Raw genomic sequence first — 69,606 nt, 5'->3', positions numbered from 1 at the left:
ATTTTTGACTGTGTTGGGTCTTCGTTTCTGTGCGAGGGCTTTCTCTAGTTGTGGCAAGTGGTGGCCACTCTTCATCGCGGTGCACGGGCCTCTCACTGTCGCGGCCTCTCTTGTTGCGGAGCACAGGCTCCAGACGCGCAGGCTCAGTAGTTGTGGTTCACGGGCCCAGTTGCTCCGCGGCATGTGGGATCTTCCCGGACCAGGGCTCGAACCCGTGTCCCCTGCATTAGCAGGCAGATTCTCAACCACTGCGCCACCAGGGAAGCCCTCACCTCTTTCTTGATTGCTCCAACAGAAGGGCAGGCATGGCTCTGATTGGGCTGGCTTGGGACCTCTGCTCATCCCAGTATTAACCACTGAGGCCAGACAAGTAGAAATACTCTAGCTGGCCTGAGTCATATACCCACCATTGACGTGCCACATGAACGACAGCCCTTCTGGGTTGGGGGAAAGGCAGTTTCTGAAAGGAAAAAAGTGCTGGGGAGACAAAAATAAGTGTTGAGGGGCTAGGCCTCTGAGCAGGCTCTTGATTTGCATTTTCCTGTTAGTCAAGAGCATGCAGCCTGCCTTCACCCTCAGGGGATTTGACCCTCTTTCTGCATTCTTAGCCATCACCGAGAGACGTTTTATCCTCTTTTAATTTTTTTAAAAAATTGTGAAATATGTCATACATACATATAAACCATATGTTCAGCTTAAGAATAGCAAAACAAACACCTGCATCCCCACCACCCAAGTTAAGAAATAGAACAGTGTCAGTTTCTTAGAAATATCTGAATGCTCCCCCCAGGCACGTATCCTTCTATCAGATGGAAACTGTACAGAATTCTGTGTTCATCATCCCATGATTTTCTTTATAGTTTTACTACACACACACACACACACACACACACACACACATGCACGCACGCACACCTGCACACACACGCACACAAATACACTTAAATCTCTAAGCAGTATATTGTTTGGTTTGTCAGGGTACAGATGCCTATTTTTAATGCTGTATTTAAGAATACAATATATATTCTTCTGTGACTTCTTTTTTTTTTTTTTCAGTACGCAGGCCTCTCACTGTTGTGGCCTCTCCCGTTGCGGAGCACAGGCTCCGGACGCGCAGGCCCAGCGGCCATGGCTCACAGGCCCACCCACTCCGCGGCATGTGGGATCTTCCCGGACCGGGGCACGAACCCGTGTCCCCTGCATCGGCAGGCGGACTCCCAACCACTGCGCCACTAGGGAAGCCCTCTGTGACTTCTTTTATTCAACATTATGTTTTTGAGATTCCTTTGTGTTGATGCAAGTAGCTGCAGTTCCCCTTTCACTGCTGTGTAATCATCCAGTATGTGATTATCCCGCATTGCGTGCATCTGTTCTGCTCTTTAGAGTACACACCTAGGAGAGGAATTGCTAGGTTCAAGTGTGCTCACATCTTCAACTCTCCTGGATATTGCTAATTATCTTCCCAAGGTGATTATAACAATCTACACTTCCGCTAGCAATCGATGATAGTATTTTGGTTGATCTCATTCCTGTCGGCTTTAATTTTTGTCATTCCAATAGGTATGGTCTGTGTCTCATTACGGTTATAATTTGCATTTATTTGATAACTATTGAAGTGAAGAATCTTCTCATGTTTACAAACCGTCTGTTTTTTACCTCTGCTGTGAAATGTCCGTTTAAGTCTTTTCCTCTGTTTTCTAACGAGCTGTTGGTATTTGACGGCTGATCCATAAGAACTCTTTCTATGGTCTGGATTATAATCCTATGTTAGCTTTTATATGTTCAGATATCTCTCAGATATCTCCTTGCAGTTTGGGATTTTGCCTTTGCATTTTATTTATGGTGACTTTTGAACAGAAGCTCTTAATTTTCATGTCAAATTTACCTTGTCAAAGAAAACTTGCCCAACTTGAGGTCACAAAAATAATTCTTTTTTATTCTCTTCTAAAAACCTTTTATTTTGTCCTTTATATTTAGTACTTAATCTTTCATATTTAAGCCTTTATTCTACCTGGATTCGATTTTTGTAACTGTTATAGGATAATAGACTTCCATTTTTACTTTTCCCCTCACTTGTCTGCAATGTCCTCTGTCACAAATCAAGTTCCATATACGAGTGTGTTTTTTTTTCCTCTGAACTCTCAAATTTTCTGTGTTGAGCTCCAGTTTTTCCCTTAATCCATGGCAGATCAATATTTTTGTAGATATAACGAAAATTAATTACTAAAAACATTTAAAACATGCATAAAATAAAGGCCTCAATTATTTGTTATTAGATTCAGTGGGCATGAACTTGCTCTGTAAAGTTGCTATGGAAGTTTCTAAATGCTTACTGTTCACTTCTGCACTGATCGTGGGCCCGTGGCAAGGAATTCAAAGATGGTAACCAGTGTACAGGTCACGTCTGAGTCATGCTAATCTGTACTGCTCTACTGATATGTTTGTTTATTCCTGCTGTACTATCACTCAATCTTTTTTTATTGTGGTAAAATATAAATAATATAAAATTTACCATCTTAACCATGTTTGGGAATACACTTCAGTGGCATTACAGGCATTCACGTTATTATATAACCATCACCACATCTCCAGAACTTTTTCAGCATCCCAAATGGAAACTCTGTCCCTATTAAATGATAACACCTCATTCCGCCCTCCGTCTAGCCCCTGGTAACCACCATTCTACTTTTGGCTTTATGAACTTGAGTATTCCAGGTACTTCATATAAGTGGAATCACAAAGTATTTGTCCTTTTGTGTCTGGTTTATTGCACTTAGCATAATGTCTTCAAGGTTCATTCATATTGCAGCGTATATCAGAATTTCATTCCTTTTTAAAGCTAAATAATATTCCATTATATGAGTATACCGCATATTTTTTAATCCATTCATCCATTGATAGACATTTGGATTGCTTCCACCTTTTGGCTGTTGTAAATAATGCTGCTGTAAACGTAGGTACACGAATATCTGTTGGAATACCACTTTTCATTCTTTTTGGGTATGTATTCAGAAGTGGAACTGTAGTTCAATGTTTAATTTTTTGAGAAACTTTTATACCGTTTTCACAGAGGTTACACCATTTTATATTCCCACCAGCAATGAACACGATGTTCCAGTTTCTCCACATCCTTGTCAACATTTGTTATTTTCTGGCGGGTGTTTTTTTTTCCTCTTTTTTTAAAAATAATAGCCATCCTTATGGGTACGAAGTGTTGTCTCATTGTGGCTTTATTTGCATTTCTGTAATGATCGGTGATGTTGAGTATCTTTTTATGTACTTGTTTGGCCATTTGTATGTCTTCTTTGAAGAAGCGTCTATTCAAGTCATTTGCCCATTTGTTAATTGGATTTTTTGGTGTTGTTGTTGCTGGGTTGTAGGAGTTCTTTCAATCTTAATTACCATGGCGGTATAATACATTTTGATATCTGGTAGAGGAAATGCCCCCAACACACACACTCTTGTTGGTTGTTCTTTAAATATGACTTGGCATTTCTTGGCTCTTTGCTCTTCCAAATAATCAGCTGTTGAGTTCCTTTTAAAAATCTTATTAGGATTTTGATTGGAATTGCCTAGAATATATACATCAATTTGGAGAGAAATGATATATTCACAATATCGTCTTCCTGTCATGAACATTTGTTTATGTCTTTTTTTTTAAACTTGCAGTAAAGTTTTTCTCTAGAAAGGGCTTTCACATGTTTTGTTAGATTTACTTCTGGATATCTGAGATTTATTCATGCTATTATAGGTGGTATCTTTAAAATTGTATTTTTTAGCAGTTACCAGTGAATAGAAATACAATTTACTTTTCACATTGATTTTGTATCTAGAAACCTTCCTGAAGTCTCTTACTAATTTTAACAATTTATTTGTAAATAATGTTGGGTTTTCCATGCTGACAATCACAAGTTTTTTCCCTTCCTTTCCAATCCTTACACATTTCCATTTGCTTTGTTTTCCTTGTTTTACTACACAGGCTGGTATAATGTGGTGTTAATGGGACTTCTTAGGCCTTGTTTTAGCTCTTAAAGGGAATGTTTTCAACATTTCACATTAAGTATGATGTAAGCTTTTTGTCCTTTTTTTTTCTTGCTAGATATTCTTTATCAAGTTCTAGGTCGAACTGAGCTTTAAAATTTTTAATAGGATGTTAAATGCTATTAATTTTTTTCTGATTTTATTGTGGTGGTAAATTTTTTGCCTTTAATCTGATAATATGAATTCTATTAACCACTTTTCTAATATTAAACCAACCTTTCATTCCTGGCATAATCCCAACTTGGTTATGATGTACTAACTTTTTTGATACATTGCTGGATTTAGTTTGCTAATATTCTGTTTGGGATTTTTACATCTATATTCATGAGTTAGATCAGCCTGTCACTTTCTTATCCTGTTTTGTTCTTGTCTTCTTTTGGTCCTGAGGGTTTCTTTGATTCAGATAAGCTTCGTTTGCTGCCTAAATAAGGATAGTAGATCGGTGGTTTTTGCTGACTTGGTAACACACCAACAGCACGTGAGAATTTGTGTTTTGATGGAGCATGATGTTGAATTATATTCAGACCATGTGCTGAACAGTCAGCTCCTGAGTTGGCTTGATGAGGGCTCAACAAACTTTTATGCAAAGGACAATAGTAAATATTTTAGGCTTTGTGCAATACTTACATCTCTGTATTAGTCATGGTTCTCCAGAGAGACAGAACCAATAAGATATGCATAGATGTATAGAGATATGGAATTGACTCATGGGACTATGGAGGCTGAGAAGTACCACAATCTGCTCTCTGTAAGCTGGAGACCCAGGAAAGCCAGTGGTGTGGTTCCAGCCCAAGTCCAAAGGCCTAAGAACTAGGAACACGGATGGTGTAAGTCCTTGCCAGAGGACAGGAGAAGACCAATGTCCCAGCTCAAATAGTTAGGGAGAGCAAAGTCTCCCTTCCTCTGCTTTTTTGCTCTATTCAGGCCCTCAATGGACTGGGTGACACCCATTCACTTTGGGGAGGGCAATCTGCTTTACTCAGTCTGCTGATACTAATCTCATCTGAAAACGCCCTCACAGACACACCCAGAAATAATGTGTAACCCAATATCTGGGTACCCTGTGACCCAGTCAAGCCGACGCATGAAGTTAACTACCACTCTGTTATTATTTCTCCTCCTGCTTTTTAACGACCTTAAGAAATATGAAAACCATTCTTAGCTCACAGGCTATGCCAAAACATTTGCCAACCCTTGGTTTAGATTGTCTCCCAATACCTTACATCACAATTAAGTTTTGTTGTTTTCTACAATTTAGTGATGCTTGTATGGTTTCCTAAAGTAAATAATCTATGAAAATAAGGAGTCAGATAGACAGCCACCACCACAGTACTAATGTACACCCACCCAGCGCATGGTCCACGCTGCCAGACCTGCATCCACCAAACTTAGTATCTTTTGAAATTAGTACCAACCTGGACACACCAAGTAAATGCCCCTAACTTGGAAGCATTGTGATTCTAACAGCTACAGAGTTAGTCTCTGGCTCTCTCTTGCTGCCCTCTCCTGGCTGGCCCATTGCTGAGACTCAGAGGAGAGTCCTGGTGGAGTTCCTATGGCTCATAATACCTTCAGGTCTGGGTGCTGGTCCGTAGACTTGTCAAAACCTGCTCCAGTAGAAAATACAATCAGGGATCTTAACACTGGCTGTGATGGCCAATTTTATTATTTCTCGTAGGGTCCTAAGACTCTTTGAAGAATTATCACATAGTGAACGTTTCGTATATGCCAAGCATTGCTAAATATGTGTTATTTCATTTCATCCTTATAACAACCACATGAGCTCCATATCCCTTGACTGTTGAGCGTTCCCTTTGTACAGGTGATGAAATTGAGACCTAGAGAGGCTAAATACCCTGTACAGGTCATATGTAGTGGAGTTGGAGCTCGGAGTTAGTCCATATATATCTGACTCTAAAACCCATGTTCTTAACTGCTACTTAAGGTTCTCAGTCTTTCATACTGAGTCTAATTCAGTGGGAATCTATGCAGCCAGACATTTGCATGCACTCCAGGGTTCTGCTGCGGGTGTCCCGGAGATCTACACTTTGAGAACACTGCCTCCCATAAATAGAAACTGAACTGCTTCCAGCAGAAGGATCTAACTATTCAACACCAGAAGCTTCATTCTTGGGTGAAACAAAATGCTGGGCCTACCCACATTCTTTGGGTAAAAGAGATTAGAAGAAGTGATAAAATGTAAAGGAATCTTATCTCTTCCTGTCCCTCAACTAAACCCCAGAGAAGTGCTGCTCTATCAGGTTTACCTAAAGAGGTGTAACAGTCACCTTTGCTAACAAGCAGCCCTGAGCAAGTAATCAACTGGTTATGTGATAACACTCAGCAGCTAAGGGAAGCCTGGCTCTTCTGAGGAACGATTGCACATCTTCATTGAAAATGTGTACTGAGCTGCCCAGCAAATCCCCTTTCCTTTCTTTAATAAGTCAGACCTGGTACTCAGCCTGTCAGATCTGGAACTGTTCATGGCTCACTAGGCAGAGACGAAAGGAAAAAGGCTTAGTTATAATCTAAACACAATGAATTTGCAATGGAACAAAGCAGCCTGGGCTACAACCATTCCTGGGCATGCCCTGGTTTTCTAGCAGCAAATCTATGTTTGGCAAGGAATGGGATGGAAACTTCTCCCCACCTCGTGGCCAATGTTTTCTTGAACTTCTATATCTCTTTGGATCCTGGGTGGGGTTGGACACCATCCACAGAGCAGAGGTTGGGGGTACACATGGCTATGAGGGCCAGCCACTAGTTAGTGCCCAGTGAAGAAGAAATATAGTGGGGGAAAGAGAAAAACTATGCAAGGAATTTTGCTGGGTGTTTGACTGATATGATTTAATCTGCCAACAGCCCAGCAAGGTGTTGGGATTATATCAGTATCTTCATTTGACAAATGAGAAAACAGAAGCACAAAACTCAAAGTAACTTGCCCAACGCCACTCAGATAGCAAGAAGTAGAACCAGGAATCAAACCCATAGTCCTGTCCTTTTTACCTAGCCACGTGCCACTGTAAGGCACCACTGCCCTCTGTGTTTATCCCTCAAAATAGATCCTCTACTTCCAATCTAAACAGGTTCCACTCACAGGCCTTGGTGAAAGGCCACTCGCCCTTGGGTCCAAGAATAACATTAATACAATGAACCTTTTTTTTTAAATTGAGATTCCGTATGTAAAGCACTTAGCCCAGTGCCTGATACTTTTTAAAGTACTCGGCAGACCTCCGGGCATTGTCAGGCCTGAGTCAGGTGTGTTCCAGGCTGCAGGAGGTTCCCTTGACCATTTGGTAACGAACACTTCTCAAGTAACTACAATGGATGGTCAAAATAGGAAGAAAAAATAGCCTTGGACTTAAGACCTTTGTAATCTAACTGGGGTATTGAAAGAATTGAATATTTAGAAAAAAAACTCAGAACTTATTCATAGTTTACATATCATACAGGGTTCTCATTTCTAGTTGGGATCTTACTCACTCCTGGATGTGTAGCCTTGGAGAAAATGATTTCACATCCTTTTGGACCTCAGTGTCCTCTCTGGAAAAATGGAGACACTACCAATCTCAAAGGATTTTACTGTTAGGGGTACATATACGGTCAATACTTAATAAACAGTACACAGGGTCTGGAGATAAAGGAGGAAATAGAATTAGGTGGACTTCCTTCAAGATCTGACTTTGGAATTGAGCTCTGAATGAGGTGAAGGCCCTGAAACTAGAGAGAGGAAGTAATGTTCCAGGTGCTTTTTATCCTCATGTTATAGAAAATCCAACTGAAATTGGTTTAAACACAAGTGGAATTGATTGACTCATAGAACTAAGAAATTCAGAGATAGGGCAAGTTTGAGATGCTCTAGGTGTTGATAATATCATCACGGTTGCAGCTATAGTTCTTGGCAGTGCTTTTGTTGGTACTCTTCATGTGCAGTTTTACCTAGAGTCTGACTTTACTTATGATAGTCAAGTGACTGGAGAAACAGTCCAAGCCTCGCATCTACAGCCCCTGAGGACCTTCTGTCCTCCATTCTCAAGAAGAGTCCCAAGAGCCATTCTGATTGGACCAATCTAGACCACATGAACCAATCCCTGCACACAGGAGGTTGGGATTATGTGATTGGCTCAGCTTAGGTCACATGTTCCATCCCCAGAGCCTTGCAGTAGGGACCAGTTCCTTGGAAGTACATGGCTCCTCAAATGGAAATTGGGCACTGTTGAGAGGTGGGATTTGGCAGGGAGAGACACAATGCCCTCCACAGGGAAATTGCTTTTATAAAGTAAAAAGGATCGAGGGAGCTGTGGATAGAGTGAACCCACAGACTTGTTGCGGGGAGCAGTGCATTCTCCAGAGGGAGTTGTGAGAAATGGAGCATTTGAGAGGGAAGTGGGGGCCCTGCAGGAGGCCATGCCAGCCTCTGGGGCCTGGGGCCTTGTGTGAGCCTGGGAGTTTTACTGTAGCGTATACCGGCACCACCAGCAAATTCAGGAAACGAGCCTGTTTCCTTCTATTATAAAGGCTGATCCTTTACTCATGAAACAGAGTATTCACTCCACCTGAAAACGTTCAGTGTTGGGATTAGAAGAGAGGGAGCCCACTACATGCTCACTCTGGGTAGAGGAGTTTCTTGTGTTTTCTCCTTTAATAATGCTCCCAACCTCCCTCTGGGACAGGAGGCTTTACAGCATTCGCAGATGGGAAAGGGAAGGGAAGTGACCTGTCCTGAGTCACTCAGCTAAGAGATGGCAGTGGGGAACCTGGAGTCCCCAAGGCTGCTTGACTCCCAAGCCCACAGCAGGGCACCAGGCTGGGATTTTCTCCAGTTCCTGAGAATTCCTCTGTCCTGTATCACAGCAGCGCCTGGGCTGATGACCCTTTTGCATGGTGACACCTGCCTCAGAGCACAAGCTTGTCCTCGGCTACACTGGTTGTGCCCGAGGACCCTACTGAATGTGGGAGTCTGGAGGCGGGGGGCTACTCATGAACAGGGACTCTGTACCTTCCCCACCGGACCGAGGACGGGAAGTCAGGCCCAGGAGAACCGGGGGCAGAGGGGCTGCTGAGCTTCCTTTCCGGAAGTCATAACTGTCTCCGGAAGTCATAACTGTCCTCCTCTCACCCTCCCCTCCGGCAGCTGTGAGTGCTCTGCTCGCTGCTCTATGTACAGTGTCTGCTCGAACATCACAAATTTTCCTAGATGAGCAAACCAAGGAACGGCCATGACAGCTGAGGTCACAGCAAGCGGCTTGTGCCTGTGGGTGTGTCTTCTCATCCCCATTTTACAGATGAGTACGTTAACCTCTGGGAGGTTGCCCACCGATCTCACGTGGCTGGCAGGTGACTGAGTTGGAATTTGAACTCAAGTTCTGTCTGACTCCAGAGACTGGATTAAGTGCTCTGCTGTGAAGGGTGACCTTGAACTTAGGGAAAACCTTCAGTGAAGCTGTTTGGCCTTGTGGATCCCTCCCCAAAGAGAACGTCACGTGCTCCCTGGAGAGCGTCTGATCCACTTTGTTGGAATAAGCACAGATCCTTTCTTGGGGCACCTGTGTTCACTGATGTCACCATCCCTCTCCCCTACTCTCCACTTCTTCCCCCCTCCCCCAATACCTGAACAAGCCCCAGAGGAGTCACTTCCCGTGCGGGCTCCCTCCGCCCCAGGAATTTTCTATCTGCAGCAAGTAGAGTGCAGACTTCCCGGAGCCTCGGGACACATCACCCCCAAGATGATGCTGGTGCTGATAGTAAGCCTTTTATTTTTTAAGGCCAACTACAACAAAAACATGGAAACTGGGAATGAGCAAGGTCCACGTGAGCAATCAGAAGGTATAACAGCAGCTGCGGGAGAAGGTGACTGCAGGGAAGTGGATTGCCCCCCTTTTCCTTGTGTTGTTTTTAGCCTGTGTTTTTCAGAGCAAGTAGGTGCCATGGTGACAGGTACCATAGAAATAGATGGAGCACCGCCCAGCGCGGGGCTGCCGAGCCAGCCGTTCCCATGGAAATGCACCGAGCCCTGGGAAGAGCCCAGGGTTCTGCTGTGCTCTGGCTGCAGCGCACAGCAGGCTCCCCGAAGGGCCCGGCTCCAGTCAACCACGTGACACTGCTTTAGGATGGCCCCTCGAGGCTTCCAACTTTCTCACCAAGTTTGTCCAAGGTCCCTGATAGCACACCCTCCCTCCGAGGGCACCCATGGGAGCTGCTCTCTGAGTCATACCAGACAGTGTCTTAGGGAGCTTTGGCTTTGCCCATGCGGGCCAAAAGTGGCCTCTAACACTGCCAGCGTTCCTGTCCCCACTGCTGGGAACACCCTGTCCCCATCCTGACTAGATGTGGAACTGTCACTGCTTTTATGCAATGGTAATAAAGAGCTTTTACCACTGGGATTGAGTCCCAGACATTTGGTAACCAGGAACACTCATAAAATGAAATCTCAGAGGATCTCGACCTGAAAGCAGAGCAGGAAGGGGCATCATCAGTCACGTCTGAGGTCGTGCTTTCAGTCTGTGAACCTCGGACAGTGCAGACTCAGGCCCAGCCTCACAGCTGCTTCCGGATGCAGCATTAATGCACTGAAAGACCCTTTGAAACAACTGCTCGAGCTGTCCCATAGCATTTATATAACCATCTCAGCATCGCTGTCTGTAGATGTATGTAAATGATCCTGGTGGAGCTTAGCTTGTTTTTATTTGGATTTAGACCAATTACACGTCTTCTGAAATAGAACCCATGTGTACACACGCCCTTTAAACCTAACTGTCTTATATTAGGCCTGGCATAAGAGGGTTACGTTGAAAGGACATATGTTATAATATCTGTTCCATCATATTTCCTTCTGCAATGGGGCTCTATTACATATACTTGTTTCCATACATTTATACCATCAGATGGCATACGTCCTTCAGGGCAGCGGAAGTATAATTCTGGACTAAAGTATGGTCCTCAGACCAGTAATTCTAAGCATTGACCAATTGAAGTTAATTTTACTCTCAATTAAAGAAACACATACACACATACCCTTAACAAAGGAGTTTTTTTTAAAACAATTAATAATCCATACCACCATCAACTCATGAATTATTGCCCAGGTAGTTACAGATTGTGAAAATCATAGCATTGGAAGGCGCTAAAAGTAAGTCTATCCTGGCATATCTGGCATTTGACATGAAGACACTGAGCCCCAAAGAGTCGAGGTGCTTTGCTGTTTAGCTCAGCATATCTTCTGTGTATGCAGGTGGTGTGTCAGGTCATTACCACACGGCCAGCCCTGTCCCAGCAGTGGAAATGCATGGAGTCTCCCGCCCCTCCAACTAGCGAGTGGTGCTCACAGTGACCTTGAAGTAGGCCTGTAGGTCATGCCATTGGTGGAGCTGCGCAGTAGAAGCGTAGCCAGACATTAAAGCAACTTCCTGGTTTGTCCCTAGGACTCATCCATGAAACCATGTCACTCCACATTTACTGTTCGTAGCATCATACACGTAACCTGCATCTGGGTTCTGTATATCGTGTTTTGTGGTTACAGGAATTTGGTGTGACCAAGCATTGCAGAGCCTCTGAATTAAATAAGCAAACACGTGTGCTCTAGTTTTACAGGCGAAGCAAACTATGAAACAGAGGGCTTGCCTTTCTTGCCCATAGCACTGTCATACCTTGGAGTTTTGCCACTTGGTTGGATTGCTTTATTTGGCCTAGTAACTAAAAGCAGATTTGCTTTGAAGAACAAATCTTCTATAACTCTCTAAGAATGGACATTCACAGTTATGTTTGGCAGACAGAGTTTTCCCAGATTTTCATAGAGTCATAAAGTTAATGTTTGGCCATGTGAAGCATAAACAAAGAAACCTTCCTTTCGTAGATAAGCTCCTTTCCATGGAGTTGGAACAGGAAGCCTGAGTTAGAGAATAGTTGATATTTAATTCAAGAGACACACAAACTCTTGTGTCACTTTTCCCAACAGTTTGTAACTAAACATTTAATGTGAATGCACCTTAACAATCACAGTTTCCTTTTTTAATTTTAATTTAAAATTTTTATCATGGGAAAATATGTACAACACAAAATTTACCACGCTAACCAGTTTTAAGTGTACGGTCCAGTGGCATTGAATACACACACATTGTTGTGCAGCCGTCACCACCATCCGCCTCCAGATCTTCTTCTTCATCCTTACCTTAAAATCTGTCCCCATTAAGCACTAGCTCCCTACTCCCCCACCCCCAGCCCTTGGCAAGCATTGTGCTATTAATATTTTCTGTCTCTATGAGTTTGGCTCTTCTAGTATCTCATATAAATATAATCATATGGTATTTGTCCTTTTGTGGCTGACTTATTTCACTTAGCATAATGTCCTCAAAGTTCATCCATGCTGTCACATGTGACAGAATTTCCTTCCTTTTAAAGGCTAAATAATATTCCATTGTTTGTATATACCACATTTTATCGAACATTTAACTTTTCTATAGTTTATTTCTTATCATTTTTTTTGTTTTTGTTTTTTGTGATATGCAGGCCTCTCACTGTTGTGGCCTCTCCCATTGCGGAGCACAGGCTCCGGACGTGCAGGCTCAGCGGCCATGGCTCACGGGCCCAGCCGCTCTGTGGCATGTGGGATCTTCCCGGACCGGGGCACGAACCCGTGCCCCCTGCATCGGCAGGTGGACTCTCAACCACTGCGCCACCAGGGAAGCCCTATTTCTTATCATTTTAAAATTTTGAAACAATCACAAAGTGACAGAAAAATTGCAAGGGCAGTACTAAAAAACAAAAAAAACACCTCTTTTTTTCTTGAACTGTTTGAGAATAAGATGCCCTGATCCTCATCATTTTCCCATACTTTCCTGTGTTTTTCTATAAACAAAGACACTTTCTTACCTCACCACAATCCAACCACCAACACCAGAAATCTGACACAGATTCATAACCACCATGGAATGCTCAGACTCTGTCCAAGGTTTGCCAAGCATCGCAATAGTGTCTTTTATCACAACAGGGTCCAGCTCAGAACCACTCTGGCATGTACGGATGTCTTTTATGACCTTGACACTTTTGAAGATCACAGACTTTGTAGAATGTCTGTCTAAGGTTTCCTCATGGTCAGATTCAGGTGATGCAGTTCTGGCAGAAAAATCACAGCAGTGACACTGTGCTCTTCTTGCCCCCTGCCAAGGGGTTCACCATTGTGATTTGTTTCTATACTAATGATGTGCACTTTGATCCCATGATTAAGGTGGTGTCTACCAGGTTTCACCACTATAAAGTTAGTCTTTTCCTCCTTTCTGATTAATAGGTATTTTATGGGGAGGTACTTTATTTATTTATTTAGGCTGCACTGGGTCTTAGTTGTGGCACACGGGATCTTCATTGCAGCATGCAGGATCTTTTAGTTGCGTCATGTAGACTCTTAGTTGCGGCATGCATGTGGGATCTAGTTCCCCAGCCAGGGATTGAACCTGGGCCTCCTGCATTGGGAGCAAGGAGTCTTACCCACTGGACCACCAGGGAAGTCCCTGGGGAGGTACTTTGAAACTAGGTAAATATCACATGCCTCATCAACTTTAATTATTTTTTATATCCGTATAGACTTATGGATTCCTGTATTAGTGAGTTATACTCCATTCCCATCATTATTTAAAGTGCACCTTGGCCCCAGCTTGACCAGTGAGAGCCCCTTCGATCTGTGTCCTTTCTGTATGGGCCCATCATTCTTTGAGCACATCCATGTGCTTTCTGGCATGACAAGATGTTCAAGGCTTATCTTCTGTTCTTGCCTCAGTTCTGGAAATCAGCCTCTTCTCCAAGGAGTCTTAAGTCATTTTAATGGAAAATGGTATTTAGAATCCAAGATCTGGGCAGTAGATGTGCTCATTCCTATTGAGATGTTGCTGCTCCCAGGCAGGGCTAAGGAATATATGTTTCTCTGCAAACACACACATACACAGATACACTCCTTACCCTCTGATACCATTTGCCAGGCTGCCATTCCCCAGCACTCTGAAGAATCCCCCCTTACCCTGATCGGGCTGTGACACCACAGGCCAGGCCACCCTCCGTGGGGATGTCCTCCTCATTACTTGGCCCTGACCCCCACCTTGGGCCTTCATGGCTTCCTGCCCTCCATCCCCGCCATGGACTCCTACCTCTCCACTCCACCTAATGACTTTAGGACCAAATTGTTTAGGAAGAGGAAGTGGAAGGGACCACCACTGACTTTGGTTGAAAGTAATTGTATTGCTAACAATCCTTTGCATATTGGGAACACTTGTGTCTGACCTATTACATAGACAATTCTAATCATGACTGCCAGCATTTCCCCAATCTTTTGTCTCTGTTATTGTAATGAAAAAATTTTATGAAATATTTATACAGCCAGGATGCCGTCTTCCTTACAGCCACATCTACTTTGCAAATTCGCAGTTGTGTTTAGGCTGCCACCAGCAACCTTCTTGGCAAACATTGAGCAACTCCCACCACAAAAATTAATGAGTGAAGACAAGGTCTGTACACCTACTTAATTCCATGCTTCCGTTATCAAATTATAGGACTCTGGGGAGGTGATCCAGGGACAGCTACAGAAACCAGAAATGGAGTTTTGTAACACTGTGAACTGCCTTGTAGTGAATAATGAGATCTTCCTGGCTGGACTGTGAATATCAAGGAAATGGGCTGTGTCTTCTACTATTTTTTGCACCCCTCAAGGTCAGGTCCTAAGTATGATCTGTGTACGTACATATGTGATGCCTCCCGGGCTTGCTGGCCGACAGAGCTGTGACGGCTTCCTCATGGTAGTGAGGGAGAGAGAGCGTGAGTTACAAGATCTGACGGACGCCTGTTGGGCTTTATCCTCCTTGACCTCCGTGATCACAAATTGTTCTTTAAGACACTTGCTTCTTTGGCTGCTGAGTCACATCTCCTGCCTCCCTGGCTGCCTCGTCTTGGTTGCCTTTGTACTGATACATCCTATTTGCTCTGCCCATCCCCCGCCTCTCCGACAGAGGACACTTACTGGGTGCCTTCCATGTGCCAGGCATTGTTACAGGTGCTGGAGATACTGCAAGGAGTAAAACAGACCAAAAGGCCTGTCCTGGCAGAACTGAAGGGAAACAGAAAACCTGCTCCCTTGTGTGTGTGTGATCCCGTGGTCCCACTTCACAGGAGCAACTTCCGCTGAGCACTGGCTGGTCCAGCAGGGCACATGAAGGGTTAAGGCAGCCTCTCTCCTGCCAGGTTCTTTTTTGGGAGGGAGGCTTTCTAGATGCTCATCTCTCTGGCCTGGCCTCCTATCTCATCTGCCAGCTTCCTGCTTTGCCTGCCCTGCAGTCCGTCTGCTACCCGTAGCCAGAGCCATCTTCATAAAGGGCACATCTTACCAAGTCACTCTATTGCTGAAAACCTTCGTGATTTCCCATTGCTCTGGGGACAAATCCAAATTCCTTCGGGAGCTGGCCTCTGCTTACCCTCCCAGCCCCTGCTCCGTTCACCTCCTCCCGTGCAGTGTATACTCCAACGGCACCGGAAGCTGGTTCCCTGCACGTACCTCCTTGCCCTCGCTCGTGCTGTGCCCTGGCCTAGAGCACCCTCTCTCCCCACACTTCTGCTAGTCTGACCCCTACTTTTCGTTCTAGACTCAGCCCCTTTTTCTCCTCCACCTGCAGTCCATGTGGCCCAGGAGCGCTCAGCACATGCAGTTATAGTTACCTATTTATTTTTCTGTCTCTCCCTGGGAGACGACACAATGGTAATTACGTGTTTAATGTCTGTCTCTGGGGGATGGTAAGCCCTCTGTGTGCGTGGGCTGTGTCTGTCTCATTCCCACTGTATCTGCAGCACGCTCAGCTGGGCGAGGAGGAATAAACATACACAGTGCTTGCACCTTGCTACCTGTGGGCCCGGCCAGGAATTGTTCTAAGAACCTCACAAGCGTCGCTAAAATCCTCACCACAGCTCAATGAGGAGCAAACGGTTATTAGCCCCTGTTTACAGGTGAGAAAATAGGCACAGAGCAGTTAATGATTCCCTCTTAAGTGTAGAGGCACGCTTAGAATTCAGACAGTTTGCCCCAAAACTGTGCTCTGGACCACAGTGCCTGTTGCATGGATGGGTGGTGGATGGTGCCTGGACCCTGGGCATCGAGCAAGCACTTGGTGAATGACAGCTGTTGTTATTATCACTGTGGTGTTCACACTCCCAGGCATCCACGCCTCTCGAACGGGAATAGGATCTGTTTTACTCACCTCCGTATACTCAGCATACCCCACACGGTTGGGACTAAATAAATATTTCCTGAAAGAGTGAAAACCAAGTGACCCAGATCCTCAGAAGTATAAGGAGTAGCTTATTTTATCATAATGACCTGATTCTACCTTCCTAATGTGTGTTTAAATTAAATTCCATTTTTTTATTAGGTAATACTTACATGTTGTGCTATTCAAAGTTGCAGAGAGTCCCTCTTCCACCAGGGTCACCCTGTGGCACAACTCCAGAGGGTACCATTCACATAAAATCGTGTAGCAGCCACTGCTCCTGATCAAGCCCCCATCTGCTCAGTTTCCCTCTCTACAGCCATCACTGGTGCCAAGCTCTTCTCCATCCTTCCAGAGCAGGTCTCTGTGCATTTGAACTGATCGGTTGTGTGTGTGTTATTCAATACAGAAGTCTTCACCTTGCCTTGTTCACTTTACATCTTTGGGAGTTTTTGCATTTGAGGCGTATAGAGTAGGCTTATTCTTTTAATGGTTACATATCATCTATGTATGGTTTAGATGGACGGTAGGGATGTACCATAGTTTAGCTTCTCCTCTACTTAACCAGTCCTCCATGTATTTAAGCAGCCTCTATTAGGTTGTTTCTAAATTGTTTCTATTATAAACAGTGCTGCCTCTGTGCTGGCATTATCTCATCCACTTTTGAACACATCTGGAGGTTATATTCCCAGAATTGGATTGCTTGGGTAAAGCAGAGGAATGACTTTCTAATGGTAGAATTTCAGTCATCTGTGACAGGCACAGATAAGATATGTTTACACTGAGGCTTTGGGTGTTTCAGATCCTGCTAAGGAATTGATTGGCCATGGGTCCTCCTCTCTGGCATATTCGATACTGGGGAATGATATTTGTGGGTTTGATAGTTTGTTATTCTCTAAGGAGAAAAGAGAGACCTCACAGCAGAAAGGTGGCTTTTTGGAGTCTGACCAAGTCTTACTGACTGGATCCCATCTGACCTTACTTCTAGAGTAAGACCTAGCAGGACAACGCAACACCTGGGCCACTCAGCAGTGAGTTCACGGAGGTCCTGAGAAGCCTGAGTCCAGGGATCAGTCCACAAAGAAACATGTTTGAACCCTGGCCCCAGAATCACCTTGTGGGGAAAGGGACAAGGCCTCTGATGTTCCTGAGGATGTGATTCCTATTAGCACCACAGGATAGATGATGGATGGGTGGGTGGGTGGATGTAAGGTTGGATGGATACATAGATACATAGAAAATATCCATAGATAAATAGGTATTGATCAAGCAAGCATGAACTTAGACTTGCTTTTGAATTTGGGCTCTGCTACTTCCTATTTATGGAACCTCTTTGACTTCCCTGAGCCCCAGTTTCCTTGCCTATAGTGGGAATGTCTTCTTTGTGGGGCAGTGGTGGGGAGCCAGTGGTTGTAAACCAATGAGGGTGAAGGGCCCAGCACAGTGCCTGGCCCACAGTGCTCTCCCTATCATTTATTTTATGACTGACTTGCTCTGGTTGGTTACTGAGGGCATTTCTTTGGCAGGAGCCAATGAACATGTACTTCACGCTCTGTTTGGCCCCTGCCTTCAAGGGAACGACCCTGTTGAGTGGGGGTCCTCGACCTTCTTTCCCTCCCAGCGTGCACAGCCAGTGACATTAAGTGCCTGGCACGCTCCCCGCATGCATTGCACAGGGCAGGATTTCTACCTACACTCAACTATCTCCAGGCTAGGGAAGTAACATTATTATAGGAATTACCTAGATCCACTTACATTTATATTAAAACAATAAATAAAGGAAAGAAAAGGCAATTACCCTCAGATTTGGGTCTTCTGGCTACAATTTATTTGCAAAACAGCACCCAGCTTGCATCTGCTGCCTTATAGAGCAATAATGGGGAGCGAGGGCCCACAGATACCTGTGGGGTGTCGCATTTCGTCGGGTTCGGGGTAAACTCCACTCTCTCCTCCGGATGTGAAGTGAGGTCAGTTATCAGAGGGCTCTGGCCACTGACCCACATGGTTATGGAGTGGTTCTCTCTTCAAACTTTGCTGAATGCCTGGCTGAGGTGCTAAGCCCTCCACAAACCTCAAGGGAGCCACAGACATCCAGGACGTTAGCTGGTACCTTGGATGCTGGGCTAAAAGGACAGGCTTGCCAGGCCCAGCGGGGGCTTGCTCAGTCTGGCAGGCAAGCACAGGCTTGACCTGCCAAAGCAGCTGCTTTAAGCCTCAGTATCTTCAGCTGGGGTATGGAATCCAATCTCACCTGACCCTCCCGGCACCCCTACCCCAGCCCATGGGAACCGACTGTCCTCTCCTCTGTGCCTCCACGGCCCTTTGTTCCTGCAGCTATGAAAGCACCTGCAGTCAGTTTCAAATGTATCTCTACCCCTTCCAGGACAGTATCTTTATATTTTTTGTGTTAGAGATTTTATACAATCTCAAATTCTTCATGAAAATAGCCATGAGGTTTACATGATCTTCTGTCTGGGAGATGAGAGTTGAAAACACACATTGGTGAATTGGAATTCCATTGGGCTCGTCTCTGTAGATAGAAAGAACTGTGGAAAATCAGGCTTGTCCAGAACCTTCGCTATGGACACTGCCCTTGAATCCTGCTTTCAACCAGCCTGCAGTCGGTCATTCAACAGACACGTATGAACTCCCACTTTCATGTCAGGCACTATGCTAGGCACGTGGTATATTTAGATGAGGAGGACATGGGCTGTGCCTTGGAGGCCAACACAACGTGGCTATCTAGCCCTAGATTTTGCTGACATGTTGATGCCTCTCTTTCTAGAGTATAAGAAGTCAATTTATAGGATTACTTTTCGAGCATATTTTCCTAGAGCTTTGAGACTATCTCTATATTTTAAAATTTACAGTTTTTATTCACTCACCAAAAATCTGTATAAGACACTGTGCCTATAGTAGTGGTGAGAGGAGGGGATATAAAGAAGAAAACATGAAATCTCTACCTTCTAGGTCCTAAATCTAAATAACAGAAGTCATACGTAGACAGAAAATCTAGCCTATTAATTCCTTTGTGAGCTCACGTGGTATGCATTCGTTTCTTCACTTACTCGTAAGTAGGTTTGGTGTGTGCTACGTGCTTAGGCTGTGATAAGTGCTCTGGGGGCTGAGGAAGAGCCCTAAGTTATGGACGTACCCTCTAGGCACTCGGGGTCTCTCTGGGAGAGAGAAAGGGGGTTCAGGGTCAAGTAGAACATCAGGCTGACTGCAACTCCAGGCCCAAATCAGTGGCTCAAAGAATGCTTTGGGGGCAAGGCAGCTCAGCGCCAGCCAGCACGAGCCTGTTGGATACATCTTGGAGGTAGAAGATTCTGAACCAGTTCTGAGGAATGGACAGGCCTTCTGGGAGGGAGGCAGGGAGGACATTCCAGGCCAGAGAAAGAGCATCTTGAAGTGTCAGGAATTTCTCATTAGAAACTGAGACATGAAGGGGATGGGGCTGGGCGAGAACTTGCTCCAAATAACAACCACCCCAGGACAGGGCCAGGAGCAGCCCTGGGCAGGTCGGGAGGCAGTCCTGATGCTGCATCTGCTGCCTTCCAGGGAGCTGTGCTTTTTCATCTGTCCCTCCCTGTCCCATAACCCGGATCCTCTGTGGCCCATCCAGGGATGACCTTCCCGCTCCCCCTGAAGTCCCGCCTTCCCTCTGCTGTGAGGAGTTTGATTCTACAGAAGAAACCAAACCTCAGAAACATGTCCAGCATGGCTAGGGGTGAGTGGTGCTAAGATGTTAAAAAAATATTCCCTGGAAATACCAGCCACGTAGGGCCCAGGAACTCCTGAGACGCCTAGCTTCTGCACAGGAGACGGCAAGTCAGAGCAGAAGGAGATTCTCGCTGGTCACTAATTAACTTCCCAGAAGGAGCGGGCACCTTGGACCAGACTCAGGTGCGAAGGCTATCACCAACCAGCTCTGCTTGGTCCCCACAGCTCCATAGGCAGAACCGCCAACGACCTCCGGTGATGGAAAGGTTTTCCCTTCTGGGAAAAGTGCCCCCATGTTACGCCGCATTTTAATCTGCTTTTGATTCAGACCAAGTCTCCCTCCTTGGACTGGTGGCACCCATCTCCCTACTACATCCCGGGAGTGACGCCCAAGGCTCTAAAAGGTCCTGCAAGAGAAAACAGATATCCAAATTGTCACTGACCTGAATCCCAGCAAAATTTCACAACGGGAAAGACTTTTCTGGTTCTGGTGGAGTCACCAGCAACACAGATTAAAATACTAAAGCAGGACAATTTTCCTTGTTTATGGACACGTCCGGCCTCTGTCGCTATTTGTGGGCCAACAATTATCTAGTCTTGCCTAACAAACCACCCCAAACTTAGTGGTTTAAACCATAATTCTGCCCTGAGGCTGGGCTCCACGGGTGTCCACTGGGCTAGACAACCAAGATGGCTTCTTCCTCACATGTCTGGAGGGTCCACTGGGATGGCTGGAACCACTGGGACTAGCGTCTCATTTCTCTCTCTAGGAAGCCCCTCTAGCAGTGGAAGCCAAACTTCTTTACGGAGTAGCTCAGGCCTCCGTGGGAGATATTCCAAGAGGACAAGCCCTAATGCACAAGCACATATCAAGCCTCTGCTTGGATCACACCTCCTAATGTCCCGTTAGCACAGCAAGTCATGTGGCCCAGGCCAGTGTCAAGGGGGAGGGGGCTCCTAATGATGTGAATACCGGGAAGTGTGCTTTACAGAGTCAGCAAGGAACAGTGGACCACAACCCTTCGTACACATGATGGACCAGCAAACCCTAGCTCAACCAGGTCGACCCTGCTCACTAGAACCTTGGGGGGCCAAGGGCGCAGGTGGCTCCTTACTGGCTGTTGCCGTGGGCAGACTGTGTGACCTCTCTGAGCCTCATCTATTACTGAAAGTAACCACGGAATCTTCCCCACAGAGCTGATGTACATAAGATGCGGGACCCACGTTAGCTGCTGTCTGTCGTGGATTCTCCACAAGGAAAGCAGTCCATTTTGTGGAACAGCTGGCGCTCTCCAGCTTGGGACTACGTCTTCCAGGGCTTTAGATCAGATTAGGAACATTAAAAGGCTTCTGCTGCTGCTTCTTCTTTTTTGTTTCTCTTGTTATTAAGTTTTTTAAAAAAAAATGAAAACATTGATTTTTGGGTAAAAGGACTCAGAGGACACACTTCATTTCTCGCCACAAAGAAAAAGCTGTCGTGACCTTAGATGGAGCCCGAGACAGCAGACCATAAAGTAGCCCCAGCTCGTGTGTCCACCGCCCCTCCAAAAAGGCACCACGGAGCCTTCTATTCCAGGTCCTGTTACTAATGGGGACGACGCGGGGACTTGCTATGACCAGCAGTAGAGATGAGCAAAACCGAAACACAGCGCCTTCTGAAGTACATTTAGTTAAAAAGGAAACAGAGAAGCTTTGTGCACGTAATACCTCGTGATTTATGGTATTAATCCAGTTTGCTCTTGAAACAGGCTTCGGAGGTAAGAAAGGTGTGGGGAGGGGATGGGCGGCCTCTAGGCTGGCTGAATTCCCTTCCCTCACTCCAGATTATTTTTGGAGCACGCTGGGCTTGCTTGAGCCATGCAGCCAGCTTCCTTGAGCTTTCGGCAGCGGGGGGTGTACAGTTTGACCTCCTTTGCAAAGTCTGTAGCATTGGCAGGCTCTGTAGGGTTTGAGGTAATGAGTTCCAGGCAGTTAGAGCAGGAGCCAGTCCCAGACTTTCCCTGCAGAGGGTCACATCTGCTTCACTACCCCATGCCCAAGGAGGAAGATGCTGGAGGTGACGGTGGACCCATCCTGGGGAGGCCCGTGCCCGCAGCCCAGTGGTGACCTCAGAGGGACACAGGGGTCATCTGTCTGAGGCTTGAATCCTGGCTGTGCCACATACCAGCTGTGTAACCCTGGGAAAGTCACTCTATCTCTCTGAGCCTTACTCTCCTCTTGTATAAAATACAGATGATTGATTACACATGTAAATTACTTAGCACAGAGATCCTGGTACATAATAAGCACTCAGAAAATACTAGCTGACAGATATTATTGCAGAAAAGAAATGTCCACTTGTTGATAGAGCATACCCGGCATTTAGGAGATTTGTCACCAAGGTTATTTCTCCAAAAGAGTATATTTTTCTTTGAGATGATCTTTTTTTTTAAGGAAATAGTGCTTTTTTTTGAAACATAACTTCTCTTGTTTGTTTTTCCTCCAGTTACAGTTTTCCTCCAGATACCTATTTATTGCATAAATTCTAGAATATTGAGGAAAGCACAAAGGAGAAAATTAAAATCACCTACCATCTTGTCAGTGGAGATAACCGTGATTAACATGAAGATGTGTTTCCTTCTAGTTCTTTCTCTTATCTCCTTTAAAAAGGAGAATATGCTGAACATAATATTTTGTTACCTAGTAATGTACCTTTAATGGTACATCCCAAATATCTTCTAATATCTTTAAATATTTCTTCTGTACCATAATTTTAAATGTCTATACAAGATTCACTGAATGAATGTAACTCCAACCCCTACTTCCCGAATACCGGTGTGTTAGGTGATTTACACACAGGAAAGGACTCAAGGAGTTCTCTTTGAGGTAGGTATGATTACTGCCATCTTATCCATGGGAAAACCAAGCCCAGGGTCACAGCAGTGGCCAGAGGCAGAATCAGGATTCAAACTCGGGTTTGTTTGCCTCCAAAGCCAAAGGACTTCCCATTCCAGAGGTGGGCTGGTTGCCCCCGGGGGAGACTGTGGCGTGCACGTGGGGGTCTTCCTCTAAAACTCCAGTAAAACTATCTCTTTGGAGGAGAGTCGAGGATTCTGAGCCTGCCCAGTTAAGAACCTGCCCAGACAAAAGAAGTGAACGGTCTCTTGCCCAAAAAGGATACCCAAATTGCCAATAAAGCAAACAAAAAGGCACTCATCTGCATTACTCATCGGGGGATGCAAATCAAAACCACAGTTCGATGCCACTGGAAAGGCTGGGATGAAAAAGGCAGAGGCAACACCAAGCGTTGAAGCGGGTAGGAAGCAACCAGGAACTCACGCGCCCCCTGGTGGGAGTATAAATCGGTACAACTGGGATCGGCTGGGACCTGGGACCGTTTGCTGCAGTGCTGCAACGCTTGCACCTGGACGAACGTCTCCTCGAGCTACAAAATGCAAAGACTAAAAATAACTGTGTGCATGCGCAGTTGGGGCAAATTCTGGACAAAAGATAACAAAAAGACCGAAAAACCCAACTGCCACTTCTCAAGAGCTGGGAGCAAAAACAGGGAGTCAGGAGCAAAAGCAGGGTACTGTGCATGACCCCTGCACTCAACGCCACCAAAAGGGTGGGCAAAACACCTAAGCCACAGCTCCGGCCCAGACCCTAGACACACCCCTACCCTCACCCCATGTAAGGAACCAGCTTACCCTGCGTCGGGAAGCGAGCAAGGGAAATTGTCGTTCCCTCCTGCGGCCGCAGGGGCCCCAATAAAGGGGCCAATCACCAAACCCAGAATTTCTTGATTGACCTCTTATCAATTTCTATTGATTGGGGAAGGCCAAGAGCCCTGGTCAATATCACAACCACTTTGGAACCTGCTCGGCCGCATCTACTAAAGCTGAGCAATTATATTTCCTACAACCGTAGGTATGTGCCAAACAGAACCGTGCACACGTGTGCCCAAAATGCATGTACTAAAGGGTTCACGGAGGCACCATTTGTAATAACCTGACACCGGAAGCGATTCAAATATCCATCAGCAATAGTTTTAGGTAAATGCACTGTAGTAATGAATACACCACAGAGCAATGAGAATGAACCCACTATTGGTGAGTGAAGGAAGGTAGACTCAAAAGACACATACCGTATGATTCCGTTCTAGGAAGAACATGTACGAAGGACAGGCAAAAGGAATCTGTGGCGTTAGAAGTCAGGGCAGTGGCTATCCCTGTGGGGGGCGTGTGGAGGATGATGACCAGGAGGGGCATAGGGGGTCCTGGGATGCTGGTAACACTCTGTGTCTTGACCAGGATGCCGGTTCCATGGATGCGTTCATTTTGTGAAAGTTATCAAGCTGTACACGTACGTGCGTTTTTCTGTGTGTATGTTACGCTTCAACAAAAAGTTAAGTTAAAAAGCCTCTACAAGAAGGAACTGACTGCATTCTTCCCTTCTCTCACCAAACCCAGGGCTCCAGCCAGCCAGTGTGGTGGCCCTGCCCAGGTCCCTTGCTCCGGCCTTTGAAAAGTTCTGCCAAGTCAACAGTGGCCCTCTGCCGCTGCTGGGCCAAAGTGAGCCAGGCAAGTGGACGTTGCCTGCCCTGGGTGCTGTCCCAGGTACCAGGTAAAAAACCTGAGTTTTCGGGGTTAAAGCTTGGGAGTGGCCAGATGCTGCAGCCAGGTGTGTCTGTCACCAGGAACCTCTCTGTCCAGCCTGGGGGACCCCATGGTGCCTGGCATGGAGCCTCACTCATGACTGTTGCTTTGGAAGGGGCTGCCGTCTTCGCATGTCCACTCCTACCCCTGTCCCCTGCCCCTGCCTCTGCCCTGGGAAAAATCTTTGGGACTACCAAGAAAGTCCAGCCCTGGACAGGTGGCACTGCCATCCGTCCACTTCATTGCCCAAGCTAGAAACCTGACTCCACAGGATTAAGAAGGATATAAAACCACCTGCAATTAAATCCAGAGACAGACATTGTTAATACTGTCATGAATGTTCTCCCAGACTTTTTTTTTTTTTTTTTTTTTTTTGCGGTACGCGGGCCTCTCACTGCTGTGGCCTCTCCCATTGCGGAGCACAGGCTCCGGACGCGCAGGCTTAGCGGCCACGGCTCACAGGCCCAGCCGCTCCGCGGCATGTGGGATCTTCCCGGACCGGGTCACGAACCCGTGTCCCCTGCATCGGCAGGCAGACTCTCAACCACTGCGCCACCAGGGAAGCCCTCCCAGACTTTTAAAATACAACATATGGAATAAATGGCCCTACTGATTCTGCTTCCATAGTAGCACTTGGGGAGCCCACATTTCTCCTGCCCTAGCTCAGGCTCACATCTCTCTCCGAAAATCCTGTGACGTCTTAACTGTTCTCCTTGTCCCACTCTTTCCCTCTCCTATTCTCCCAACCCATCCCCATCTTCTCTCCCCCTGGAGTGTCTTTTTCTACATCTGAACACGTGACTCCCTCATTTAAAGTTCTTTGGTGTAGGGACTTCACTGGTGGCGCAGTGGTTAAGATTTCGTGCACCCAATGCAGGGGGCCCGGGTTCAATCCCTCATCAGGGAACTAGATCCCACATGCATGCCGCAACTAAGGAGCCCACATGCCACAACTAAGGAGCTCCTAAGACCCAGCACAACCAAATACATACGTATGTACATAAATAAAATATTTTTTTTTAAATACAGTTCTTTGGTGCCTTCCTGTGGCTTGTACCTTACTTGATATCAGGCCTGTAGTGACCAGGCCCTGGCTCAGTACCTAACCCCCTCCGACAGTCCAGTCATCCCCAACCATCTCCTCAGAGAAAAAGTTCCCAGGAACATTCTTCTCTTATCATTTGTGGACTCCAGGGGTGGGAGGGGCCTTCAGAGCCCCACCTGGGTCCGAGGTCAGCTCCTTTGCGAGCCCCTCCCATGCTGCCCTCTCAGCGGCTCTGAAGGCCTTGATGCCTCCATGCTGTTCACATGCCGCTCCCTCTGCCTAGGATGTGCTTTCTCCCTTGTCCAGCTGGTGAACTCCTATTCAACCTTTAGGACCCAGCTCCAGCCTCTCTCCATTTGTGGGAGAGAATGGATTTCTCCCTTCTCTGAGTCACTCCTCTATCTAGGCAGTTAGCACTCACTGCTCTGTATTGCTAGCATCTGATTTCAATGGAGCCTCGCCTGCCAGTGTGGGATTTCAAGCTTCTTAAAGGCTGGCCGTTATCCTCTCCATCACTATAGCCCATCACCTGGCCTGTGCCTGGCACGGAGGAGCGACTCAGCAAAATGGTTTTGGAGTGAATGAAGAATAGGCTTATGACTGAAGACTTTCAACCCTGTGGAGGAGTTTCTCTAAGAGAGCAGAGAAAGACCTTTCCACTGCTAGCACTGAGAGCTTCCTTGTCCCTTTGGTCTGCGGGCCTCGCCTCGATGGCAGAGAGGACACCATTGTCCTTTTCTTGCTGGTTTGGCTGGTTTCCGGTTGAGGTTACAGGAAATATAATAGGGTAGAGGCAGGGGCTACAGTATATTCATGCTGATTTGATAGTTTCCAGTCTGGAAAGGATGAAGGATGTTGAAGGATGCCAGCAAGGCCCCCTGCCCAAAACTGTGCTCACCACCTTGGTGCTGGTGTCTGAAATTTCAGCCCCAGGTGTCCTCTTCTCCCTCCCCAGTCCTTTTTAAAAATGCATTGTCAGAGTCCATACCGAGTCTGGGGGCCTATGAGCTTTCCCTTGTGTCTCCAGGACGGGCTGTCCCAGTTCTGGAAGTATGAGTTCGGCACCTGCACGGGCAGCCTGACCTCGCTGGAGGAGTCCTCGGGGCAGCTGAAGGACATGATGGCCTTCCTCCTGGGCAGCAGCTTCTCCCTGGAAGGGGCCTGGGAGAAGGGGGGACTCCCCAGAAGGGACTCAGCAGGCCACGGCCACAAGGGTGCATACAAGGTAGGGACGCAATCCACAGGGGCAGAATGACTTGAGAACGTGGGTCATCTTGTATTTTCCTGCAGTGGGGAGAACAATGGTGCAGGAGGCAAGAGACCTAAGCTCTGGCCACTTTCTAGCTGGGCAATCCAGGACAAGCGGTTAACCTCTCTGGGCTTTTTTTCCTCATCTGGAAAATGGGACCACCAGCCTCTCCCCTGCCTACCTCTGTGAGCGCCCAGCATGCCCTTGGGAGTGCGAGTGAAGCCCTTCCGGGCAGATCACTGTGCTGTGTAAACCAAACCTGTTTGCATTTGTCTGGCTCCTTTAACTTCGGGCACCTCAGTGAGATTTTTGAAAAAGCTCCCTGGCAGAGGGGAGAGCGCGCCTGGCTGGGTAAATGCCCAGGGATTTGTGGCAGAGCCTTGGCCAGGCTGTTAGCTGCTAGGTCATGTCTCTGTCAGGAAAGCTGGGTCATGTTCTTGGCCAGAGGCGGCCGCTGGTGGTCACTAATGCAGAGTGGCTGCCTCTCGGATGACGTGCCCGCCACGGGGCCGCCTTCTGCAGTGTTTCTGAGGTTTTATTCCAGCCACTGCTTGTCACGGGGTAGGGAGATGGGGGGAGTGGAGAACCAGATCGCTCGTTCCCCTGACCCCTTCTGGACACTTGTGTGAAGTCTGAGAACATACTCTGCTGGATGGATGGGCAGCCAGTGTCCACAGCCAGCCCCAGGTTTCTTTACGGAGGACGCGGATTGGAGATTTCATCTTGGGTCTGAGACGTTTATTAAAACTTGCCTGGTTTGGGCTCCTGCCAGAGGGGCCCAGGCTGCCTCTGATGAGAAACAAGGCTGCCCACAGTGCGTGCTGCTTTTCATGTGTGAAGTATGTGTCTGAGCGGTTTTCTTGACGGTTGGGAAGGGGGGTTGCAGAACCGCAGCTGCTGGCTGCGCCCCTGCAGGGCTGGCCCTGGAACACACCGCTGTCTGTGGCAGGTAGGAGCCGGGAGGGCCTCGCGGCTCATCCTGGCCAGCCTTTCATTTTAGATGCAGAAGCTCAGGCTCGAGAGAGAAAGGGACTTGCCTAAATCCCAAAGCCAGGCTGGAACCCAGGACTCCTGGTTCCCATCTGTAAAATGCCCATAGTGGAGGTGTGCCAATTATAAGATGCTTTGCACAGAGGTGCCCATTGCTGCCCAGAGGACGTGCTCTGCAGAGCCACGGTCTAGCCACACCTCACCATCCCAGTGGATACCAGATAGCTTTCTGTTTAACATCGATGCCTCTGCCCGTTGGCTGCTGGGAGAAATGGCCAGCCTGCCATCATGGATTCAGTTGGCGGCCTTGAGGGGATGCAGGGAGTCCCCCAGAAGGAGGCTCCTTGGCCTTGAGGAGTGCTGCCGGTCTCTTGTGAGTGTCCCTGGCATGTGCTCCCTCCTGAGTGCTGTTCTGCAGACATCAACCTGGCAGGCACACCAAGGTTTCATCCTGCTACTGCCAGGGTGCTAACAGCACGTCCTTCAAGCAGCTACCAAGACTGTCCCAGTGGTGTATCCTCCTGGCCGTGGCCTGAAGCTTTCATAAGCCCCACTACAGGGACCAGAAAACATTCGGGGGGAAAAAAACCAACATAAGCAGGGCAAGTCACACAGGTCATCCTGGGCAGCTTCCACTGAGGCAGGAGGAGTGAGCAGGGCTCAGTGGGGTCTGTGGACTCATGGGGCAGAGGAGACCCTGGGGCCTCCTTCGAGGCTCCCGCTTCCTGGGGACCCTCTGCCTCTGATTCTCCTAGAGGTCTGCATTTGTGTTCACGGGCCCCTTGAGGTCTGAGGAGAAAATTCAGAGGGTCTATGAAATTGGGTGGGAAAAAATTTGCATTTTTTTCATAGCCTCAAACTGAAATGGAGTGTTTCCTTCCGTTATGATTGTAATGAAAGAAAAAAACGACACCACGTCAGCAGCCCCTGTGATTTGGTGGCTGCCCAAAGAAGTCACAGACGTGCCCATGTCACACTACAGTCCTTCCTGACACCTCAGAAATATCCCGTATGTTGATCGCTACTTCACACTTCCAAGGGTAGGTCTCCCATCTTGTTCCTTGCTTGAGTTGCTAATGAAGAAGCAAACCTATCGCTGTATCATAGTTTTTTCATAATTTGCTAACTGCATTTGCAGCATAATGGGTTTCCTTTGTAATCCTATGCATTTCCTTTTTCACAGTTAAAAATACTACTTCGACGCAGGTCCGTAGCTGCACCAGACTTCCAAAGGGGTCCAGGGTGAGTACAAAATTAAGATTCTCTGTTTTAGACCAATAATTACCAGCAATCTTCCTCATCTCTATGTCACATAAAAGTAGAAGCTAGGGGGCTTCCCTGGTGGCGCAGTGGTTGAGAGTCCGCCTGCCGATGCAGGGAACACGGGATCGTGCCCCGGTCCGGGAAGATCCCACGTGCTGTGGAGCGGCTGGGCCTGCGAGCCATGGCCGCTGAGCCTGCGCATCCGGAGCCTGTGCTCCGCAACGGGAGAGGCCACAACAGTGAGAGGCCCGCGTACCACAAAAAAAAAAAAAAAAGTAGAAGCTATATTTTTATGATGGCTACTTGGACCTCCTCCTTCACTGAGCTGCTTTGAACTCTTGGTCCTGAGGGCTTTCATCTGTGCTAATTCTATTTTTTAACATTTTTTCACTTGATTTCTTGGCAGACAGAGGTGCCTTGTGCCACCATTGCTGGCTTTTGCTGCCCTCTGGTGGTCACAGTGAGGCCCGTTCCCAAGGACAAACTGGAACAGCTGGTGCAGGCCTGTTGCTCCGTGGGAGGTGAGCATATGGACAACCGGTTCACACTGGCGACCCAGGTCAGTGTCCACTCTCTTTCATGATTCTGACAGCTGCACGTGGACTTCTGCCTGAGAAGACGGGAACTTGGCTGTGTTCCTGAGTTCCCCTGACGTGTCCTCATCTTTCCCAGCGGTCCTGGGGGTTAAGGCCCTGGACAAGACCCAGATTCCTGCAGTAGCACCAGGGCTGGGTTTGCAGGTGCCCTTCAGGTTTGAAGGTGACGCCCTTGGCAGAATAGCCAGCCTCATCCATTGGTCCCTGTGAACTTCAAGTGAACCGGGGGTTGGGGAAGCAGGTGGTGGAGGATGTCAGCAGAGCTATTTGCCTTGAAATTTGAAATCATAGTAACCGCTAATCTAGGCTATTGTTCAGTGGCATATCTGGGCAGGGAACGGCTTCCTTCCAAATGTTAACTTGAGCCGAAAGCCATTGATCCCCAGTGTATTAACTCAATCTGCTGGCAAGTGAGCAGATCCAAGCGTGGAAGCTTCCCAGGCCTCTTGGAGGCTCTCAGAGGTCCTGATGAGAGCTTGGGATTGGGTCTTGGGTGAGAGTCAGAGTTCAGAGTAATTGAACTCACTCAGCTGCTTAACAAACAAAATCAGACAAAGCCCGGCCTTCTGCAAAAATGCAACCAGCACCTGTCACCTCCCTCACAGAAAGATGGTCTCAGGACCACCCAAAGCAGCGTGTCGGCAGTTTTATTATTAGTGGGATGAATTGAACCCAATACATCCATCTTTGCTGTCTTCGTGAGCACTCTGATATCCGGCCAGGGGTAGGGATGCTGTTGGTCGTCAAGCAACAGAGTTTCTGTCTAGGTTATGTGACTCGGTCTGCACCAAGATAAACTCAAAATCGCAATCTGTATGATGACAGTGTTGGACTAAATGCCCCCCTAGTCTCCTCCAGCAATCACACCAAGCATTTAAGATTCCATGCTCTGAAACTATGCCCCTCAAAATGCACTAGAAGTCAGCAAGTATTCTGGGTTGGTAAAGTCCGGATTCCTGGTGTCCTCCCTGGACTTCTCCAATTTACAGTGGTTCTGTGACTAGAGTTGCTCTTGGAGAAAGAACCATAAACTACTCAACATGTTCAAATCAGATAGTACCAGCCAGTGCAGGACCCAGTGGAATTCACTTTCTTCTTCCATCTGCAGAACTGTTGGGTATCAAAGATCTTTCCAAACCTGACCACGGGGAGCCTGTGGTGTGTCAGCCAGGGCACGTTCCAGTGTTCTGGCCTTCTCAGCTGACCAGTCTCGAAGCTGTCAGCGCCTACAGTACGTCTGGGCTTAAGGGGGCTGTTACTCTGACCTAGGAGGGAATTGGGTGGGTTTCCAGTTCCTGAATGCATAGGATTATGGTGCAATGACTTAAGGAATAAAGTCATAAAACACAGGCCTATAGCCCACAGCAAAGATCCCTCTGACTGCTTTCATCCCAGTGCTGGGTCTCACCAGAGCAGCTTGTCTTTCAGCTCAAATATGTTTTGATTAAATATATTTCTATCAGCGGAAGGCTCACAGTCCAATCTAACAGAGGTGCCAGTTTTGCTTGATATTTTGAGACATCTTGGAGGTTAGTGGGGCTTTGAAAGCAAAGGTGAAGGCAAGCAACTCAATTAAGCAAAGCATTTCACGTGGTATTTGCCGGGTGTTTGAAAGCAATACTGTCGGTCCTTTTTTTCAAAGGCCAAGGGTGATATTACACTGAAGCGACACACGAGGGCCCCCTAACTAGCACACAGTAAGGTAAGGATGTGACAGAGACATTAAAAATAACTGTTGCAGCCCATTGTTGTAGACAGAGGAAGATTCTAGCCAGGTCAGCCCGGCTTGCACTACAAATAATAGAATTTAGTGCTACTTTCAATTTATTTTTAAAGCATTCATGGACGCTTAGCTATTAGAATGGCCTCATGATAGGGGAAGATTATCTCTAATATGGTGATAGGGGATTCTATTCGTTTATTCACACAAATGTATTGGGAGCCTACTCTGTGCCCAGATCTTAGGAATAAAATGCTATAGGAGACAAGATGCAGTTCTCAGGGAGCTTGTGGTCATTTACAAGTATGTGTGTGCTCACGTGTGTACACACATCCACACACCCACAGTAAATATCCTCCAGCCCGATGGTCTCAGCCCTCTCCTGTCCCCTGCCAGGGGGATGCCCTGCAGAAGAGCTCTCACTGCGGCTGGGATCCCAGCACACGATAGCCCTTCAGTTCCGACTTGCGATAGCATGTTTGGTTGTAAATGAGAACAAATGACATCATTGGTCAGGGATCACCTTGAATCTTTCTAATTTATACAAATCATGCTCAAACTTCAATACTTAAACTTCTGTTAGCAATAGATTAATTGTTGCACATCTCACAACAGATGGGCCAAAACCCCATGTCACACTTCGAGCTGACTGTTCTAGCGTGTGATGGCTTTAGAGTGACCAATTTTAGGTTCTGCCCCAAACACAGAAAAACTATTGCATTCATCGAAATCCTTAGTTCTTCCACTTTTTATCACAGCTGAAAGTTAAGTTAGAATGCTTGACGCATCTGTCAGTAGGTTTTCCTTCTGAAGTGTTGGCTAACTTTGGCTTTCTGTTAGATCTGAGAAATTTTATGGTTTCCTGTGAAATCCAAGACATTGTTACTTACTCAATTCATGTCTACATTTATTGAGCACTTATTGTGTGCACTTGTGAGATGGATAAGCAATGGTCCCGCTTCTCTGGGAATATACAGCTGAGTGGGGTTAAAGTACTCAAGGATCATAATGACACTGAAGAAAGCAGAAGGTCTAAATTAAGTTATAGTGAGGATTAAGCACCTAACAGGCCAGGCACAAGGACATGAGAATGGATAAGATACAGCACCTGGTTCAATAATGCAAACCATCACCTATACCGAGGGCTTACACTGGACCAGGCACTTTGCTAAACACTTTTATGTGCATTTTCCAGTTCACTTCTGACAACAACCAGATGAGGCATTATCATTATTTTACAGTTGAAGAAACAGGTTTAGAGAGGATAAAGTCACATCTCATGCTCAAGCGTGTTCACCATGCAAAGTCATGTCTTAATAACTATGCTACAGTGCATCTGTTGCCCAGAATCTAGTGGGGGAGAACAAAATTAGCATAAACCAAAGCAAAATATGCGGGACATGAGAAAAATAGAAGCTATGTTCAGAGAGAACTATTTGTTAGCAGATCTAACAACTGCTGCAAAGTAAAGCAAGATGGCTTGATGCGTTGCAAGTGTTTAGTAAGTATTTTCTGATATCCATGGGATTGCATTGATGGAAACTCCTAGAGCCCCAACTGTAGCTGTGGGTACCTCACTTCTTTGCCCACACTCAACCCATCTTCACCTTCCTAAAAATCAGGGGCCCCCGTTAATGTGGAACTTGATTTAGTCGTAAGCCAGCTTGTCCTGGCCTGGTGCCAACAAATGGGTAAGGAGCACCGCCAGCTAAGCCAAGGCATGGGCGCCATCTTTCCCATTAACGGTGGGCTAGATGGGCATGGACAGGGTTTGATGAAGTAGGCTGGGCTCAGACCCTCCTGTTGTGTGCCTTAGAGATGCCACTGGCTTTCACCAGCGCACCGGCTTGCACAGTTATGACTGACCTGAAGGGTACAGCGGCTCCGGCCAGATGTCTCACCCCTGAGGGAATGCCAGAGGTCCATCACATTTCCCAGGATCCTTTGCACTGCAGCATGGCGTCAGCTTCAGTCGCTCAGAGGGTCAGAGAACTGGAGATGATAATTGCCATCGACCCTGGTAAGAAACAAGCAGTCACACCTCAAGGACCTGGAGAAGTTCATCACTGATGAATGTTCAGGGGGAAAAGCAGCATGCCAACTGTATCTACAGTATGATTTTTTTTTTAATGCTAATACTGTGTATGAATCCGGAAGAGAAGTAAATGCACCAAAATACTAACGGTGATGATCTCCGGATAGCGTGATTGTGGATGATTTTTTTCTCTTCATTTTTTTCCCCCAAATTTTCAACACTAAACGTATGAGGGAGTTTGGGAGGTGGGCACATTCCCATCCAGAACTAAATTGGGGTTGAGTAGGGAAGAAAAAGGGAGAGGAATGGTTCCTAGGTAGTCAACTGCCACTGTTTAACCAATGTCATCCGTCATTCCGTAATAATGTCCCAAATCGTCTTCTTTTGTGCCATTGCCTGGGGTTGGGCGTAGACTAGATTTTGTGCACTGGGCAGCGGAGATAGGAGGGGGTGTTGGATTGCTCCTCCTTGGCGGATCCTTGGTGGGGCAGGACCCTGCAGAGACAACCTCACAACAGTTTGCAGCCGACATGTTTATTGTATTTGGCGTCTCAGAGGATAGCCCTTCTGTGGTTTGAGAGCCGCTGACTTTCTAGACATGAGACAGGGCTGCTGGGGTCCAGTAGGGGTCTGCTGGTTCCAGTTAGGAGGAGGTTTGCTGAAAGGTGCTTGTCTGTTCGTTCATTCACTCATTCATTCATTCATGCTGCAGAAAACAGTTTCCTTTTCATGAAAACACATAGTAAGTTTGGGATATCTGTTCATTACAGATGCACGTTTCAGGACACACACATACATAGAGTCGTGGCTGTGTATACACAGAGTTTCTGACATAGCTGGTCTCCGTGGTGAATATTTTTAAAAATTCTGCAATACTTTCTGTCTCACAAACATTCTTACTCAGGCTGACGGCTCTCCTGCTCAGTACAAGCGTCATGAGGGAAGATGTATTGTTAGCTCTGCCATTAGCTCAGATAAAAAAGTAACTGGGAAGTAAATTTGCTGCAGACACGGTGCTCCCGTTGCTTAATCAAAATGATCTGGGAGGTCGTCCACAGCAATACCCTCAGTGCTTGGATGAACTGTGTGTCAAGGCTTGAAGCATGAAGCTCAGGGGATAGGCAGATTTATGACTGTCCAGAGGTGCCAATACTGTTTATCAAGGAACGTCTTTAACCCTCAAGAACAACAGAGGCTTCTGATTCCCACTGTATTAAGTAAGCAGGTATAAGACTGATGGCCATATAGTGAACACCAGTCACAGAGCATAATAATAGAGTCACTCAGTCATTTTTGAGAGGACCTCACATGGCTGGCGTTTGAGGTGCCTGGAGAAGATGAAGAAATGCAGGTTTATAATGTTAATGTTTGTGCTAATAATAACATCATCATAGATGGATGGACGGCTTTCAAGTTGACAAAGGTCTCTCTCCCCTCTTCTCTCTATCGGGGCTCACCACATCCTATTAAATAGGTTACATTCCAATTTTTTTCTTTTAAGATGTTGTTATTCTTCTCCCCACTTATCAACAGTAATTCATGTTTATTGTACAAACATCAGAAAACATGAAAGAGGCAATAAAAATTACCAGGTTCCCATCACAATTAACCATTATTAACAGTTTTATGTTTGCCCTTAAAGTCTTTTTCTTCAGTCTTGAACCTATAAGACTGAATGTATATACATATATATATATATATATATATAGGAATCATACTGTGATACTATTTTAGGACTTGCTTCTTTCCCTTTTAAATGTATTGTGAACATCCTTCTATGTCATTAAATATCACCACAACATCCTTTATAGTGTTTGCATAGAATTCTATCTTATGAATGTTCTACCATTTTATTAATAGCTTATTATTTGACACCACAAACAATGCGGCACTGAACATCCTTATGACTACATTTGTGTACATACCCATGATCACTTTAGTAGGATAAATTCCTAGAAGTGAATTGCTGGCTCCAGTGGAGTGTACAAATCTAAGGTACAAATCACCCTCCAGACAAATGTTCCCGTTTCTACTCCCACGGGCAGTACGTGAGGGGCCCTTGCCTCACAGCCTTCCTCCACCTGGACCACCCCCAGCTCCATGTAGGAAAACTGATGTTCAGAGCAATCAAGGGACAAGGCCAAGGTCACATAGCTGTGACGTGCCAGTGCCTGGACTTGAATGTACGTTTCCAGATGCTGAATCTGGAGCTGTTCCTCCATAACCAGAATCCACACCCTGTGTCCCTCCACGTTGTCCAGGTACCTCGAATGCAAGTTGACGCCCCCCACATCCCTTAGGCCCCCCCTCTCATTTCAGCCGCAGCTGGGGTGGGAGTTCTAAGTCACATCCCCCCGTTGCACGGCACAGATACGCCCCGAGGTGGCCTGAGCATGGACGAAGGCACAATGGTATGTGATGGGAGTCCGGAGGCTGTGCAGCCTTCTGGGACTGGCTTGGCAGCCACGGTGGCATCTGTAAGATGCAGCTGGTGCCCAGCACAACCCCCCACCCCCCCACCCCCCGGGTTCACTGCAGCTGCAGTGGGCAGTTCCCAGCACATCAGCTTTCCACCTGGGCCTCGGGTCTCTCTGTTTCTCCAGGAGAGCAGGTGCAGCCCAGAAGTGCCGGGGAGTCAACGCCCGACGGGCAGCCTTCACGCAGTAGGGGGCAGAGCTGGTGCGTATGGCTCAGTCTCCCTGTCCTCTGGCAGGACAGTCCCCAGGGGCTACTGCTTGGTTTCTTAGAGGATCTCAAGCAGGATTGAGCCGCCGTTGCCTTTGGAGTTAACCTGCTCACTCACACATCCTTTCGTGGCTTTTCACCTCCTCCCTCTTCTGACTTCCTTCCTGGGCTCCCTCTCCACTGAAATACCTGCCCCAAGCCCTTGTCTTAGGTCTGCTTTGGGGGAATCCCCAGCTAAGACAGCCCTGTTTCCCTTCCTCCTTCTGTATTCCCTGTATTGGTTAGAGCTTGCTAAACTGCTCTAACAAATGACCCCCAAGAGGCTTTGCTCAAATACATACAGCAGAAATGTGTGCCTCTCTCACACAGCAGTCCAGGGCGGGTCCTCCAGGGTGAGTGTTCTAGCTCTGCAGGAAGGGGATCTGCTCCCTCGCGGTCACTCAGGGACCCAGCAGCTCCGCATCCCATCGTGAGACCCCCAGGGGGCGCTGGCTGTCAACAGCCCAGCTCCCAGGAAGGGAAGAGCTTGGAGTAGAGCCTGTGGGTGTACGACCAGGCCAGGGGGAGGCCACATCACCACTCCCACTCTCTTTCCACTGCTCTTCGATTGTCACATGGAGAGGACCTGGTCTCGAGGCCACACTTAACTGAAAGAGAGGCTGGTGGGCCCCTTACCCAGTGATCCTTCTCGACTGGCCCAGGAGGGGTCTGCCACACCTTCAAATCCACTTCTGAAACAAAAACAAGCAAATGAACAAAAAAACAAGCTACTGTCCCCATAAGATGCTACTTGGAACACAGTTATGTGATTTTGTGATTTAATTTTGTTTTTGCCTAATTTTAGGCAGCCGAGGTCTCGGACACCTGCTCCGTCCAGGCAAGCTGCTGCGGGCCTTCCTGTCTCCGTCCCACACCCGCTCCGTGCTCCGCACCACCGGCTTCCCCACGCATCTCAACCACGAGCCTCCGGAAGAGACGGACGGCCCGCTGGGAGCCGCGGCTCTGGCTGCCTTCCTGCAGGCCTGGGAGAAGGGGGTCTCCATGGTCGTCGACCAGAGAGCCTTGAATTTGTACAAGAAGCTTGTTGATGAGGCTGTACAACGAGGTGAGCAGTGAGAGGAGGGGAGTCCCTTTAGCCAGATGAGGCTTCGTGGGCGGAGGGTGGAGGGAGTCAGCGTTTGTGGGACTTCCTCCGGGTGCCCAGGCACAGTGCTATGCACCTGACACGGGACGTTTTCCTTAACACTCAGAACAACTCTTTGATAGCAACAGCCTTATCCCCATTTTATAGATGAAGAGACTGAGGCTCTGAGAGGGCCAGGTGATCTAACCAGGTGGGGATGATGAGCTGGAATTTGAAGCCGGGTCCACCAGGCCCCATGATCCCACCTGTGCACATGTTTCCCCCCATGAGAGGCAGGGGTGACCTGCAGAGGACACTGAGACACCCGGGACAGGCCTGGACCCCCGAGTTGAGGGTAGAATGGTCGAGAATAGGGTGGTGGAGAGACTGAGACAGCCGTGTCCCACAAAGCCCAAATGGGCAGGATGTCCCACGCTTCCCAGGTTCCCAGAACACCTAGATGGGCATCAGGGCCGAGAGTGCTGACCGTGCGAGCCTGTGACGCTGCTGTCAGTGTGTCAGAACCGGCCTAGGGTGCAGGGTGAACAGCTGCTACTCATCTCTCGTCGTTCTGTGGGTGTCACTCAGGCATCAGCCGGGAGCCTACCGCGCTTCCGACTGCCTGTCTCTCTGTGTCCCTCAAAATGCATTCTTCAGAGAAGTACTTTTGTCTTCTTAGCCTCTCAAAAGGGCTTCCACCTCAGGAAGGCATATCCTAAAGCGCCTGCTACGTTAGAAGTTGTGAAAAGGCTGTGTCTGGACATACAGAATCCATTTCACACGATGAGTGTGTATTGAGTACCTAATATGTGCCAGGCGCTATTTAAGGCTTTTGGGATCCATCGGTGAACCAGACTGACAGCCATCCTGCCCTCATGGAGTAATGGAGACGGTAAACAGCATAGGAAAATTATACAGTGCATGTGTAGTGTGTTAGAAGGAGATAACGCTATGGAATAGAGTGGCCCGGGACCCAGGGAACGGGGACTGACGGGCCAGGCGTGAGGGGGGCGCGCAGGGGTGGGCTGCTGTCTTAAACAAGAGGGTCAGGGAAGACCTCCTGGACAGGGTGCCATGTGAGCAAGGCTTGAAGCGGGTGCAAGAGTGAGGCCTGGACTGGCTGCGGGAAGAGTGGCTCTGGCTGTGACAATGGCAATGAGGTGGAGTGGGGGCCCGGCAGGCTTAAGACAGGGCAGCAGCCAGCTGACCGGCCTGGAGTGGGTAAGGAGAAGAGGAGCTGGATGGAGGACAGAGGTCACGGTTAGGTTTTAAAGGATACCCCGGGGGCTCCCCTGGTGGCGCAGTGGTTGAGAGTCCGCCTGCCAATGCAGGGGACACGGGTTCGTGCCCCGGTCCGGGAAGATCTCACATGCTGCGGAGCGGCTGGGCCCGTGAGCCATGGCCTCTGAGCCTGCGCGTCCGGAGCCTGTGCTCCGCAACGGGAGAGGCCACAACAGTGAGAAGCCCGCGTACCGCTAAAAAAGAAAACAAACGGATCCCCCGGGTAGCCACAGGCACAAGCGTAGGGACAGGAGATGGGCCAGGTTACGGCAGGCGGGAGATGAGGCTGCTGCCCTGTGGCGAGTCCTTCTGTCCCCCAGTGATTTCAGCCACAGCTGGGGTGGAAGCTCTGAGTCACACAGACGGCCCAGGCCAGTGCTCTGTGGGGAATTCTCCAAAAACCCCTGCAAAACCACCCAGCCTGGAAGTATGGGGACTAATGCCTCCAGGGCCCCCTCAACCCGTGGAGAGTGGGAGCTGCTGCCTTGCCTCCTGTCTTTTGGAGACACGCAGGTCCCGAAGGAACGGAGACCCCATTGCTTTGAAAATGCACAAACCCTCCTGTTGGCTTCTCCTTCCCGTCCTCATTGTCCCTGTTCCCTCCTGGGATCATCTCCCAAATAAACCACCTGCACCCAAGTCTTTGTCTCAGACTCTGGTTTCAGGGGACCCCAGAGGGATGAATGGTAGAGATGGAGGTTGTGAGAAGCAGCCAGATCTATGTTTCGAAGGTAGAGTCGTGACTGCTCTCATGTTCGGGGCAGGGGACTGAGAGGATGGAATTGGCGTGGACTGGTTCAGGGAAGACCATGGTGGAGCAGGCCTGACCTTGCACCCTGTTGGTGAGGGTGTAAAATGGGTCGGCCGCTGTGGAAAACAGTATGGCAGTTCCTTAAAAAATTAAAAATAGAAAATACCATATGATTCAGGAATTCCACTTCTGGGCGTGTACCCAAAAGAACTGAAAGCAGGGACTCAAACAGATATTTCCACACCCGTTTACACACCCAGCAGCACTGTTCACAGTAGGCAAAAGGTGGGAACAACCCAGGCGTCCATTAACGAATGACTGGATAGACACAGTGTAGTCTGTACATGCAGTGGAATGTTACTCAGCCTTGAAAAGGAAGAACATTCTGACACATGCTACAACACAGATGAACCCTGAGGACATTATGCTGAGTGAAATAAGCCAGTCACAAAAAGACAAACCTGTATGACTCCACTTATGTGAGGTGGGCAGAGTAATTAAAATCTTAGGGACAAAGGGTAGAAAGGTGGTTGCTGGGGACTGGGGTCGGGGGAAGGGGGAGTAAGTGTTTAATGGGTACAGGGTTTCAGTTTGGGAAGATGTGAAAGTTCTGGGGATGGGGCTTCCCTGGTGGCCCAGTGGATGAGAGTCCGCCTGCCGATGCAGGGGATGCGGGTTTGTGCCCCGATCCGGGAAGATCCCACATGCCGCGGAGCGGCTGGGCCCGTGAGCCATGGCCGCTGAGCCTGCGCGTCCGGAGCCTGTGCTCCGCAACGGGAGAGGCCACAACAGTGAGAGGCCCGTAGTTCTGGGGATGGATGGTGGGGATATTTGCACAATGACGTGAATGCGCTTAATGCCAGAGAACGGTACTCTTAAAGATGGATAAGATGGTAAATTTTACAGTAGGTGTGTTTTACCACAATTACAATTTGAAAAAATTTATAAGAGTGCAAGTTTGAGCCTGGGTAACTGAAAGTGTGGGTACCTATTAGACATGCAAGTGGGGAAGACAGCAGGCAATCAGATCCACGAGTCGAGTTCAGGAGAGCCATCTGGGCTGGAAAGAGGAACTGGAGAACAGTTGGCGTGTTGATGGCCTCAAAGTCAAGACACTAGATGACATCATGGAGGGAATAAGTGGAGACAGAGAGAAGGACCCAGATTGCGCCCTGGGACGCTCCACGCCCAGAGGTCAAGGGGAAGAGCAGGATCCTTCGTCCAAGAAGGATCAGCACTGAGGAAGGAGGAAAACCAAGAACCATGTTGTCACCAAGGAGAAGGGAGAGCCAACTGTGCCCACTGCTTCACAGGCCGGCAGTCTCTTCCATCTGGCCACGCCCTGCTGGGTGTTTTTTGCTGCCCACTTTCCCAGAAGTCGCTCTGCCCTCCTGTTCACCTGACCGCCGGCTCCATGCTGGACCTCAGCTCAGAACTGGGTCTTGCCCACACAGTGGCTTGGAATTTGGAATTCGCTGTATTAGATTTTGCAGAACTTTCATTACATGTGGACGAAGACAGTAGAAGCAACTTGGCCTTTTAATGACAATGATTTCAGTTCTTTTTTTATAAGTGAAGCCTGGGAAATGTTTAAAGAAGAAAGCTCAGTCATTGATTCCCTGTCTTGAAGATAAATTGATAAACTGGTTCTTTATGGCTTGGGTGCAGGGTCTCCGCTCGCCCCGACCTTCCTTGCCTGGGCTTCCTTCTCTCTGTGTGCCCCCCTTGGGGATATGCTATGTTCCCCACCCTGTGTGGCTCCCTGCTGCCCCGTCTTACTAGTATCCTGTATCCTCAATCCAATTTCAAAGAAATAAAGAGCCAGCCTTTACACAGCACCTGCTTTGTGCCAGGCCCCCAGCTTGGTGCTCGGCAAACATCACACCATTGCGTCCACAGCAATCCTGGGAGAGGGCCTGATTACCCCCATTCTGCAGAGGGGGAAGCCAAAGCTCAGAGAGGTCCCGTGGCTTGCCCAAGGTCACACAGCCAGGAATTGTCGTTTGGTTCTATTCAACCCCCTTGCGGGGCCAGCAGCCTGCCCCTCACAGCACACAGAGGGGCTGGGTCTTTCGACCTGTCGTGACTGCCCCCCATTCCCTGGGGTGTCACGTCACACGTAGACTGTGCCTCATGAGTATCCCTTGATGGACAACTGCCCTCCTCTTGTCTTTCCCCCTAGGCGAGGGGTGGAACTGGAGAAGGGAGTTGGGAGAGCCCCGGTAGGGGCGCTTCAGGAGCTCGGACAGTGATCTGGCTCCTTGCCCTCAGCTCGCCCCATCGACCCACTGGGGGGGCCGCGACAGCTCCCAAAGGGCTTGCGGTGAAAACATGGGGAGGCTGGGGTGGGGAGCAGCTGTCTCGAGGCCGTATGGTTTTAACATAGACAAGGTGCTTATTTGGGTTGGCTTTATGTGAGGGGGTGAGGGGCTGATGATGGAGCTTATGGGGGTAACCAAAGCTCCCCCAACCGCCCCTTGATACTGCTGCTGGGCCACAGAGCAGTTCAGGAGCTCCTGCAGAACCAGCGGGACCTGAGCACTGGGTCCACCATCCCCGTCCCAGGCCCTCTGTTAGCCTCTGGATAAGATTTCGTCCTGGGCCAGCGAATATGCAAAGATTCTACCTCAAACGGCTCTGAGGGGGTTTAGTTAATGGAAACCAAATCAATTTTATTTTATTATGGGATTTGTGTGTGTGTTCCACATATTCTACAATAATATGTATTATTATTATAATTAGAAAGTGTGCTTTTTTATTTTATTTTATTTTATTGTTTTGCGGTACGCGGGCCTCTCACTGCTGTGGCCTCTCCCACTGTGGAGCACAGGCTCTGGACGCGCAGGCTCAGCGTTCATGGCTCACGGGCCCAGCCGCTCCGCGGCATGTGGGATCCTCCCAGACCGGGGCACGAGCCTGTGTCCCCTGCGTCGGCAGGCGGACCCTCAACCACTGCGCCACCAGGGAAGCCCTGATACTGTTTCTTAAAATGATCTGAGAGACCAACGCCCAGCACAGGCTCTGGCACACAATGGATTTTCAACCAAGTTCTGTAGGAAAGAAGGAAACGAAGACGGAAGGGTCCTTCGCACAAACACAGGAAGGCATGAGCCAGCCAGGCACCTGGCTCTCCATAAGGACCCTGTGCCCTCACCCCGGCAGGTTTGACCATCTGGTGGCGATCGAGTGCACGGGAGGGGCTGCCGATGGCGATTACTACAACGCAAGGAAGAGGAACATCAAGCACTTGGTGGACCCCATCGATGGTCTTTTCCTTGCAGTGCAGAAGAGTTCTGGAATTTCAACAACTGGTAAGCAAGGGGCGCTGAGAATGCGACAAGAACATGTCAGCACTAAAAACCTTTTTTATTGACTGTTGAACACATGACAAAAAGGAGTTATATGGGACCATTGTTTTCCACTTCAGAGTTGGTCTTTGTTTATTCTGGTTGGTATAGACAATAACGATGCTGACATTTAGAAATCCAGTGTTCCCACGAGCAGGAAAGGGAAATGACGCTTAGCTGAGCATATTCTATTTGTCCAACTCTAAAACATCAAAACTAATAATAAAATAATGACAATAATAAGCTCAAGCCATGGTATATTATTTTGGTCATACAGGGTGAATGTACCATATGTATTCTGTATCATCTTATGAAGTTTATTCATTTTTAAATATATCTTGAATGTATGATCAGTGTGATATTTTGATTGGGATCATTCATGTTTGTATAGAAATTTATGGTATTCAAAGAGGTTTCACAATCATTGTATTGTTTAAGCCTCTCTTAAAACCTGCAGGTAAGGCAGGTATAGTTTCCAAAGGTGAGGCCTAGGGAGGTAATTAGGAGTAGAGTCCAGACTCCCAGGGCCCTACCGACTATGCTTTTCGTGGGACCGTGTTGCCTTTATGAATTTCTGAAAGGCTTGATGTGACTGGGATGCCAGCAGTCCTCCCCTGGGGTGGGAACCAGAGCGTGGAGAAATGAAGGCACGTTTGTCGTGTTCCATATTTACTTTTTCTGTCCATTCAAACACTTCAGAATGTTTCCCAGGCCCATTAGTTGCCTTTGGCTTTTGGGGTTTTGATGAGACAATGAAAGCCTTCCTGGCTGAGTAGAAAATTTCCGCAAATCGCCCTGGTCTTTCCCAGAAGAGGCCTTGGGTGTGGTGCTCCCAGTGTGGCTGGCTTCATGCTTCCTGCCTCTCTGGGCTGGGGAGGCCTCCCAGGATACAGCGGAAGGGCTTTCTGTGTCCACACGGGCCAGCAGGGTCCAAAGAACCTGTAGAGCAAACACTCTTCCCCCGCTGAATGGACCCCCGATCTGTGCTCTTCCCCCAACGATGCCCCCAAGATCCCAGAGCAAGCAGGTGGAGCTGGCTGTGCTTTCAAGCTGCCCCCTTTGTGGACCCCTGGACCCTTCTCTTGGCCTCAGGAGCCCCCTGCTCAACAGAGTTGCCCCCCAAACCCTCCTTTCCCTCCTTTGCTCCATCAACACCCCTGTTCCTCAGTTCCACAGGCAGCTGCCTTGTCAGGGAATCACACTCAATTGAGAATCAAGACACCCATGTCCCACTCACTCCCCGGGTCCTGCCCCTCTCAGAGACTCTGTAAAGTGAGGTCAAGTCCACAGACGGGACACACCTGAGGAGCGAACAAGATGAACTTCATAAAATGTTAAAGGGCAGAGGCAGAAACAGACAAGATATCAGTGCTAGGTGTTGTTATTTTCTTTCATTCAATGGACTGTCATGGATCTAGAAAACTGTTCTGAGAAAAATCCTCAGGGTGAGGACCTAGGGCGTCTGGTCATCCACAATCATCGCATTCTTTTGGCCGAGACCAGGTCTCTGATGCCCAAGGTGAGTCAGCTCCAGGCCCCTCTCCACCATCAGGCAATGAATGCTTGCCTCTGGTGGAATTCTTCCACATATTTGTAGAAATAGACACAAAAACAGTCACACAACAATTCTGTAGGCTTGAGGGGCCCAGCCTTCTGTCCTTGGGGCACTGGGATAATCCCCTTGGTGAATGGTTATCTTGAGGCAGCTGCAACCATCTTCCAGAGGCAGATTCAGCTGACCTCTAGTCTACAGAATCCTCCAGAAACACTTGGACGCAGGACCAAATGGTGTTCCTAGGGCACCACCTCAAAGGGCACAGGCTGCAGGGCTTGTGAGAGTTTTTTGCATCTTGTTCCTACAAGGGTGGAGTTACCTGGTAATTACTTCTAGCCAGTTCACCTCTCTTGAACACCGTTTATTTCACCAATGAATTAAATAATATCTGACAGGGCTTCCTTGGTGGCGCAGTGGTTAAGAATCCGCCTGCCAATGCAGGGAACACGGGTTCGAGCCCTGGTCTGAGAAGATCCCACATGCCGCGGAGCAACTAACCCCGTGTGCCACAACTACTGAGCCTGTGCTCTAGAGCCTGTGAGCCACAACTACTGAGCCCACTTGCCACAACTACTGAAGTCCGCGTGCCTAGAGCCCGTGCTCCACAAGAGAAGCCACCGCGATGAGAAGGCCACACACCGCAATAGAGAGTAGCCCCCGCTCGCTGCAACTAGAGAAAGCCCACACCCAGCAACGAAGACCCAACATAGCCAAAAATAAATAAATAAAATTAAATTAAAAAAAAAAGAAAATTTCTGACATTTACTTATTCTAACATATTTATTCTAGCATTTATTATGCTACAATAATTAACAAACCTTCTGGTGCCTAGCAGATTGGCCTCTATTCTGTGGTCTCTTTCAAACGCTAACAGGCCACCCCTGGGGTGTGAATTCCTCATTATGCTGCTTCACATATTAACCAGGCGCCTATCTGGTGTAGATTAAAATTAACTAAAATGACACACATACCTTTCACATACTTGAAACAGAAGGCTTTAAATTACAGAATTGACTTTAACAAACCTATACCCGTTCCCTTCTGCCAATGGAATGCTGTCTGGCCACAGTAATGAGACTCAGGGCCTTGTGGCCCCTCCCTGAGCCGGAGCTACTGGCAAGGAGAGGAAGTCCTGGATGCCACCATCTCTCGTGGACCTGGTGCCCCATCTGTGACTGGAGAATGTGACCCAACGGTGGACACGGCCACACTCTGCTGAGTTCCAAACCTGGATTCATTTTTAACTGGAGAAGTTTCTAGAATACCTGAAGAAGTCCAGCATCTCCTGGTAGTGTGAAAATGTATCCAGAGCCAACCCCTTTCCCCACCCTGAGGCACATGTGAAGGGGCTGCTCTACCCCATAACCACGCCACATTTTGCCTGATCCTGTGCCCTGACTCAGTTCCCTTCCCTCCAGGGGTCGGTGACGGAGGGAACGCGCTTGGGATGGGCAAAGTCAAGGAGGCCGTGAAGAGGCACATACGAAATGGGGACGTCATTGCCTGTGACGTGGAGACTGACTTTGCGGTCATCATCGCTGGTGAGTGCTCAGACGGCCAGCCAATCAGGCAAGGCTGCCCGGGGGAGGGACCTGGCTTGGAGCCTGTCCAGCCAGAAAATCATCTCCTCCATGATGAGATGGAGGCTCCACTCCTCTAGTGGAGTCTAGAGGGCGCCAGGGTAAGAAGGGGACCTGGTTCTTAGCCTCTGGCCTCTCAGTCATTCAACAAACGTTTGCTGTGGGCCAGACATTGCTCTGTGTACTGAGGCTGGAGCAGCAAGGGCCCTGCTCCACGGAGTGCCTGCTCTAGTGTTGGGAGATGGACAATGAGCCCTAACAAAGAAATATACCAGATGGTGCTAAACAGTGAGAAGAGCGACAGGTAGATAGAGAGAGTGACAGGCAGGCCACTTTAGATCAGTGCTCTGAAGAGGGGTCATCTCTGCTTTTATCTGTACCTCCTGTGGGGTGGAAAGGAAGAGAACAATCTGGCAAACGTTTGGAAGATGCAGGAGGCTTCAGCTCTCCTTTCACTTACCTCTGCCCCAGGCTTCCCTGCCCGTCCCTGCAGCTGCCCTTCCCATCAGGACCAACCTTTCCTGTGTCTGGGTCCTTCCAGGCCCCACCCTTCCTCCCTTGACTTCATCACAAGTTTCAGGAATTTTGACCCATACCTGAGAAAGGCCCTCTCCCTTTTCATTGTCAAAGTCAAAAACAGCCGTGGAGATAAGCAGAAATATCTGAGGGTACCAGTGCCTGGGTAAGAAAACTTGAACTGTAATTGACAAGGTGCTGGAAGTTTCGTGTGGACAAGTCTGAGTTAGAAGCTCCAGAGGGACCTAGTCGTAGGAAGCTCCCACCTTCTGTGAGCTTTACCTTCACAGGCTCTACCAGGTCCACACTGAATATTAGAGAAAAATCCCCTCATGCTTTAGGTAGGGGAGGGGAAAGTGAGCCATTTTTGAAATACACCAGAGCACCTGTTCTTCTGAACAACGCCTGCCCTCGGAAGAAACTATTATACCAGAGCCTAGCCTGCTAGGGTTTTAACAGAGCCTAACTTACCTAGGGGAGAGAAATACCCAAAAGTAGATAACATGCAATAACAGATGGATAATGTAAGCAGAGAAATGGAAATTCTAATAAAGAATCAAAAAGAAATGCTAGAGATAAAATACACTTGTAACAGAATGAAGAATGCCTTTGATGGGCCCATTAGTAGATTAGATACAGCTGAGAAAATAATCTCTGACCTTGACGATATGACAATGGGAACTCCCTAGACTAAAAAGATAAGAGAAAAAAGACTGAAAGGAACAGAAAAGAATATCCCAAGAATTGTGGGATAACTACAGAGATGTAACCTATTTGTAATAGGAATCCAGGAGAAAGAGAAAAGAAATATTTGAAGAAACAATGACTGAGAATTTTCTCCCAAATTGATGTCAGACACCAAACAATAGATCCAGGAAACTGAGAGAATACTAAGCAGGATAAATGCCAAAAAAACTACACCTAGACATATGTTCAAATTTCAGAAAATCAACAATAAAGAAAATATCTGGAAAGAAGCTGGAGGAAAAAAACTCTTTACCAATAGAGGAGCAAAGATAAGAATTATATCCAACTTCTCCTCAGAAACCATACAAGCAAGAAGAAAGTGGAGTGAAATATTTAAAGTGTTGATAGAGAAAAATCACCAACCTAGAATTATGTATCTTGGAAACTTTTCCTTTATAAGTGAAGGAGAAATAAAAAATTTCTCAGACAAACAAAAATTGGGAGAATTTGTTGCTAGTAGACCTGTCTTGTAGGAAATGTTAAAAGAAATTCTAGGGACTTCCTTGGTGGTGCAGTGGATAAGACTCTGTGCTCCCAATGCAGGGGGCCTGGGTTCGATCCCTGGTCAGGGAACTAGATCCCACATGCATGCCGCAACTAAGAGTTTGAGTGCCACAACTAAGAGTTTGAATGCCACAACTAAGGAGCCCGCCTGCTGCAACTAAGACCTGGTGCAAACAAATAAATAAATAAATATTTAAAACAACAAAAAAAGAGAAATTCTAAGAGAGAAGGAAAATTATATTGGTCAGAAACTCGATCTACACAAGAAAGGAAGAGCATTGGAGAATGAATAAATGAAGGTAAAATTAAAATTTTTATTTCTCTTATTCTTAATTGATCTAATGGATAACAGTTTGTTCAAAATAATAATGGCAACAATGTGTTCAATAATATGTGCTTATGTGTATATATGGGCGTATATATATATTATATATATATATATATATATATACACACATGAAATGAATGACAGCAATGATACAAGGGATGACAGGGAAGAATTAGGAATATTTTGTTATTATAACATGCTTGAGCTACCTGTGAAGTGCTTATTTGAAAGTGGACCTGGATTCATTGTAAACATATATTGCAAACTCTAGGGCAACCACTAAAAAAATTTTTTTTAAAAGAAGTATCATTGATATGCTAAGAAAGGAGAGAAAATAGCATCATATAAAGTGTTCAATTAAAACCATGAAAGTCAAAAAAATGTGAAAGACAAAATAGGAAAAAGAAAAAGGGCAACAAATAGAAAATAGCAAAAGTATGGTAGATAGTAATCCAACCATATCAATGATCACCTTAAATGTCAATGGTCTAAATATTCCAATTAAAAGACAAAGATTGTCAGAGTGGATCAAAAAACAAGACCCAAATATGGTTGTCTCAAGAAACCCACTTTAAATATAAAGAAATGTATAGATCAACAGTAAAGGTTTGGAGAAAGATATACCATGTTAACACTAGTCAAAAGAAAGTAGGAATAGCTATATAAATTTCAGACAGAGCAGACTTCAGAACAGTTCAGGAAAGTTACCAGGGTTGAAAGGGGCATTACATAATGACAAAGGGGTAAATACTCCAAGAGGACATAACAATTCTTAATGTGCATACTCCTAAAATGTCAGGCAAAAACTGATAGAACTGCAAGGAAGAATAGATGAATCCACTATTATAATTGGAGACTTTAACACAGCTCTATCAGAAACGGACAAATCCAGCAGGCAGAAAATCCGTAAGGGCATAGTTGAACTCAGCAATACCATCAATCCACTGTATATAATGGACATCTTATGCCCTGCTTCCTCCAACAACAATAGCCTACGCATCCTTCTCAAGCTCACATGGAACATTCACCAAGATAGACTACATTCCGGACCATAAATACCACCTTAACAAATTTTAAAGACTAGAAATCATAACATGTCTGCTGTCAGATCACAATGGAATCAAACTAGAAATCAGTAACAGAAAGATAGCTGGAAAAATCCCCAAATACTTGGAGATTAAACAGCACTCTTCTAAATAACACATGAGTCAAAGAAGAAATCTGAAGAGAAATTTTAAAATATTTTGAACTCGATGAAAATACAATTTATCAAAATTTTTGGGATGCAGTGAAAGCAAGGAAATTTATTATATCGAATGTGTATATTAAAATCTGTAATCTAAGTGTTCACCTTAGGAAACTAAGAAATGAAGAGAAAATTAAATCCAAAGAAGGAAATAAATAATAACAATTAAAGCAGAAATCAATGAAATTGAAAACAGGAAATCAATAGAGAAAATTAACGAAACCAAAAGCTGGTTCTTTGAAAAGATCAACAAAATTGATAAGCCTCCAGCCAGACTAACTAAGAAAAAAAGAGAGAAGACACAAGTTACTAAAAATAAAGGAGGGCACATCACTACAGATGCCATGGAAATTAAAAGAATAATGAAAGAATGCCATGAACAACTCTGTGCCCATAAATTTGATTAAAAATGGCATACCGGGCTTCCCTGGTGGCGCAGTGGTTGAGAATTCACCTGCCTATGAAGGGGATACGGGTTCATGCCCTGGTCTGGGAAGATCCCACATGCCGCGGAGCAGCTGGGCCTGTGAGCCATGGCCGCTGAGCCTGAGCGTCCGGAGCCTGCGCTCCACAACGGGAGAGACCACAACAGTGAGAGGCCCGCATACCACAAAAAAAAAAAATGGGCAGAGGACCTGAACAGACATTTTGTTTTTCAAAAGAAGATATACAGATGGCTAACAGGCACATGAAAAGATGCTCAACATCACTAATCATCAGGGAAATGAAAATCAAAACCACAATGAGATATCACCTCACACCTGTCAGAGTGGCTATTATCAAAAGACAACAGACAACAAGTGTTGGTGAGGATGTGGAGAAAAGGGAACCCTGTACACTATTGGTGGGAATGTAAATTGGTGCAGCCACGATGAAAACAGTATGGAGATTCCTCAAAAACTTAAAAATAGAACTACCATACAATCCAGCAATTCCACTCCTGGGTATTTAGCCAAAGAAAATTAAAACACTAATTAGAAAAGGTATATGCACCCCCCCCCCATGTTCACTGCAGCATTATTTTCACTAATTAAGATACGGAAGCAACCTAAATGCCCATCAGTAGATGAATGGATAAAGATGATGTGGTATATATATATAAGGGAATATTACTCAGCCATAAAGAAGAATGGAATCTTTCCATTTGCACCAACACAGATGGACTTAAAGGGGATTACACTAAGTGAAATAAGTCAGACAGAGAAGGACAAGTACTGTATGATTTCACTTATTTGGGGAATCTAAAAAACAAAACAAATGAACACACATAACTGAACAGAAACAGAGTCATAGATACAGAGAACAAATAGGTGATTGCCAGGGGGTTGGGCAGGAAAGAAATAGCTGAGGGAGATTAAGAAATACAAACTCCCAGTTACAAAATAAATGAGTCATGGGTAGGAAATGTACAGTTTGAGGAATATAGTCAATAATTACCTAATATCTTTGTATGGGGACAGATATTAGCCAGACTTACAGTGGTGATCATTTTGAAATGTATAGAAATACAGAATCTCTATGTTGTATACCAGGAACTAACATAGTGTTGTAGGTCAATTACACTTCAAAAACAAACAAACAGGGGCTTCCCTGGTGGCGCAGTGGTTGAGAGTCCGCCTGCCGATGCAGGGGACGCGGGTTTGTGCCCCGGTCCGGGAAGATCCCACATGCCGCGGAGCGGCTGGGCCCGTGAGCCATGGCCGCTGAGCCTGCGCGTCCGGAGCCTGTGCTCCGCAACGGGAGAGGCCACAACGGTGAGAGGCCCGCGTACCGCAAAAAAAAAAAAAAGCAAACCAAACAAACAAACTGACAGAAAAAGAGATGAGATTTGTAGTTACCAGAGAAAAAGGGTGTGGGGGGGGGAATTGGATAAAAGTGGTCAAAAGGCACAAAGTCCCAGCTATAAGATAAATAAGTACTAGGGATGCAATGTACAACATGATAAGTATAATGAACACTGCTGTATAAGTGAAGGTTGTTAAGACCGTAAATCCTAAGAGTTCTCATCACGAGGAAAACTTGTTTTCTGTTTCTTTAATTTTGTATCAATAGGAGATGATTTGAGTTGATGGATGCTCACGAAACTTGTGGTCGTCATTCCATGATGTTTGTGAGTCAAATCTCTGTGCTTTACACCTTAAACTTATACAATGCTGTATCTCAATTATATCTCAATAAAACTGAAAGAAGGAAATGTAAAACTTCTGCTCTGCAGAAGACAATGCCAAGAGAATGAGAAGGCATAGACTTGAAGAAAACATTTACAAAAGACGTTTCTGATAAGACTGTTACCCAAAATATACAAAGAACTCTTAAAACTCACTAATAATAAAATAAACAGTCCAGTTTAAACAGTCCAGTTTAAAAATGGGCAAAAGACCTGAACAGACACCTCACCAAAGAAGACGTACAGATGGCAAGTAAGGGTATGAAAAGATGTTCAACATCTTATGTCTCAGGTCTCCACCCTGGGTTAGCTTTTCGGCTGCGACACCCAGACAAACCCTACCCCTCAGGCGTGCCGAGCTTGCTTGCTGTCGGCACGTCTGTTATTTACTAGTCCCCTTTATCATGGGGTCTTGGATCTCAGTGGAAGGGAGCCTCTGGAGAATCTCTTTGGAAGTCCCCAGATTTCCTTGTTTATCTGCCACCCAGAATGTAGGTTCTCTGTATAATTGAACAAATCTCAAACGCTTGGCCAACTGCATCACTGATGCGATTTTAGCAGCAGGTGAAGTTCCCCAAAGAGAAAAGGTGATCCCAGTTGGCAGTGGGGAGAGTTTCAGATGAAAATCTGTGGTTTGGGGCTGAGAGAGATGGAAAGAGGCCCATCCAGTTAGGGTTGGGAGCTGCTGGGCCCTGAAAGCAGAGAAGTTTGTCTGCTCCTTCAGCTCAACAAAGACAAGAAAGATCAAGGGCTCTGGAATCAGTAAGGAGATGGCAGCTCTTATCTCCAAGCTTCGCTGGCCTCACCCAGAAAGTGAGTCTCTTTGAGGATTAGAGAAAGCCTTTTCAAAGTCACCCAGGCTGGCCCTGGGCTGGGTAGTCACAGCAAATTTGCTATTCTTCTTCCAGGAGGGGCAGTCAAGAGGGGGCAGTAGGCAGGTAGTGGATCTCCCAAGGAGAGTGAATTAGGAGGCACAGAAGCCCTGCTGACTCCATCTTTGGTTCTTGACACCAGGGCTGGTCAGCAAGGTGTCAGGCCTAGCCATAGTCAGACAGGTATGATGGAAGTGAGAAGAGAAAAAACCCACGACAAGGTCCACAAGCAAATGGTGCCTTGGCCCTAAAGGTGTATTCTTCTGTGCTATCTGGTGCCTATAGAGATCAAAGTTTGCAGTGGGACATCACAGGGGGCCTCCCAGAACAGGCTCCTGAATATGGGCTCAAGTCTAATCCCTTTTCCTGGTCTTGGGGACCCTCTCAGCCTCATCTCCCTGATCTCCACTACATATCCCATGATCTAGCCATGCTTGAATAGAGCATACCTTTCACTTTTTTAATTGAAAAGATGACATAACAATACTATAGACATTCTCAGAAGGTGGTAGTGAAGGGTGACGGAGGACAAAAATACTGTCATCTCATCACAGCACAATCAGCATTTTTTCATTTTGCCTGTTGGCTTCTAATTCTTATACTCAGTACAAACCCACTTTTGGCTTCTGAGTGACCTAGGAGTGATCTTTAAGCACAAGAAGAAGTGATGCAACACAGCATGATGGAGCTGTTACCTAACCGCTCTGATGGTGGGCTTCCATGCAGCGTGAGGGATTCAGGTTAGCCATAAGGGAGAGTTCTGGAATGGCTTCCTAGGGTTAGAGCTTCAATGTTCTTCTCTTCTGGTCACTAACAGTGCCTAACCCAGATGGTTTAGGGCAATGGTTCTCAAACTTTAACTTGAATCAGAATCACTTGGAGAGCTTATTAAAACTCAGTTTGCTCCCCTATTCCCTTGCTGAGTTTCGATTAAGTCAGTCTAGGCTGGGGCCCTAGAATTTGTGTTTCTAACAAGTTCCCAGGTACTACTGCCACTGGTCTTGGGACCATTCTTTGAGTTCTGCTGCTTAGAGGCAGGGTGATGAACCTGTTGGGGAGCAAAATTTGTGACCCCAAAATCTGTCTCCTTGGGGCTTCCCTGGTGGCGCAGTGGTTAAGAATCCGCCTGCCAGTGCAGGGGACGCGGGTTTGAGCCCTGGTCCGGGAAGATCCCACATGCCACGGAGCAACTAAGACCGCGCGCCGCAACTACTGAGCCTGTGCTCTAGAGCCCATGAACCACAACTACTGAAGCCCACATACCTAGACCCCGTGCTCAGTAACAAAGAGAAGCCACCACAATGAGAAGCCCGCGCACCGCAACAAAGAGTAGCCCCCGCTCACTGCAACTAGAGAAAGCCTGCGCGCAGCAACGAAGAGCCTAGGCAGCCAAAAATAAATAAATAAATAAATCTATTAAAACAAAAAGAAATCTGTCTCCTTGGCATGAGGATTAATTTAGGATGATCTTTAAAAATTTTTATTGGAGTATATTTGATTTACAATGTTGTGTTAGTTTCAGGTGTATAGAGGATGATGATTTTTAAGAAACGGAAGACTCAGGAAGTTTTTCTTTTTAGCTCCCCCTTAGCTGCATAAAGAATTTAGTTAAAGGGCCTGTTCCCAGAATAGAGCTATAAGCAGAGGTATCTGCAGAGAATACGGGCTAGGTGTAGTGGGGGAAACTCAGCATGGCCTAGAGATCAAAGTCCACCCTGTGTCCTGTTGTCTCTACATGACCCAGCAAACATTTATTTGCCAAACATTTGCTTTTCCATCTCCATGTGCATTGCCTTCCTCCCCTTTGAAGTCCCAAACCAGTACCCCCAACATCCTCTTTTGTCTTTAGCTGAGGATGGTATTTAAGATGAGGGCTTCGGCCATTTGGGTGAATTTTTCGGTTCTCCTGGGCCTCTCCCGTGTGTACATGTTATTAAACTTCTGTTTTATTTTCTCCTGTTTATCTTACTCATGTCAATTTAATTCTTATACCAGCCAGAGGAACCTAGAAAGATGGAGGAAAATTCCTTTCTCCCCGACAGTTGGCACAATCAGCAGGATTTCCCTTTACTGGCTGGATACTACTCTCCCTGAAGCTGCTGCGGCTAAGAGATCCTGGGACAACTGACAGAAGCCACAGACGGTAAGAGTTCTTGCCTGTCAGTCAGTCTCCCCATCTCTGCTTGCAGCGTCTATTGGAAGCGAGTGGTAAGAGCCCTTTACTGCTTTTTTAAAGTTAGATTAACAGGAGGAATATTTATGGAGCCTAGTTCCTTGGACCCAGAGACTCTTGTTTTGAAAACTGGCAGAGTACGCTTGATTTGTTGATCCTTTTCCTCCCAAAGATGGTTATTGTTTTTCTTTATCTCTCTATTGTGTTGTTTGTCATAAGAAGGAAATTCCATAGGGTAGGACGCAGGCATAGGTCCATTAAGCTTGTTGTCCAGGCTGGCCCCGCACACTGGTGAGTTTGCTAGTCTCATAAGAAAAAAAAAAAAAAACTGGATGAGTTTTTTCCTTCCATCTTATTATACATCCTGAAGAGCTTGGTTTGCTGACCAGTGAGAAAACTCTCTCTGGTCTCTGCCATCAGAAGGGTACACATACTGGTATGCATTTTGCAGTCAGATAGACTGGGATTCCAAGCAGCTGTAGCCAACTGGTCAGAAGCCCAGGTAACAACCCAGGCTTCTGACTGGCGTCTCTTTGTGTGGCCATGCCAGCTCTCAGGGGAGTTTGTCATAAAGGGTCCAGTCCGTAAGGGGCCTTTGTTGTTCAACCTTTGTCTCCACTTTCTTAGACTATTTTGGGGAGTGAAATTTCTGGATCTCGTTAGGGCTGTGTCCTTTACATGCTTGTGGGATGCCTCTTTCATCCACGGTTAAGGCATAAAAAGACTTATTGGTTTGTGTTGCTATTAAGACACTATTCGTCAATAGCAGATGATGGATCCTTTGAATTGGAAAAACTTCTAAACTGGTAAATTTTTTAGAGAACTCTCATTGTAAACAGCTGTTTTATTGGCACCTGTGGAAAGACCAAATTAAAAGGTGGAAACAAAAAAATATAATGGCTAACCCTAAGAACTCCCTTAATTAAAAAACAAAACAAAACAAAAAGATTTGGGAAAGCTTATCAAATTTGGTGTCTCAGCTTCCCCTCATGGGTCTTACAGATGCTAATAAAAGCATTCAGTGAATTAACAAGAGAATGGGAAGAAACCAAGGGGAAAGTCAAGGTACTCTTCCCCAAAATGTAGAAAGTGTTAAAGGGTTATTAAGAAGGTAAATAAAGCAAATATTGAAAGTTGCAGAATGAAGAGGAATCAGAAAGAGAAGACACAGGACTTGTCCCAGCAGGATGGAAATCTTCAGATGGCTATTAAGAAATGGGATAAGTAAAATGGACATTGATGGGATTAAAATAAAGGTTTCTAATACAGCACTATCTAAGATTAGGTGGGCCAAAGGGACGTTCTTTGATCCCCAAAACATTAAAGGGCCCCAAACAAGTCCTCTCTACTTACTTCAGTTTAGAGAAATTTTTTAAACTGGAAGGCAAAAATTACAATGTGAAACCTAACCAACAATCACTTGGGGCAAGAATTAGGTCGATTAATTGAGTTCAAGATTGACAAAAGGGCCTGGGTCCCTTAGCTCAACCCCTCACTGCAGACCCAAAGCCTTTTACACAAGAGTGGGGAGATGGCAGAGGGATGGAGAGAAGTTTCTGGAACTCCTTGATGCCAGAACCTCACAAGCTGTGGTACCAAAACCCATTAGTGGAACCCTGACTTGGGCTACAACAAGATTGAGAAAAGTAAAAAGTGCAAGAGTTGATAAGATTATAAAAGTCGGAATGTTTGAGTGGGTGTTACATGAAGAGGTTAAACAACGTTGCTGGAATGCTTTATGGTAATGGATGTTATGGCCAGGAACACTTCTCCGACCCAGTATTGTAAGACTGAGACTTATTGATGGGGTCCTAATGGAGGCTATGGTCAAAGGTATAAGAGTTGATGAAATTGAGGTGAAAGCTTGTAAGAAAATTGCAGTGTTTGAATGGGCTTTATGTAAGGTGGTTATGTCTCTTTTGCCTGATTGTATTGTCGGGGTAGACATTGCCTCTCCCTGGGGAATGTTTCCACTGCTTGGTATTGTAAAACAGGGCACATAAATACACCCTTTGGGCAATGTTAATTAGACATGCTAATGAGAGTCAGTAGGGTTGCCTGGGCCCACACAATGTGAGATGAAAACTGGGGGCTGATACTGGGGCCTGATAGGAGCAATGGTGGAGGCTTTTTGCCCCTCGGGTGAATTGGTCTGGGGTTGACTTGAGCACTCATAAAGAGGGCCTTGACTGAATACCTTGTGCAGACTTTTTGAAGGCATGATGCATTGATCTCTGAAGTTCTAAAACATAGAAATCTTTTGATTTCCATTTTAATTGGAAATCTTCTCCCTGATATAAAGAAGCAAATTAAAGAAAATATAGTTGGATGAGCAGATCAGCCTTTTGATATCATTTAGGCAGTAGCCCAGTTCTTTGTGGAATTGAAAGCGACTGTCTTTGTCTTGTAAATCTCTACAAAATCAGAAATGTAAGCACAGCCCACAGTCACCTGAGACTGAGCCTGGGGAATCAATCAGTAGAACCTGGGGGGAAAAAAAGGGGAAAAGACCTTTTCAAAAGTACTAACTGGACTTCCCTGGTGGCACAGTGGTTAAGAATCTGCATGCCAGTGCAGGGGACACGGGTTCGAGCCCTGGTCCAGGAAGATCCCACATGCCGCGGAGCAAATAAGCCTGTGCTCCAAAACTACTGAGCACGTGAGCCACAACTACTGAGCCCCTGCACCAGAACTACTGAAGCCCGCGCGCTGTAGGGCCCATGCTCCACAACAAGAGAAGCCACCACAATGAGAAGCCTGTGCACCACAACGAAGAGCAGCCTCTGCTTGCCTCAACTAGAGAAAGCCCGCTCGCCTCTACTAGAGAAAGCCCGAGTGTAGCAACGAAGACCCAACGCAGCCAAAAAAAAAAACAAATTACTAACTGCTGGAAGTGCTCCCTCACCCAAAATCTAATTCACAGCTTCTTTAATTAATATTATTTGTCAAGGACAAATACAAATCTTAAACGTCTTTTCCACGTATAGTAAAAAGCCTTTGCCATCTGAGTGGATAAACTTAACTTACTGCAACTGATGTTTATGAACTAGTGAGTTTTATATTGTTATACCTGATTCATGACTAAAGTCTTAAAATGAAAGCTATGAGGTCTCTGGTTGTGTCTGTCTGTATATCTATGCATGCATGTTCTAGATAGGGTATTTTTCTACCTTCTGATGGTATTGCCAAAAGTAACTTGTAGAAGAACTCTAATTGGCTTAAAAGTAAGCACTTTTGAATTAAATATTTCTAAATATAACAGACTAACCCAAATATTTTTCGAGTTCACATGATCTAAGATTAACCTTAGTAAATAAAAGCAATTTAAAGTTACTGCTTTAATTAAAATAGGCATGTCTTTAGAGTTATCAGCAAATGTAAAACTTTTATTCTACCTGGGTTTACTAATCAAATAAGTTCACGTTATGTCTGTTGCGAAGTTTATCGGCAAGAATAATGGCTTGGGATGATAGTTGACTTTAATGTCTCATGAAGTTTTCATGAGTACTCTAAACATAATTGTTGGTAACAAATTATTTAGATAAATATTGATATAAATGGGGTAAGACTTAAAAATAACTTTGAAAATCTTTTGGTAATTTAAAACTTTAGAGTTTTTCTAAGGAAAGTTAAATGATGGGAATTCATTGAATGTCTAGATCATTTCCAAATAAGATAAAATACTGAAATATTAATTGCTAAACAAGTCTAAGTTTACCTACTTTTGTCTTCTTATTACAAAAAAAACACCTAAAGATGTTTGGGTCTATTATACATTACACATTATGAAATGTCTTTAAAAAATACTGGTATAACAAACAGTTCACAATTGCTTACTTCTTAGTTTTCACTAGACATTGTTTTCTAAGGGTTAAGAATTCTAATTAATATACCATAAAACTACTAAAATAAATAAGGAAAACATCTTCATATGTAAGGAAAATGTTTAAAAGGTATAAGGAACGGGAATGTATTTTGTTAAGGGAAAATAGAGTAAAAAGTTAAAAAAGGGCTTCCCTGGTGGCGCAGTGGTTGACAGTCCGCCTGCCGATGCAGGGGACACGGGTTCGTGCCCCGGTCCAGGAAGATCCCACATGCCGTGGAGCGCCTGGGCCCGTGAGCCATGGCCGCTGAGCCTGTGCGTCCGGAGCCTGTGTTCCGCAACGGGAGAGGCCACAACAGTGAGAGGCCTGTGCACCACAAAAAAAAAAAAAAAAAGTTAAAAAAAGAGGAAAAGCATAGGACAAAGTTTGAATGTGAAAAAAAAAAAGGATTTGTAGGTTTATGGAAAAGGAACTCTGAGAAAAGAGTTTTGTGTGTGGTCAGGACTGGCAAAGATTAGAATACATTCAATTGAGTGAATGAATTTTAATATTAAAAGTAAGCTGATACAAAATTAGAATCTTGTTTTCTCTGTGTTAAGAAGACAAAAGTCTGCTCTTGATAATTTATAAAATGTTTTTCTTTACCTTTGATTAGTCTGCCTATAAAGAAAGGATTTTATGTTTTATCAAAATAATTTCCTATGTTGTTTTTATTAGGTCTTTGATTACTGGTTTGGTCCCAAACCAATGCCCCTAAAATCCTTTTTTCTTTAGCTGAAGATGGTATTTAAGGTGAGGGCTTCAGCCATTTTGGTGAGTTTCTCTGTTCTCCTGGGTTTCTCCTGTGTATACGTGTTATTAAACTTTTGTTTGACTTTCTCCTGTTAATCTGTCTCATGTCAATTTAATTGTTAGACCAGCCAGAAGAACCTAGAAGAGTAGAGGAAAATTTCTTCCTCCCAGGCAAACGACATGACTTTTGCGATCCTATGATGGAATCTTTTTTTATTTGTTCCAGGCGTTTCTAACTGGGGAGGTTATGCCTTGGCCTGTGCTCTGTACATCCTGAACTCATGTGAGGTCCACAGACGTTATCTGAGGAAGGCAGTTGGGCCCTTCAGAGCACCTGGAGAACAGAACTGGACTCAGGCCCTCCCATCCGTCACTAAGGTAACATAGCCCAGCAGGCAACTCTCACGGATGCAACCTTTTCCCCGGATGAGGAGTAGACACGGTATTTCAATCCATAAGCCAGGGGCCAGCACCACTGCTGCCCATCAGAAGCCAGAGGCAGAGCCTGCCTTAAAACAAAGGTCTCGGGCTTCCCTGGTGGCGCAGTGGTTGAGAGTCCGCCTGCCGATGCAGGGGACACGGGTTCGTGCCCCGGTCCGGGAAGATCCCACATGCCGCGGAGCGGCTGGGCCCGTGAGCCATGGCCGCTGAGCCTGCGCGTCCGGAGCCTGTGCTCCGCAACGGGAGAGGCCACAACAGTGAGAGGCCCGCGTACCGCAAAAAAAAACAAACAAAACAAAAGTCTCCCATCAGGCAACCACTGGACTGGACTTTGACCTACTAGTGACCCTAAATCACTATGAAAGATCTCATATAAATGACCATTTTCCTTCTAATTTGACTGTAGGCAGGTTGCTTAGCCTCTCTGAACCTCATTTTCTTCCTCTGTGAAAGAGGGGCAGTCAGCATTCTGGGAAGGACGGAATACCTGAGCCATGGTAGGCGCTTCATAGCGGTAGCTGGAGGTGTCCTTAGCATCTCCCTCCAAGGAGTTTACAACCCGGCAAGGGCACTGACACCCCCGCTGGCACCGTCAGCCATCCTACACGGTGCTAAGGTGTGAGGGCCCAGGGTGGCAAGAGGACCCTGTGGGCTGAAGGCTGGGAGGGATAAAGCCAGTGGAAGGGGAGGCATCTGGGCAGGAAGACCGGAGGGAACAGAAGCTGGGAGATGGGGACCAGCTCAGTGCTGGTTTGGGGAGACTGCTCTTGAGGTTGGCAGCAGCAAGCCAGGGTGTGATAGGAGCAGAGGAGGGCTTCTGACCCCAGCGTCCCCAAAGAGGGGGCCCGCAAGTCCTCCGAAACAGTTTGCAAAATTGTTTCATACGTGGATTTTCCTGGGCAAGAAGCCCTGGTTTCATCAGAGTCTCCAAGTAGTCTGGGGCCATTAAGAACCCCTGGCAGAGGGAGGTCACATGAGCCTGATCAAAGCAAACCCGACTCCTGACTGAGGCTTCTACCCGAGAAGTAATAGGGAGCCACGCGAGGGCTTTGAGCGAGGAACCGGGGTCCCACTGGGTGGCTTTTGAGTGAGCTCCTCTGACTGCAGAGCCAACTGTGAAGGGCTGTGTGCAGTTCCAGGCGTTCCCCATAGACCAGCGCAGAGGCAGGACACACACGGACACGTACACACGCACACACACACGTGCACATACATGGCTGACTTACGTGAACTCACATATACGTGCAGGGAAAACAAAAAGAGAGAAGGCCAGCCAGTCCTCTAAGTGGTTCCAGCATTCTGCTCCCGGTCCTGGACCCTGGGCAGCGAGATGGGCCGCTGGAGACTCGGCTGTTCCTACCTCAGGCCTCAGTTCCCACGGCTCTCCTGGCACCGATTCCAGCCTCAAGCCCCCTCCCCAGCGGGTGCCCCTCGCAGAGCTGGGACCCGCCCACCCCGGAGAGAAGCTGGTGGCATGTCAGTCTCTACCAGGCACCTTCTGGGGGAATTCTCCAGAGTAACTGGATCACGGGAAATTGGGGCCAAAGCCCAGACTTTACATCTAAATCCCAGGTCACAGGTGACTTCACCTGTGAGCGGACAGCTTCGCCTGAGGGCAGGCAGGCAGGAGGGGGGAGGGCTGGGGACACCTGGAGAACAGCCGAGGGAGCTGGGGTGTCTGGCTTGCTGGAGAGAGGATTTGGGGGGGCCTGAGATCGCAACAGCTTCCTGGGGGAGGGGCACAGATACCCTCCTCGGCCGCGTGAGGGACACAAGCAGGCCAGAAGACAGAGGTTCTGGTTCAACGTGAGGAAGAGCTTGTTCTCCTCAGAGCTACTGCCCAAGCCTGCGAGGAGGGAGCTCTCGGACACAGGGAGCGGGTCAGGGTCGGGGGAGAAGTTTCTCGAGTTCCGTCAGGCTGACCACAAGGCCACTCCCAGACAGTCCAAACAGTCTCATGCAACTTAAGGCTGCCCCAGTCTTATTCCCCCCAAATAGATTTGCTAAATGAGGAAAAAACAAAACAAAGAAAACCTTCTGGAAATCAGGGACCAGGTCTTTCGTATCTGCCTTCCCAGCAACTAGTGGAGGGAAACCCAGTGCTTGGTAAATCCTTGTTGAATGAATGAGTGTATGAATGAATGAATGAATGAATGCCGTGCTTATTAAAGCAGTGATTCTTCCAAGTTTAGAGGCACCTAAGGGACCTTCCACACAGCAGGAATCACCTCAGGGGCATCTTAAAGTGCACAGTGGGGCCCACCCCAGGGCTCCTGATTCGGTAGGTCTGAGACGGGTTAGAGAATCTGCACCTCTGACAAGTTCTCAGGCAATATTGCTGCTGCTGCTGCGGGGACCACATTTGAGACCCTGGACTAGAGGGTGGGTTCCCAGCGTCGTGGCAGAGGCTGGTGTGGGGAGATGGGAAGGCGATCCAGGAGACAGGAAGGTTCCTGAGCGTTGAGCCTGGAGACAGCAGCTGAGGTGGGGCTGCTTGCAGGTCCCCCAGCCAGCCAGCAGCTGAGGTCCTGGGGCCCCTCACTTGTGCGAAGCCTCTGCATCCAGAGCCCCTCCCTGCCTCCTTCCTGTCCTTCTTTTACATTGTCTTGCACCCTTTCTGCTACCTTTTTCTTCCTGCCTCTGTGTCTGTCTCCCTCCTGCACCCGCCCCCATTTCTCTCCAACACATCCCCGGATTGGTTTGTTATCCCCACTTTACAGAGGAGGGGGCTGAGGCTCTGAGAGGGAAGGTGGCTTGCCCAAAGCCACACAACTAAGAGGCAGAGCTGAGTCTCTGACTCCATACTCTGAGCTCTTCCTGATGTGGCTCAGTAGTTTCCTAGTTTCCGGCAATGCCAGGGTGCAGGAGAGGAGGGGAAAGGAGGAGTCGCGCAGCTAAAGTGACATTTTCAGGGGAAATGGTCTGCCCTAAAGGGGCCCAGAGAGCCTTCTATGTTTTCTTTACACTTCCTGGATCTGAATTGGAAAAAAACACTCAGAGGGCCGCCTCACACATGATTCCTGATTCATGCAGACACAAAAGACTGAACCCAGCCAAACAAGTTCACGCAGCCCCACGCTTACCCTCTGGGGATGGAAATTCTCCTTCCACATTTCCACCCAGTCTTCATAAATATATTAATAATGTACCACCCTTATAAAGAAAATAAAAGGGAACATCATTAAACCAAAATTACAAACACATTTTTGTATAGCCCCTCCTCTGGGCCAGGCCCAGGCTTGTTCTGGGAGATAATGAGGGGTAAAGAACCCAGGGTCCATGGGGGCGGGGAGGGGCTCATTTCAGGAGCTGGGATAGAACTGTGAACACTGCTTGTGGGGACACAGAGAACAGGTGCTTGGCTCGTTCAGAGAGCTCAAGGAAGGCTGCCTGGAAGAGGTGGCACTGAACTAGGTCTTGGAGGGTGAGTAGGATATAAGGAGCCAGGTGAGAAAGCGTGGGAAGGACCTTCCAGACAGCAGGACTCACAGAAGTGAAGGTGCAGAGACATGAAGCAGCGCGTTGTGCAGGGGATAACTAGAGTCGTCCTACTGGAGTTCAGTGGGTCACTCCATGGAAACCCCTGGGTCATCAAGAGATGCCGGACAGAACTGTGGCCTGAGTTTTGGTGAAGTTTGGCTGGTTAGGAGCGGAGGAATGTCCCTCAACCCTGTTCTGTGTGTTGCTTATAAGAAGGGCCTTCCATATTCTGCGGATGTGATCATGACTGTAGCAGGAGCGGGCACCATGTTGAGGATCCCAGGGAAGGTGGCCACCACCATCCAGGGCACGCCCTGCCCACTCTGGCCCTTGACTGTGTCCCAGGGGTTTTACTTGAGGGCAAAACAAATTGTTGGAGGACATTTCCTAGAGCTTATCAGGAGCCAAGAGCTGATTGATGACACCTTACAGGAGGGACTAAGGATGGATGGATGGATGGATGGATGGATGGATGGACGGACTGCTGGTAGGCTGGCTGGCTGGCTGGATGAATGATATGATAGATCAATGGATAATGGTAGGATGGATGATACAGAGAGGCAGGAACATGACTTCTGGCCTCATCCTGGCTACCATTCTCTTCCAGCACTTTCACCCCACTCCATTTTCTTTATACTTTTTAAATTGAGGTACAACTAACAGAGTAAAGCACATAAGCTTCAGTGTACAGTGGGTGAAGTTTTACACACGTACACATCCATGCAGCCACCACCAAGGTCACAATGCAGAGCAGTTCCAACTTCCCAGGAGGCCCTTTCTCCCACCCCACTCTGAACAGCAGCATCGCCTGAAAATCAGCCCGTTATGCTCCAAGCATGAATCAATAGTGACACCCACACACTCAGCCTTGACATCCAGAACTCATCCCGGGGCCTCTTTCCACATCCACAGTGAACTAGGCCCCAGGCCCCGCCCCCTCTGCCCAATTCAGTCCTCTGTCCCTCTCCTCCGGCCCCACCGTCTCAGCCTGGACTGGTGTGGCAGCCCCCAGGCCCTGTGTCTCCAGCCACTCCCTGGTCAGCTCTCCTCCCCGCCCCACCACCTCCTCTTGGTGGGGCCTCCTTGAAGATGGTCTGGTCGTTTAGGGGTTCCTGGGAATTTGCCGGCAATCACTGTTGGCCCAGCTGCTCCCTGTGGCTCATGGAGGCTGAGTGCCAGCCAGTTCCTAAGCTGTTGACTGATCTCGTGCACCCTGAGGACCCCCAGGGCTCTACTGGGACCCAGGAGGATGTGAATGGTGGGGGCAGGCAGTGTGCTAGGGGGAAATGGCCCTGTGGTCCCAGGAGCCTTGCCCCATAAAGAGAGGATATGTCCCAATGGAGAAGAGAAATGGGAGAATAAAGTCCAGACAATTGATGGAAGATGCCATTCTGGGCTGGGTACCCCTGGGAAGGGGCTCTTGGACAAAGGGCTTGCCTGGAAATGCTCCGGGCCTCCCTCCTATCTTGGGCCCTGGGGAAGAGTGGAAATGCAGGTTCTCAGGCCAGGTGTGAGTAGAGACAAGTCCTAGGTGATATTTGCCAACACTTTCTCCCTTGTTCTGAAAAGTTTTCAGTGAGTGCTCCCCACAGCCCCTGGCTCGGTTCGCTCCTGCTCTTGTCACCTGTGGTCCTAGTTGCCCCTCCTCCAGAAAGTCCTTCTTGAGCCACTTCAATAAATGGGGTTGGGGGCCCCTGCTCTGTGCCGTGATCCCCATGGACTGTGCCTGCCTGATCAGTCGTCTAGAATGTGACGCCCCCAGGAGTGTGGGGGGCAGGGACCACATCACATTCACCACTGTATCCCTGGTTCAGGTCCTGGCACAAAGCAGGTGCTCAATAAAACTTTGATGGGTGATGGAATGAATGAGCAAATGCCTGAGCAGGAAGATGAGAACCTTCCTCTGGTCTGTCATGATCCACCTGCTCTAGATCCTTTTGTCCCCTTCCTTTGTCTGTAGAGAAGAAGGAAGTTGTCCTTGACTTCTGCCCCTCGGGCACCATCTTCTCTCCTGTGTCTTCACCTAAGACCCACCTTCCTCAGGGGGACCTGAACTGCTCAACAAGGGACAGACACGTTAGTGGCTTAGACAAGTGTTTCTTTGGCACCTTGTTTTTGGAGGGAGATGGAAGAAAGCAAATCAGATCACTTTTTTAAAAAAATCAACAAGTCAAAGGAAGAAAGCTCTGGGCTAAGGACTAGGGGACCCAGCCCTGCCAATAATAATCCACCTCATTTCATGAGCACCTACTGTGTGCCAAGGACCGTGCTAGGTGCTTTACTTGCATTTTCTCTTTTTTAAAAAATTAATTAATTAATTTTGGCCGCGCCGTGTCTTAGTTGCGGCATGCGGGATCTTTAGTTGCAGCATGCAGGATCTTTAGTTGTGTCATGCGGACTCTTAGTTGCGGTGTGTAGTCTTCTTAGTTGCAGCATGTGGACTTCTTAGTTGTGGCATGTGAACTCTTAGTTGCAGCCTGCATGCAGGATCTAGTTCTGGGATTGAACCCAGGCCCTCTGCATTGGGAGCGTGGAGCCTTACCCACTGGACCACCAGGGAAGTCCAGCATTTTCTCATTTAATCCTCACAACAACCTTCTAAGGAGGCATTGTTATTATCATCCACCTCCCCATTATACAGATGGGGACACTGAGGCACAGAGAGGTTTAACACACCTGCCAGGAAAGACCCAAGTCAGATCTGTCTGATTCTAAACCACTCTGCCTGCTGGGCCCAGGATGGGGTTGCATTTTCTCCGTGGCTCTGCTCCCTCCAGATTCTCCCACAACCACACCGGGTAAAGTCTAGAAGGTGACTGAAGCAGGGCTAACAGAGGCTGATAGCGAGGAGGAGCTCTCAGGAGGAACAGGGGCCTTCCTGGCACGAAGGCCATTGGCAGATAATGCAGAGCTGGGGAGGGCTAGGTTGGCAGGAAGTAGCCAAGCTGCCCCTGCAGAAGTGAATCTTTAGCGTCTGTTAAGAAAATGCAGATTTCCATAAAAAACATACTATATAGTTACATGAAGAAACAGCCCAAACTGTTCAAAGTAGCAGCTTCCGGGGAGTGGATTGGGGAGCCCATGAGGTGTGATGTAGGACACTGTTACTTTTCACTATGAGTCTTCCAGTGGCGTTAGTATTTTTAAACATTTTATTTTTAAAAAAGAGACTATGTCAAGTCAAACGTTCTTTTTCCACTTATAAATGTATGGATTTCTTTCTTTTTCCTCCCCCTCCACTGCTTCTATCTCTGCCCCATTTCTTTCCAGGAAGAAAAAATGTTGGGCATCCTGGTGCAGCATGGAGTCCGGAGCAGAGTCTCGGGCACCCTAGGCATGGAGGTGGACGGGCTGCCCTTCCATGGCACTCACGCCCAGATGATCCAGAAGCTGGTAGACGTCACCATGGCGCAAGGGTGACCATGCAAATTACAGGCATGGGGGGGTGCGTACTAGACGGATCTAGGGAGGAGTTCCCTGAGGGCCCCGGCTTTCTTCTACAACAGCCTTGCAAATAAACACTGGCCCTGGGTGAGCAACGTGCTCCACACTGGCCTGGGTCAGGCGTGCCCACCTCCTGGGTCGGGGTTGGGGGCAGCGGGTAATGCAGGTGATGTGGACCGAGTAAAACATTTCTCTGGGGTCCCCAGTTTTGGCTTTTATTCCTAAGTGCCAGGAGGCATTGATTTCAACCTCCTCACCCTGGCTTCTTCAGGTTACCCACGCAGTCTGCTCTGAGAGTCTTCTGACCCATCACTAACGGGGACGCCAGTGAGCAATGAACTTCCAGGCAGACACAGAGGGTCCTGAATAATCCCCCAGGCTAATTAAGAAACAGCAAAATGTACAAATATGTAGTGTATATTACGAAGCTCTGGGGCTTCACTAAAGGTTTACTCATCACCACCACCAACAAAATATTTATACCTGCGAAATGCTCTCTTTTACAAACAACATCCTGTTTATTTAGGCAAAAGATTTATCTCCACCCATCACTTCCCCTGTGCCCCTCCCCCTCCCTTACCCCCTTACATCCTGATCCCCCGCCACAGAGCCTGACACCTCTCCCACCTCCTTCCCATCTGCTCACCCCCCACTCCAGAGCCAGACTCTGCCCTCCTTGCATAAAAGGGCAGCCACATTCCCGGAGCCCGGGGGTGGGTCAGGACCTTCCAGGGCTTAGATCACTCACAGAGTCCTCTTGGACAACTCATCGGTTTGCCCTTATCTCCTTCACAACTTCCCACTGTACGTTCCCCAACGAAATCCGAAGCAGAATCCCTGACCACGTCCCGTTACGTTCACGTACTGAACCAGTACAGTATCTTGTGCTGGATCATCTAGATGGGGTAATGGAAGCAGCTTTTGGCAGGAAAGAGCTTTTGTCTTGTCACTTTAGCAAAATTATATTGTAACTAACTTAAACCAGGCACCCCCTTGCTCTACTCATCTATGGCCCAAGCACACCTTTCAAATCTTTTGCTCACACAATACCATGCCTAAGATGTTGGTTCTTTCTGTAGATCAAAGAAGTAAAAATGAAGAATATAATTAACAGACGACCAGATCTCTTCTCTAGCTTCCCCTTCAGTGATCTCAAGAACAAACTATGTGAACGAGGTAGCAACTAAAGAAAGATGACAAGGAGTCAGCGAGCCTTTCACGCAGTGGGAGATGTCAATGAGTTTGATCCCCTAACTCAATGATTACCTGAGATGACTTTCCCTTTTCCCTTTAAAAACTTTCAAGGCCAAGCAGAATCTTTGGTGCTGGTTTTGGGGACACTAGTCCACCTTCTCCCCAGATTGCAGGCTTTCTGATTAAAAGCAACATTTTCCATTTCTACCAACACTTGTCTCTCGAGTATTGATTTTTGAGCAGCGAGCAGCTGGACCTGAGTTCAGAAATAGTAGTCCATGGGCTTCCCTGGTGGTGCAGTGGTTTCCGATGCAGGGGACGCGGGTTCGTGCCCCGGTCCGGGAGGATCCCACATGCCGCGGAGCGGCTGGGCCCGTGAGCCACGGCCGCTGAGCCTGCGCTCCGCAATGGGAGAGGCGGCAACAGTGAAAGGTCCGCATACTGAAAAAAAAAAAAATAGAAATAGTTGTCCTGCTTCCCAGCTATGGCCCCAAATGTTTATTGTGCCTGTTTTATTTCCTTAAGCATGTCAAGTTTGATTCTTTTAGGGGCATACGTTGTAAAACGTGGAACACATACTATAGAAATTAAATTGTACACTCAACAGCAAAACCTAAGTGTGTAGTTCAGTGATCTGGGGTTAACTTCCAATGCTCCCTACGCACGGCGTGGTGAAGCCTTTGGCCAGAAGTAGCTGGGGTGGGTGCTGTCCTGACATCCCTTTGTCATTCTGGTGGGGAGTCCCCACCTACGTGTCTGTGCTCCTGCTGGTGTGGCATCAGGGCCACTGTAATGTGCTCACTGTCCTTCTCCATTTGTGACTTCTCACAGATCGGTGAACCCACCTCAGCTCTAAGCCTCACTGACCAGGTCTCCTCCAGTTCCAATTTGTGTCCCTGATTTGGGTCTGCAGAGCTCCATGTAAAGGGGGCCTATGATTGAGAGTGCATCCTGGCATTGCTGAAGTCTTGATGGCTAGAGAGAGATGAAACATCATCTGCTAAGGCTCCCGGGACTTCCCTGACTCATATTTTTGGGGAATACACACTAATGGGCCTTTGGTTTTGCAGTAGTAATAGCAGAATTCTATTCTGGCATGAAGACGTTTGAAGCCTGACTGTAATAGTCTTCAGTTACTGAAGATAACTGTGATAGGTTATCTTCCCTGTGGACAGAAGTTTATGGGGAGAGATTTAAGTCATTTGGGAAAGAGGCTAAGACTTGGGTGGAGCCCAAAGAAAGCTGAGAGTACAGGTCCTAGTTCTGGAGCAAAGCATTCAAAGATCCCCCTGCAGGGAGAGACAGGCCTGTGGCCCTGTGGCAGGGGCTAAGGTGCAAGAAAGGGCCAGGAGAGGAGCCCTTAGCAGGATCCAGCCCAGGGACCACTGGAGCTCTGAGTTCTAGGATCCATTTTTATGTTTTTCTGTCTACAATATGATTCCCGCTAAGCCTTTAGTAAAGTTTTGCTCAAGTTCACTCTAGTCTTGGCTGTCCTTTGGGGAAGGCCTGTGTCCACATTTGAGGCAGCATGGTAGGCATGGCTCTGACCTTGAGAAGCTGGTTACAGGGGGACAAGAGGTGACCTACAGGAATAGTGGGGAGGCCCAGGGTGAGAGATGGGCTGGGGTATCCACCAGGATGGATTCCTGAGGCGTGTGAGCATTCCTGGGCATTTCTAGGAATATTGAGAGAGAATCCTGGTAAGCAGTACCTGGGATGCTCTGTGGGTGTTCAAGGGCAGGCTGGAGACCTTGGGCACATCAAGGTGCACATGCCCCACAGACCCTGCAGGTGGGATTAGAAGTTAAGCGAGCCAGGAAGGGGTCAGGGCTCCTTAGCCCCCAGCTATCCTCTGGTCAAGTGCCCCCCTCATCGCTCAGCTGGGCAAGGCAATCCTCTGAGGTCATTTCCTGCCTCTCATTGCACAGGCCCTGCTGACCGCCAGCCCCACCTTAGTCCAGCCCTCTGCATTCTACTACTTTCTGCCCATTCCATGTGGGTTCCACTGGCTCCACAGAGTC

General features: G+C 47.3%; 1 protein-coding gene and 1 non-coding gene across 2 annotated transcripts; one reads left to right on the top strand and one right to left on the bottom strand.

Moving 5' to 3' along the window:
* Positions 1-13,466: 13,466 nt before the first annotated feature.
* On the bottom strand, positions 13,467-13,539 carry TRNAW-CCA (transfer RNA tryptophan (anticodon CCA)). The gene has a single exon. It is a non-coding gene; the product is annotated as a tRNA-Trp (tRNA).
* A 6,365-nt stretch (positions 13,540-19,904) lies between these two features.
* Positions 19,905-67,861, top strand: DGLUCY (D-glutamate cyclase). Its single transcript, XM_073798938.1, is given in 14 exon segments — positions 19,905-20,007; positions 24,452-24,605; positions 24,695-24,710; positions 26,725-26,907; positions 29,591-29,713; positions 29,716-29,743; positions 30,889-31,011; positions 33,317-33,520; positions 37,065-37,325; positions 42,375-42,686; positions 45,696-45,818; positions 59,253-59,404; positions 66,218-66,392; positions 67,471-67,861. Coding segments are annotated over 13 exon segments (1,932 nt in total). The 3' UTR covers positions 66,368-66,392; positions 67,471-67,861.
* The last annotated feature ends 1,745 nt before the right edge of the window (positions 67,862-69,606 follow it).

Source organism: Tursiops truncatus, chromosome 2 (assembly GCF_011762595.2).
Source record: "Tursiops truncatus isolate mTurTru1 chromosome 2, mTurTru1.mat.Y, whole genome shotgun sequence".
NCBI classification, from domain to species: Eukaryota; Metazoa; Chordata; class Mammalia; order Artiodactyla; family Delphinidae; genus Tursiops; species Tursiops truncatus.
This window is presented reverse-complemented; position numbering and strand designations above follow the sequence as displayed.